The sequence below is a fragment of the Primulina tabacum genome, chromosome 8 (assembly GCF_025594145.1).
Source record: "Primulina tabacum isolate GXHZ01 chromosome 8, ASM2559414v2, whole genome shotgun sequence".
In the NCBI taxonomy this organism is placed as follows: Eukaryota; Viridiplantae; Streptophyta; class Magnoliopsida; order Lamiales; family Gesneriaceae; genus Primulina; species Primulina tabacum.
In genome coordinates, this window is record NC_134557.1 from 17,193,548 (window position 1) to 17,265,636 (window position 72,089).

A 72,089-nucleotide genomic window follows, 5' to 3' on the forward strand; every position below is an offset into this window, starting at 1 on the left:
TTTTTTTTGTGATGGTGAAGATGTTTAAATTTCAGAATTTATTTAGTTATGTTGTTTCAAAGTTATTTTGACGTCCGTAATTTTGTTTTCGTTTTGAAATTTTCGTTGTAAAGACGAGTCATTTATGGAATAAATTGATTTTGATTTATATTATACTGCGAGACTTGTTTTTTATGATTATATGATTATTAAATAAAGTAGATGTCAACGCGTTAATTCAAATCTCGAGACATGACAGAAGATGTCCTCACAACTCATGGCTGAAGTAATGGCAGTCAAGAAGGAATTCTATTGGCATCACACTATAAGTTGTCAAATGTCGTTCCGGAAACTAATTCATGTAACGTTGTTAACTTGATATATTATCCATTGAAGCATGCTCCAGACGCCTATATCCAGCAGTTCATCACCCAAGATATCACGCAACAACAGAATGTTGATATCCATTTTTGTGCTACATCAACTAATGAAGCAGCACATGTTCTTGCTTTTTATGGTTTATGGAAAGAGGAGTCTTTTTCTTTTTAATGACTGTTGTCCATTTTTTCTCAACCCTTTTTGTAAAACATCACTTTGTTAGATGATTTTCAAAAACAAAAAAACAGGCATACCTTCCATTATTATAAATATTTTTATTATTATAACTACTTATCATTGCACATGTGAGGTGTGTGCAAAATAATATATTTTTTATTTTTCAAATATTTAATTTAATTATGAATTTTTACATCTAAAATAATATATAAATCCTAATTGTAATAGTAATTTGAGAGAAAATGGAAAAAATTAAAATTACTGATATATACTTTTACATATCTATATGAAATAAGGGCAATTTTGAAAAAAAAAATTATATCCCCTATAAGCTCAAAAATAAAGATAATAACTAGAAATATTAATTAATAATATATAGAGTAATTCAAATTTGGTAATAATATAATTATGCATTTATTATGAGAAATATCCTAACAACTAAAATATTAATACTAATTTTAATAAAAAAATGTCATCAATAATATTAATATAATATAGTTATAACAATAATTAAAATAGGATTCATAATACTTACACTAGTTATAATAAATAGTCATATCCATAAATTATAAAATAATGGCCAAATAATTTTAAAAATTGCCAAGTGTTTTTTTTAAAGAACGGTCTTATTTGCTACGAGCATCGTGGCCTAATGTCATAATCGAACTCGGATCACCTGTAATGATGCAAGCACAACAAATGATGATGTGCTTACATGGTATTTTTTTTATTTTTTTAATTCTTCTTTTTTTTCCACTTTTTACTTCTCTTTTTCTCTTTTGTTTTTCCACAATTTTCCTCCATTATTTTTCCTTCTTTCACAAACATTAGTGGACAATTTGATATGAAATAATATAAACATTTTAATTATTTTATGTTAAATTAATAATTTTTCAATTAAAAATTACTATATTAAATTTTTACATTTGAAAAACCGTATCATTTTTTCCGAATTTGACGAGTATTATTGATTTTCTTTTTCAATGAACAAAATTTTTAACAATATAAACCTATTAACATGTTAATGCTTAAATTAAAATTTAGAACATTTTCATCATACAATATCAAAAACTAAAATTCAACACCATATTTCCATCAAAAATAAATAATTCATACGTTTTGAGACTTCATTTCAACTAACAATGTTAATCGGCTATTCTTTAAATAAAAAACTACTCAAGAGCATTATTGGATATATCTCCATTGAAATCCATGGCTTCAAGAGAATGGTGAAGATGATCAAATTATGCCTACATTAAATAAGAATAAATATTATAAAACCAATTTTACAATATAAGAATTAATTTTTTTTTTTGGTTTAAGATTTTACCCACTAAAAAATTCTAGATATTATTAAAGTTCAAACCAGGGGCGGAGCCAAAGGCTCCTATACCCGGGCTTTAGCCCGGGTTGACCCAATTTTTTTTTTAAAAAAATTATATGTAAATTTTATATAATTTTGGAATAATATAATATTAGCCCGTGTAGATCAATTTAATATATTAAAAAATCATATATTTTAAAATTTTAGCTCGGGCGGAGCCATATTTCTGGCTCCGCCACTGGTTCATATCATCAATAATTCAGTGAAATTGAATTGACTTCCAGTTGTTTGAAGACATGGATGAGGTATCGGAGGTGCTAAACAAGATACATGTAATTCATCATGTGTTCCGATGTCCTACAATGATTGTAAAAATAAGAAATCAAGATAATTTTAATTTCAAAAAATTATTAACAGTAGTTAATTTACCTCGACTCTCAAATTTGTTTTTCTTCATTTTGCTTGAAGTTCTACCCAACTCTACAATCTTCTTGACTTTTTCACACCATTTCTTTTCTTTAATCTTTTTTCTTACGAAGGTCCTATCAATGATGTCCTGACACCACCATTGTTGTCTTGGTTCACTTTAGTCAAACGCATTTCCATGACTTGCTTGGTTAGATCACATACCGAATTATGCACCAAAGAGAAAAATGATGGGTGGACGGAGGCTTCAGTTGCCAGTCTTACGAGCTTCATACAAAATTTTCTATATCGTTCTGTACTTTCTCGTTTAGGATCTTCTTCGACTTCATTTCCCATACAATCGTGTACCACTCCACTCCTAGCTTTTCTCATCCATCTATTCAATATTTAATGCTCTGGCAGTTTTTTTACGTCATCCACATCATATACTTTCACAACATGACAACACAATAATCCAGTCATCTCAAATTTTCGACAACTACATGAAATCATCTTTGTGCTAGGATTTAATCTCACCCTCCATTCTCCTTCTTTATCAATTCGCCCGACAACATATTTAAATAATGGTTGAGTTTCATTTTTATATTTTATGTAAGCAGCTACGAACAAAACAAACTCCACTTGAAATAGTGAAAGATAGTGAGGGTATAAATTTCAGAAAGTTGACGCTACATAGGAGAACTCTCTAGCTTTAATCTCGGTAATTTTTTGTGTGTCTCAAATTCACATCTTAGCTCATTGTACCGCTTTTCCTCCAAGACCCGTTCGAAGTGCTTAAAAATTGCATTATATCTAAGTCGGGTTTCATACAACTCTTGATATAAGAATTGACACTTTCACTGAGTTGTGTGCTCCTCATACCAAGTGTGAAAGCCTTGTTCATGTAACAAACTGCCCATTTGTCCTTTATATTGTAAGTGGATTGCAGCCATGTGTTTTCTTGAATATTATATTGTACTAGTATAACACTCCAATCCTCCTCGAATCGGGTCTCATCATCAATGCCATACATGCATCTTTTAAAATCAGTTAAGAAATGAGAACCATCTTTCATCAAGTTTTCCAAGTGTTTGATGCCATTTTGCATCAAATGCCATGTGCACAATCCATGAAATACCTCAGGCATCACCTCCTGTAAGACCTTTGCCATAGCTTGATCCTGATCAGTGAAGATAGTGAGAGGCTTTTTTTGCTTGTGTGCCTGTAAAAAAGTTTCGAACAATCATTTAAATGATGAAGCAGTCTCATCATACAAAAGTGTTGCACCAAAAATCACCGCTCTTCTATAATGATTGAAACCTGAGAAGATAGCAAGTAGTCGGTATGCACAGTTCGTACAATACGTGGTATCTAGTGACACAACATCACCAAAATACTCATAGTCGATTAGCATTCTCGCATCGGCCCAAAAAACATTAGTTATTTGTTCTTCCACATCAATCTGATTAACATGGTAAAATGATGGATTTTTAGATAATTGTTGTTGAAAATATCGCATCAAACAACTAACTTCCCCATATACCATACTTCTTTGTCTTTTGGATCGAATATAATTTTAGCATCCAACATTGTATAACCAAGACCATCTATACCCCCCTGCATGCTTACTCATCAACTTAAAATTTGATTTTTGTTTAAGTCCAGCATCCTCTGCCAAATCAATCTCATAGGCTTGAACTTCTGTAATTTTAAGTTGGGAAGATAACATGTGAACTGTTTCTTGAAGATGGAGTGGGTGATTATGCTCTTCGATAAACTCATTAATTTTATATTTACTATCCACAAATGTGATGCCCATTCTTACTTTACAATTTGTTTGAGTCTCAAGTCGAGGATTGAGTGTCGATGTATCTCTTTTGTCTTTTTTATGAACACCCTCCTTGCAACCAACATATTTATACGAAGTTATAAATCCGATGTTCTTGTTCTTGTTAAAATAATGCTTTATAACTCCAAATCCAGTTTTCCCACCATATTCAACCCAAAACTTCCAAGATTCGTCTAGACTATCAAATTACATACCAATCTTAGGCTTGAATTCGATATTTGAACTATAATCCATCAATAATCTGAAAGTATATCACTACAAGAAAAATGACATACGACAACGGTTTTTAAACCGTTGCATTTAAAAAAACCGTCGCAAATAAAAAACTGTTGTCGTAGCTACAATTTGCGACTGTTTGACAACTGTTGCAAAAGATATTTGCGACGGACATTATACCGTCGCTAAATTTAGCGACGGTATTCATGTGCAAATCGTCTCTACTTAGCGACGGTGTTTACATTCCGTCGCTAATATTTTTGGTAAAATAAAAAAAAAATTAAGAATTTAATAAATCTGTGTTTTGAATTGGTACAATCGTGTAAGAGATAAAAAAATTTAAGTGTCGTGAAGTGATAAAATCGTGTAAGAGATAAAAATTTTAATTGTTTTGAAGTGGTAAAAAAATCGTGTAAGAGATAAAAATTTTAAGTGTTGTGAAGTGGTAAAATCGTGTAAGAGATAAAAATTTTAAGTGTTGTGAAATTGTAAAATCGTGTAAGTGAGAAAAATTTTAATTGTTGAGAAGTGAAGTGGAAGAAATTGAAGCAAATTTGCATGTATTTATAGAGAGTGGTGAAAGAAAATGAAGGGAAGTTTAGGAGGGAACGAATTTTTTTGAAAATGGCGACAGTTTTACTTAAACCGTCGCGAAATTATAAATCGGCGACGGTCTAATCTCAACTGTCGCTAGTTATAGCAACGGTTTATTTTCAACTGTCGCCAAATTTAGCGACGGTTTTGGTAAAATTGTCGCTATTTTTTAACATGCGCTCCATGTACAATCTCGTTTTACCTTTTCCCTTTCTTTTTGCTGCCTTCTGACCCATTGGACGATTTTCTTCTTCAATTAGGTCTACATGTAGACTCGCATCTTGGTTGGATGAGGTGTTGCTTGCTCCCGACTCCGAGGTCCTTGCCTTCTTCGTGCTAACATGGTAATCAACGGACTGTGGAGTAAACATTGGACGGTCTTTTACGATCCTCCACACATGCTCAAGATTAAATGCGATGCCGTTATTTTCCGCACGATATTTTTCATACGCAAGTCGTAGTATATCCTCATCACTGTGGCCGCTACGATATGCACTATAAATACTATGGTAATTTTCATTGAAGCGATATACTTTTTTTTGGATGGTATTGTGCCAGTGCGATCGTATGACACTTGCACTTCTATTGGGTGTACCTGCGGGACGATTATCATTGTAGTAGCTTGCAACACGTCCCCAGAAAGCTTCCGCCTTTTGATCATTGCCGATGATTAGGTCATCGCTGATAGTGACAAACGATCTCGCTAAGACCTCGTCTTCAACCTTTCTCCAGGTTGACCGTTTTTTTCTACCCTCTGCGCTTGAATCCACATTCTCCAAATTTACGACTTCAATTGGGGATTCACGGTCGGACAATTGATTTTCTGGGACGAAAGTCGGAGTGACCGGGTCATTTTCCGTCGGAGAAATAAATGGCATACTGGTTGCATGTGAATTAGATGGATAGTTTGGTAGATATGGATTATATGGATAGTTTGGTGGATATGGATTGTAAGGATAATTAGGTGGATATGGATTATGTGGATAATTTGGTGGGTATGGAAAATATGGATATTTTGGTGGAATTTCCGAATTTGAGAAGAAGTATTTTCTTTCGGATTTTTTGGATAACTCACGAAATTTCTAAAAAATCCTCGATAATTTTCATCCATTTCGGAACAAAGTAGAATTTAAGAAATTTTTGAAAAAAAAGATTTTGAGATGATGAAAATAGAAGAGAGAAGATTTTTGGAGCTAAGAATAATATGTTTTGATGTTTGAAATAATTTGTGTAGTGTGTGAATATTTATAGATGAATATATTATTTTTTTAATAAACTAGCCGTTAATTAGCCGTTAAAACAATTTTTTAATTTTAAAAACAAAAACAACCGTTAGTTTTTTATTTAAGATTATTTTTTAATTTATTTTAATTTCTATTTTTTTTTAAACATACAAATTTGAAATTTAAACTAATACATTCATGTGCGTGGGGCCCGCGTTTAGCGACGGATTTTGAAAAGCCGTCGCAAATAGCGACGGTGTTTACCAACCGTCGCTAAGTTTCGAATTTTTTTTTAAAAAAACCGCCACAGGGGCGTTCATATGTATGAACGCCCCACACTCTCTCTCATGTGAGTGGGCGTTATAACGCCCACACCCAGCTATAGTTAATAATAATAATAATACTTATTGATGATGCAAATCTATTTACACATTACTGAGTAGTGTTTCAAAGTAGTTTGTATAACGGGAAATTGGCATTCAGTCTCCAGTCGTCGATTTTTTTTGTGTTCAGTCCCTAGATACTTTTTTAGTACCACATTTCCACATGAAGTGTACCATATTTTCACATGAAGTGTACCATATTTTTTATGACATAGTATCACAATTTTGTGAGTAGGGAGTGAACCCAAAGAAATGTTTTGATTGAGGATTTTTCATCAACTTCCTAATTGTATAACAAATGCAACTGAAACTCAAATTAATTAAATAAAAAAATCAATTAAATTAAAAAAGCAGAATAAATGACATTGTCGAGATGAATTTTTTATACGATTTAATTTATGAAAAAATATCATTTTATTATTTTACAAACCGACTCATATCACGTATATAAGTTCGGGGATAATTCGATTGTGCATCAACAGGACTGCCTGAATCCACTCAAATTGTGCCACGTGGAATTTTTCGTCCTTTTTATTTTTAAACAAAAAATAACCAAAAAAGATAAATAAATTACAAAAGTCATAACTATGGTTAGGTTTTGGCCCAATAATTCAAAATTTCACTTCCCACGTACATCTTTGATTTTGGAATTGTAGACTACCCTGTTTCTCCTGTGTTCTTCTTCCGACGTTCACCTCCTTAATACCCAAAATGTACACCTCCATGACACTTCTTCCTCAACGGAAGTCTCCTGGCAAAGATTAGTTGACACCTCCAACGTTGCTCAATTGATTAAAAATTGGGACATCAGCTTCCTTTAAAGGTGGGTTCTTTTACAAGGAGTGTGCGAGAATTCCTACAAGGAGTGTGCGACAATTTTTACGGACACTTCTTCCTCGTTCCCAGACATTTCTCCCTCAACGTTTGTCTCCTCTGAAAGCATCCATCGTTCGCCGCCATTTCCCTCCCACAGGTTACGACGTCAGCTTCTTTTAAAGGTGAGTTTTTTTACAGATTAATGTTCATGGCATTCCGATTCGCCATCAGAGTGTTTTTTTTTTTTGTTTACGCTTCTTTGTGACTGTATATTGTTTACGCTTCTTTGTGCATAGAAAAAAGGAAGTCGAATGTGAATATTTTTTTAAATACTCAAACTTCAAAATTTGACTATATATTTTGTATAAAAGTAAACTAAAAAGTGTCTCTGACTGGAATCAGTGAATAAATTATTTTTATTTTGGGACTACATATTTAAGGTATTGAGAAGATGTAGTAGATGATTTTATACAAGTGGTTGCAATGTGTTGTTTTATTGAAATCGTTCGTTGTATAAATAACTGGTATTATTTATTATTTTTTATTTTCTTTTGTTTATTCAGATTGCATAGTTGGAATATGGAAGATAACGAGCCAATTTCACTTGAGGAGTTGGACGGAAACTACGATCAAGAAGATGACGAGCAAACTGAGAAACATCTCATTAGTACATTGAGAAACAACTAAGAAACAACGTAATAAAAATCTCATTAGTACATTAATAAACTAAGCCAACATATCAAAAGCAATAAACACGAGACATCATCACTAATTTTCATAGATTCAAGTATTGCTTTGAGCTCTTCAAAAATCTCAATCATTTTAAAGGCATTTTTCTGATGCTCACGGGCTAGGTCTGCCTGAGCATCTATCAATTTAGCAATTCTTTCGTTATGTTTGGCTTTTCTATTAGAATTTTAGGTGGACGTTGAACTTTCAGTGGACGTCGAACTTGAAGCGGCATAATGTTTTTCCATATATTCATCAAATGCTCTCAATGCCTCTGCTTTACTGTGATATCCCTTGTAGGAAGCCCCACGAAATCCATTTACTTGCACTTGTGCCTCTTCCCAACGATCATAAACACCAGGTTTTTTCCAGCAAAAACAACATACGGTTTTACCTAAATTTTAATAACATTTTCAGATAAAGTCAATACTAAGCATGAATAAATTTAAAGTTTTGCAGTAGAGTAATGTAAAACACGAACAGAAAAAATTTACCATCTTAGCAAATTAGCTTTGCTGTAAACAAATCCTTTCGACTCAATCCTGAAAGCTGCATGTGCGATATGGTAAATATGAGTATTTCCTAAAAGGATTAAACTGTCCCTTTCTTTATTTTCCATACTCTACAAGGATTAAATCAGATTGAATCCCAGTAATTTGAGGCAAATTATCGGTTTGAAGAAAGGTTCTGCACATAGGGCTTCCAAACCACAAAGACATGAAAACAATTTAAATCATAGCTCCCTATGCACTTCTTAAACAATCTTATGATCATATCAACAAGTACCAGTTCACTCCTTATATTTTAGCAAACCAAGAAATCTGGAAAAACTCTGAGAATTCACACATTGATCTTTATCTTCATCAATAAACATTCCAAAGTGGGTGCAAATATGGTGATCATTGTACAAATCTAAAGGTCCACCTGCACCAGCAATAATCGAAGATATTAAAACATCAATGACATAGAATCGAACAATATTATGTAATGAAAATTTTTAACAAGCACATATTCAATGTTTGAGAGCATGGGGCATGTACCAAGTCATGAATATATTCTTGGTCATCTTTATGAAGCCAAAATGTGTAATCATCATTTAAGTCAAGGTTTTTCAGATAGATAAAAGGATCCAAAGTTGTGTTTTCCTTGTATCTGCAGCAAGGTGGAAGCGTTGCGAGGAAGAAGCGTTGCCAACGGCGGAGCACGGTGGAAGCGTTGCTAACGGCGGAGCACGGTGGAAGCCATGGAAAACAACTAGCGGTGCAGGCGAGGAAGAGGCGACACACGGTGGAAGCATTGCTGGCGGCGCATGGTGGAAGAGGCGGCGTCCGATGGTAGAAGCGAAGAAGAACAAAAGTAGATAAGCTTCAGATCTACGAAGGAACGTCGATTGTGTGGTGTTGAGGGAACAAAATTAGATCTGATTTTTATTTCCCACCATTGGGTAGATTTCAATTAACCATGGTATGGTTTGGGTTTAAGAGTTATTTGTATCGATTTTCCGAAAATTACAAAGTATTGACATGATGAAGCTTCCAGATTGATAAGGTTTAAAAAGATTTTTTATAATAAATTTAGGTGCCACGTGTCGCAATATGAATGGATTCAGGCAGTGCCTGTTGAGGTATAATCTGATTGAAAAAAAAAATTAAAAAAACCTTCAAAATTCCTACGATGCCAAACAGTTATCCCAGAATAATCGACCCCTTTCCTGCTCACTCATCGTCCAATCCTCACGGTCGTTCGATTTCTCGATCCTCTCCTTCGCCGCCGCCTCCGGCGAGCCTTCACGTTGCGCCGCTGCCATAGATCTGCCGCAGTATTGATCAACTACGTCGTCCTCTTCATCTCTAATATCTGCTTGACTAACTTCCTCGTCCACCCGATATTCATCCTCTCCAAAGCGAATAAAATCCGCTGCGCAAAATCGATAATCTCCATCAACCTCATGCTCTCTGGAGTTGACAGATAACGATTCGTAGCTGCACGACTGCGCATCATCCTCCGCCGCGCCGGCATCAGATTCGACCTCAAATGATCCGGCAATTGTGCGGTCAAAACACTCGATCTCGGAGTCTCCGCACCCCTCGAATAAAATGTAAGCCGATGCATCGATTAAAACTCTCCCCCCATCCATCATTGTTATAATTTTCGTATATTTTTTCTCTTCTGGTTTGAATTTAGGTATGATTGAAAAAGGAACAAATTACACGGAAATATATATATATATATATATGCTGGGAAGAATGGTAAATAGGTGAAGAAAATGACAGGAAAAGGCGTGAGGTGGCGGCTTGTTTGAACTTCCTGACGTCTGAGGTATTTGGAGGTCGACCTTTTAAATTTGAGTAGGCGTATTTTAAGACGAACCTGTGTAGATATTTAATTAAAATTGAAAAGGAAAAATTTGTGTGGGACGGTCTCACGAATCGTATTTTGTGAGACGATTGTTTTATCAACTCTATCGATATTTATAATAAAAAGTAATACTATTAGCATAAAAAATAATATTTTTTAATGAATAATCCAAATAAAAGTTATGTCTCACAAAATACGACTCGTGAAACCGTCTTACACAAGTTTTTTTCTTTAAATTTTAATTAAAAAATATGATTAATACCAATAGTTATTTATTGAAGCGCATGTTCCACGCGTGGTCAGGCCCAGCCCATCTTCTTCTAGAAGGGTGGCTCAAATAATGAGTTCAAAGTTTGAATCACAGTGCGGCGCATACTAAACAATTTGAAGAGCATTAAATAATAGTGTCTGCATTTGGACCAATTAAAATTGATTTACGACGTGTCAAGTATTAAAAACTAATGAATGCAGTTAATTACATCGAAACTTGACTTTTAAAAAGTTTCAAACGCTTGGAATAATTAAAATCATTATTTTCTAAAATAAATAGTAACTAAAATGAATTTGGATATTTACGAAGGAAAATAAAGTTTTGAATTTCTAAAGGCAGCTGGAAATTAAAGACTATTTGAAGTAGAAATATAAAAATTGTTCGCACCGCGCCGGCTCGACTCGTCTCGTCTCCATTTAAGGGGCGGAAAAGCCGACTCACCAATTTGGTTGGTTGGAAAAACCTTTACCAGGTTGTCCAAATCTATGAGCCATGAGCCATTGTCGAGGAAGGACATTGTTATTTGTAATTTCAAAGAAGGAATACTATTAACTTATTTAGATAAATTCTTATTCTATAATCTTGTAGAATATCCTAACAAATCTAACACTTTTAAAATTAAAAAAAAAAATGTATCGTGAAAGCAACAAAATATTGATGACACAATACGTAAAACCAACAAAATAAAGAAAAATGAGTGGGCAAACAAAACAACACAAAGATAAGATGGAGAACAAGCAAGATAACTCACGGGGCCTGGGATTTAGACTTGAAACGATCCCGCAAACGAGGCAGCCGCAGCACGGCTTCCTGTGTCTCAATCTGGTCAGATCTCAAAATATACCGGTCACACAATGTAAGGCCCTGTAATTAATTATCCGATAATTTGGCATAATTAGAATAATTATTGAGTTATAAATTAAAATAATTATTTATGCCAAATAATTATAGAAAGTGTGTTAAAAATATGTATTTTAGAATATCGAAGAATTTAACGATATAAAATACATATAGAGTTTAAATAACACACGAGTTTTTAAAATACGTAAAATTCGGATATAATGGACTCAATTTATTAAATGTTGTGGTCAATTATTAAACATATACACAACTATATTAAATTAAAGAAAAAGGGAAAGAAGCAAACCCAATTCCCGTAGCCTTGCTTTCCTTTTTCTTTACAAATCCCGTCACCCTCATCACCTTCAAATTGGAGAGGCCATAACTTTACCGTCCGGCTTTGAAATCTCAAACGGTTTGAGGGGTTTTCTTCCTAACATCAGTAGCTTCGTTTTGAACCATGAATCCCCACTTTTGATGCTCGTTTCAGCCCAAATCGAGGCCTGTTCGTAGCTGCTGCTATTGGCTCGGTTTAGGTGAGATTCAAGTTTAGTTCCTTGGAGTTTTGTTGTGTGTTGGAGTGGGTTTTAAGCCTTGTGATTTCCCTGTAACTCTAGATCGTTTTCTGAATTTTTTTAACTCGTGAACAGTAACTCCGGCGAGTTTCCGGTGGGTTACCGCCTCGAAACCGCTAGCGACTAGAGTAAACTTCGACCTTGTGAGTTCCAAGTCCGAAATTTCAGCATCTAAGCGTGATAGTAGGCTGTCGAAATTTGGATTTTTACCCATTTCATTTTAAATTGTTTTTGTCGTTCGAATAGCTTTATATTGATATATTTATGGGATAATTGTTGTAGGTTCAGTCATTGGAAATCTTCGAGGTATATTCGGCGAGCCTATTAATTATGTCTAATCGTTTTGTGTTATATTGAAAGATATTATAGTATGGTTGTTATCGTTAGAATAAATCTAAGGATTGTCGAGTTGATAATGATTGGAATGTAAATGATGATGAGTTGTGGAATTATTCGGCTTATTTTATTATTTTAGGTTGAGAGAGTTCAGTTGATCGTTCTTGAAGATCATTTTCGTGGAATAGGTATGTTACAGCTCGGTAACACACGACGGTAAAACATAAATTATGTTTAATTGTCATTCTGTGCTGCATTGATCGTGCTTATGATTTGTTGACTGCTGTAATTTGTTAAATGTCTTTGTTGTGATATATGTTATTATTGTGACATATTATTGGCATTTAGCATATGGCATACTGTTGTGACATTTATGTTGAGCCATATCGTTCTTGTTAGCCCATTGTTGACATCCGTTGTTATCTGACACTGTTGTTTATCTCGGGATCATAGTGTGGCTGATATGCCTATACACATGAGATCGTAGATGTGATTGAACAATCCATGGTTAGTGCAGCCTTTTGAGGTGAGCGCTGGGGTTGTGTCATCTAGTTCGTTCTGTTATGCCATTCTGTTATATCGTATCAGCTGTATGGAGGCCGAGTCAGGGGTGTTATTCAGCACAGCTTGGCATACCTCGCATACTTGGCAGGGCGGTTTAGCTGCATGACGATGTAGCTCCCTTGTGTTGTTGCTCGAGCATTATTCCAGTTGTTATCGTACCGTTTGTTGGCTTCTGTTATCCAGATTATTCGTTGAGCCTTTCATGCATTGCATATTACATTTTATTATATGATTATTGTTGTTATTGTTGAACTGTTTCATACCAGAATCCTAACCTCAGTTGTTTTCTGGGTGATACTGTGGTTGCTATTGGGCACCATGGTAGATCTCCCGAATCTTTTTGCAGCATCAGGCCGAGGTTCCATCAGTGGAGCTCGGGATCGAGGTTGGATTACTTGGTCCTGTTCAGTGTAGTCTCCCAGTTAGTTTATATGTATGTCTTGAGTTTGTTTTAGTCTCGTATTGTAGTTTATTTGCCAGGGAGATGCCCCATGTATCTGTAGTGGTATTTGGTTGTTTTTGTGATGTTTTGAGTCGATTCTGTGATATTTATGATCTGGTGAGTATTTGGTAAGTTTTACTTTATGTTTAGTCCTGGACAGTGCGACTATAGGTTGTTTAACTTCGGTTTTTTTTTTAATGGCTCTAGTTGGAGTATATTTTGATATAAACTGCTGCTTGAGTTTTTCGAGACGTCCTACTTACGGGGAGGTCATGCCTAAATTTTTCTAGGCCCTGAGGTCCATTTCAAAGTATTTTAAACACTTTTTCCGCTGCAGATTTAAATCAAATAATTATTGTTTGATAATAATTGTCATCAGAGTAAATGGGCCTCACATGTTGGTATCAGAGCGTAAACTAGGATACACTCGAACTAGAGTCTAGGACACTTGAGTCTTGGCACTAGAATGGTTGTTGCGCCTGTGTATGCTGCTTGACAACATACTTATGTGATTATATGTTTTGTTTACTTCCATTCTAATTGTTTTAGTGTTTTATCGTATAGAATGGAGGGAGGTGGAGAAATTCCTGTTGATGAGATTCTTTTAGCTCGAGGTCGTGGACGTGGTAGATCTCGTGTCCATGTTGTTGATGACACTTTTGTTGAGCAAGCTGCTGATCAGCTGCTCAATTAGTTGCCCGTTTCCACTCTATGCATCTGTTAGAGTATGTGCCCGTCGAGCCAAGTGTTGGACGAGTGTTCACAATGAAACTCTATGTATAAACAATCTTTATTTTAATAATATTTGAAATTATTGTTTTGGAACATCTTTATTTGTATATCCATGCTAGTTGCATAGATAAAGTCCTTGAATATACAAATAGTAGAAAGAATATGAGATTCTCATATGATGAGAATCTTGAAACTCATATTTGCAATACCATATATTCTAAATAGTTCCTAGTCGATTCAGCCGCCGCTAAAAGGATATAGGTCGCTCGAGTTTGAGACTAGTTGTAACGCCCCGAAAATTTGAAAGTCCACGCGAACCATATGCAATTGAGTTATTAAATTCCTTTGTATTTTTAAATAAATGTTTTAATTGCATGAATTAAGTATGTTGTGCATATTTGCATGTTTAAAATATATTTTTCTACATGGTTGCAATAAAATGTATTTTTAAAGGTTATTCGAGTTGCGATTGAGGAACGGAGACCGATGACAGAAAAACATAAAATGTTTTTATTAAACATTTGTTTTTAATTATTTAAAATATGAGTGATGCTTTTTATTGTTTTTGAAAATAAGGGCTTTTGAGGTGATTTTATACGTCGGGACGTAATTTTTATCGGTGTTGGATTTTCAACAAAAATACGAACGTTTTGGCAACCCGACTAATAAATTCACAAACTTATTCAAGCAAAATTATTTAAAATATTTTAGTTAACACTAGTGGGCCAAGTGGGCTTAATTAAGTTGATTAATGGGCATAAGCCTTGTTTAGTATTAATTAAAATATATAATGTACAAAACCCCACCCCAATGCCATATATCCCACACCCATCATAATTAAGAGGAAATTCGAAGGTTTGCAAGGATCTTCAAGGGAAAATCAAGCCATTGTCTTCGTGTTGTCGTTCTTCGATTCGTCAACGTAAAATCGTACGTTTAAAACGCAAAGGCACGCCATATTCTTTCTTTACTCATCATCACACCATATTATATATTTATGTTTGAAATTGCATGAAAAACAAGAACACCTTAACATATTTTCGTACATGCATCTAGGGTGATTTTTAAAGCATGGGTTTTAATCCAAAAATCATGAAAAACATGTATCTAAGGGGCTGCCATGATTAGGGCATGAATTAAGGGTTGTATTATACAATTTTAAGGGCCTAGAAACATGCATAATAAGCTGCACAAAAAAAAAAAAAAAAAACAGAAGCTGGAAATCCATTCACGTATATGTGTGTCTTGAGGGCTCGGTTGATGGGTTCTTGTGGCTAGGCTTGGGCTCGGCTGGGGCCAGGGCTAGCAAGGGTCATGTGTGAGTTAGGGGAAGAGTCCTAACCATGCTAGGACTCGAAAACCAGGGGCTGGGAGGAGTCCTTGCCAACAATGACTCCACCCGAGAGAAATTCAAAGGGGCTATGCAGATTTCAGAAATTTGTGCAGGGAGGAGGGGCTCGGCCAGGGGGCTTGGGCTGGGCTAGGTTAGGTCCTTAAGGTCCTAGAAGGATGCTAGAGGGGTTGGTTCAGGGTCTGGTATGGTTTGGTTCAGCTAGGGCCGAGCAAGAACATGAAACCGTGAGGAGAAGCCTTGTGCGCAGGTTTGTTGTGCAGAAGTTCAGGGGTTTCGCTGCTCGGGTTTCGGGGCTTGTGCTGGTCTGGGCTTGGTCTGGGCGTGGCCCAGGGATGGTCAGGGTTAGGTGGGTTCGATGGTTAAGGGTTGGGAGGAGTCCTAGACTAGTTAGGAGTCCTTTTGTTCAAGGACACTACACACGCACACATGCATGTAATTGGGTTGAGGGGCAGAAGTGTTTTGATCGGGCCAGGGCTTGTTTTATGGGCTGGGCTTAGTCAGGAGGGTTCCTAGATAGGTTGGCTCGGGTTTGGCTTAAGGTGGCTCGGGTAAATTTGGAGATGGCTCGGTGTGTTCGTTAAGGTGTCAATTTCGAGATTTTAAGAACTAAAATTGAATCCATGGGTCCACGAGAGTGGATCATAACTTGAAAGGGTAGAATAAATAATAAAAATACTATGTTTAAAATTTGGGATCAAAACAACGAGTTTTGGATTTATCCGGGATTTAATCGCCGTACGAAACACTAATTAACGAATTAATTGAAACGCATGGTTTTAAGCTTTATAAAATTATGGAAACTTATATTTAAGCTTAAATAATTATTAAGAGTCTAAATTTTTAATTTGGGAATTTTATATTAAGTTTTGGTTTAATTCGAGATTAAAACGCAGTAATACGTCTTATTTAAAGATTAATTTAAAGGTCCTCGTTTTAAGCTAAATAAAAATATGAGAAAATTCATGTAAGCTTAAATAATTATTTGGAACATATTAGAGTCAATGAAATTAAGAAAAAGTAAAAAACGTGAAATTTTATGTCTAGGGATAAAATAGTCATTTTATACCTAGAAATTAGTAAAACGTCATGGCAGTGTCCTGAATGCTGCTTTACGTGCTAATATGATTATTTTAAATGTATATGAATTTTAATGATGTTAAAGTGTTTATTTTAAATGTTTATGATTTAAATGCATATTTTAAATGTTTATGATGCTGAAATGTTTATTTAAAAGATTTATGGATTTTTATATGTTGAAAATGTTTCTTTTAAAATATTTATGGATTTTTAATATGCTAAAATGTTATTTTAAACGATTATAGATTTTTATGAGGAAACAATAACGTTAAAAGATATGTTGCATGCTTGTTTTTAAAAGGAAAAGAAAATTAAATGCATGATTTTTATGAAGTGAGGAAAATGTAAAACGTTGAAGGAAGTGAAGTAATTGTGACTATTGAGGATATGAGGATTTGAGGTAAGAATGAGAATATCGTGAGGGAAAAAGGTACCAGAGGGAGCCCATTTTCCGGAGAAGGCCCCAGAGGGAACCCATGCGTGGGAAAAAGGCCCTAGAGGGAGCCCGTTTATGGGAGAAGGCCCCCAGGGAGCCCCAACGATCGTATTTCCATTCCATGAGGATAGGCCAAGGCCCAGTTGACCGGTGAGAGTGTTGCTGGTGTCCCTCGCCGCCCAGTACTTGCGATTTCATGTAGATGGATCCATCGACTTTTTGAAGTTTGAGGAAAGTCACAATTAACGATCTGAATTCAACAAAAAGAAAATATGCATATGCTCATGATGAAAGGATTTATGTTATGAAATGAGGAAAAAAAAAATGTTGAGGTTTATGTTATGCATGTTCATATGAATATGTTGAGGAAAATATGAAAATGTTTACGAAAATGTTTATGAAAAGTTTATGAAAATGTGTATGTTTAAAGTTGATGCATCATTATGAAAATGTGTTTGTTTAAAGTTCATGCATCATGAAAATGTTTACGAAAATATTATTTTATAAAGTTTATGCATCTTCATGAAAATGATATTTTAAGTACGGGTATTTTTCACTGTTGTAAGTGATCTGTATATGTATTACTTGTTATAAATATTATGGTGTGTTGAGTCTTTAGACTCACTAGGTGTGATTGATGCATGTGATTATGACAATAATGTTTAATGGGAGGTCTTGATGGTTGATCTGACTGGACTGAAGGTGCACATAACCCGAGGACCGACGCTAGTTTTTCGGCATTAGTTATGATTTACGATTTTAAGTTATGTTAAAGATATTTTTACGAATTTTTATTTATGATATGAGAGATTTTTGAGAGGTTATAGTATGGGCTATACTTTTGAAATAAGGTTTTTAGGGTTGATAAAATGATTAACGATTTTATGATTCAAACTATTTTCCTTTGGATTTTTAAGTGTTAGTTGGTTGTTTTTATTTTAAAAATGGTGTCAATGTATTTTAAAGTACATATATATATATATGTATATTTTGAATTTTGGGGATTAAGGAGAAAAAAAAATTCTAGCACGTTTTAAGAAAACGAGTAGCAGACGTTTCAGTTGGTATCAGAGCAATGGTTCTGTAAAGGGTTGTGCCACTATCAGTGCCGGGAAGATCAGTCGTCAAGCCTCAAATTGTAAGTTTACATGCTTTATATGATTTATATGTTGTTACCTGCATGACTACATGAATTATATGTTTACGTCACATGTTTAATAGCTTAATGATAACATATGATTTAAATGTTTTAGAATTTTTATACGTGATACGATATGAAATAAAAAATTATTTATTTCAACGCATGTTGGCCTTGTGGTGGAATTGGACTATGTTGATTTTTGGGTTTTAGTATTGGCGTTCTACTGTTTGGGTCATAAGTTAATCATGAATGTTATGAATGTTTTGGGACACATAGATTTTCTAAGAAAATATTTATGATTCGTGGTTACTAATTGAATTAATTTTTGGTAATTACTCATAAGGAGTAATGATTCGAGGATTTCCAACAACTTTGGGAGTAAGAAAATGTATAAATTGAGATTTTAAGTTTGATGAAAGGTAAGATTGGCTATGAGAATTGATTTTGGGTAAATAAGTTTAAATTTATCGAAATTATGTTATGGGAAACATGTATAAGGAAATTAAGAATGCCAAAAACTTATGAGTTAATCGTAGGATTTTCGAAATATGAGAACCAATTGGACAATTTTTGAGGAAATTAAGAATTAATTTTGCAATTTTTAAGGAATTTGGGGACTAGTTTAACAATAAGCGCGAATTGAATGGGTTAAATGATAATAATTTTTGATGATTTAGACTTTTAAGAATATTTGGAACCTTGGGATATCTTGGTTATAATGTTATAAGGAACATTAATCAAGGGGTTTTAAGGATGAATCGATATTAGGCTTGAAAATCTAAGCTTTAGTAGATGCGTTTGGGATTTTAAGATTGAAATTTGATAAGTTGATGAAAATTTTGGGTATAAAATAAGGAAAATAATACACGATAAGTATGATTATCCATCTTTTAATATTGAGAATTGTAAGAAAAATTGAAATTCGAGGTTATAATAGTAATAGCACTAAGTCATTATGGGTCTTTTTAAGTTGCGATTTGAAAATAAGGATTATGAAAGAAAAATTAATTGAGATCAAGGAGATGTAAGGACATTCTAGAGCTTAAGTTTTATCAGAGTAGCGCAGCGAAAGCGTGAATTTTTGGGATACTAGAACTAAGTCGAACACTTAAGTTATCAAGGATAAGCGAATTTCGTCCTCGAAATTCGCTTTAAGGGGGGAAGATTGTAACGCCCCGAAAATTTGAAAGTCAACGCGAACCATATGCAATTGAGTTATTAAATTCCTTTGTATTTTTAATTAAATGTTTTAATTGCATGAATTAAGTATGTTGTGCATAGTTGCATGTTTAAAATATATTTTTCTACATGGTTGCATTAAAATGTATTTTTAAAGGTTATTCGAGTTGCGATCGAGGAACGGAGACTGAGAGCTGAAAAACATAAAATGTTTTTATTAAACAATTGTTTTTAATTATTTAAAATTTGGGTGATGCTTTTTATTATTTTTGAAAATAAGGGATTTTGAGGTGATTTTATACGTCGGGACGTAATTTTTATCGGTGTTGGATTTTCAACAAAAATACGAACGTTTTGGCAACCCAGCTAATAAATTCACAAACTTATTCAAGCAAAATTATTTAAAATATTTTAGTTAAACACTAGTGGGCCAAGTGGGCTTAATTAAGTTTATTAATGGGCCTAAGCCTTGTTTAGTATTAATTAAAATATATAATGTACAAAACCCCACCCCAATGCCATATATCCCACGCCCCTCACCCCAATATTTTAAAAGGAATCATTTTCTCTCCAAAAACTCACGACACACACATCATAATTAAGAGGAAATTCGAAGGTTTGCAAGGATCTTCAAGGGAAAATCAAGCCATCGTCTTCGTGCCGTCGTTCTTCGATTCGTCAACGTAAAATCGTACGTTTAAAATGCAAAGGCATGCCATATTCTTCCTTTGCTCATCATCATACCATAATATATATTTATGTTTGAAATTGCATGAAAAACAAGAACACCTTGACATATTTTCGTACATGCATATAGGGCGATTTTTAAAGCATGGGTTTTGATCCAAAAATCATGAAAAACATGTATCTAAGGGGCTACCATGATTAGGGTATGGATAAGGGTTGTTTTATACAATTTTAAGGGCCTAGAAACATGCATAATAAGCTGCACAAAAAAAAAAAAAAATAACAGAAGCTGGAAATCCATTCACGTATATGTGTGTCTTGAGGGATCGGTTGATGGGTGCTTGTGACTAGGCTTGTGCTCGGCTAGGGCCAGGGCTAGCAAGGGTCATGTGTGAGACAGGGGAAGAGTCCTAGCCATGCTAGGACTCGAAAACCAGGGGCTGGGAGGAGTCCTTGCCAACGATGACTCCACCCGAGAGAAATTCCAAGGGGCTATGCAGATTTCAGAAATTTGTGCAGGGAGGAGGGGCTCGGCCAGGGGGCTTGGGCTGGGCTAGGTTAGGTCCTTAAGGTCCTAGAAGGATGCTAGAGGGGTTGGTTCAGGGTCTGGTATGGTTTGGTTCAGCTAGGGCCGAGCAAGAACATGAAACCGTGAGGAGAAGCCTTGTGCGCAGGTTTGTTGTGCAGAAGTTCGGGGGTTTCGCTGCTCGGGTTTAGGGGCTTGGGCTGGTCTAGTCTTGGTCTGGGCGTGGTCCAAGGATGGTTAGGGTTAGGTGGGTTCGATGATTAAGGGTTGGGAGGAGTCCTAGACTAGTTAGGAGTCTTTTTGTTCAAGGACACTACACACGCACACATGCATGTAATTGGGTTGAGGGGCAGAAGTGTTTTGATCGGGCCAGGGTTGGTTTTATGGGCTGGACGTGGTCAGGAGGGTTCCTAGATAGGTTGGCTCGGGTTTGGCTCGAGGTGGCTCTGGCGTGGCTCGGGAAGATGGCTCGGTGTGTTCGTTAAGGTGTCAATTTCGAGATTTTAAGAACTAAAATTGAATCCATGGGTCCACGGGGGTGGCTCATGAGTTGGAACGGTAGAATAAATAATAAAAATACTATGTTTAAAATTTGGGATCAAAACAACGAGTTTTGGATTTATCCGGGATTTAATCGCTGTACGAAACGCTAATTAACGAATTAATTGAAACACATAGTTTTAAGCTTTATAAAATTATGGAAAATTATATTTAAGCTTAAATAATTATTAAAAGTCTAATTTTTTAATTTGGAAATTTTATATTAAGTTTTGGTTTAATTCGAGATTAAAACGCAGTAATACGTCTTATTTAAAGATTAATTTAAAGATCCTCGTTTTAAGCTAAATAAAAATATGAGAAAATTCTTGTAAGCTTAAATAATTATTTGGGACATATTAGAGTCAATGAAATTAAGAAAAATTCAAAAACATGAAATTTTACGTCCAGGGGTAAAATTCTCATTTTATACCTAGAAATTAGTAAAACGTCATGGCAGTGTCCTGAATGTTGTTTTACTTGCTAATATGATTATTTTAAATGTTTATGAATTTTAATGATGTTAAAGTGTTTATTTTAAATGTTTATGATTTAAATGCATATTTTAAATGTTTATGATGCTGAAATGTTTATTTAAAAGATTTATGGATTTTTATATGTTTAAAGGTTTTTTTAAAATGTTTATGGATTTTTAATGTGCTAAAATGATATTTTAAACGATTATAGATTTTTATGAGGAAAAGATAACGTTAAAAGATATGTTGCATGCTTGTTTTTAAAAGGAAAAGAATATTAAATGCATGATTTTTATGAAATAATGAAAATGTAAAACGTTGAAGGAAGTGAAGTAATTATGACTATTGAGGATATGAGGATTTGAGGTAAGAATGGGAATATCGTGAGGAGAAAGGTACCAAAGGGAGCCTATTTTCGGGAGAAGGCCCCAGAGGGAACCCATGCGTGGGAAAAGGCCCTAGAGGTGCCCGTCTATGGGAGAAGGCCCCCGAGGGAGCCCCGACGATCTTATTTCCATTCCATGAGGATAGGCCAAGGCCTAGTTGACCGGTGAGAGTGTTGCTGGTGTCCCCCGCCGCCCAGTACTGCGATTTCATGTAGATGGATCCATCGACTTTTTGAGGTTTGAGGAAAGTCACAATTAATGATTCGAATTCAATAAAAAGGAAATATGCATATGCTCATGTGAAAGGATTTATGTTATGAAATGAGGAAAAGAAAAATGTTGAGGTTTATGTTATGCATGTTCATATGAATATGTTGAGGATAATATGAAAATGTTTACGAAAATGTTTATGAAAAGTTTATGAAAATGTCTATGTTTAAAGTTGATGCATCATTATGAAAATGTTTTTGTTTAAAGTTCATGCATCATGAAAATGTTTACGAAAATGTTTTTGTTTAAAGTTTATGCATCTTAATGAAAACGATATTTTAAGTACGAGTATTTTCACTGTTGTAAGTGATCTGTATATATATTACTTGTTATAAAGATTATGGTGTGTTGAGTCTTTAGACTCACTAGGTGTGATTGATGCAGGTGATTATGATAATAATGTTTAATGGAGGTCTTGATGGTTGATATGACTGGACTGAAGGTGCACATAACCCGAGGACCGACGCTAGTTTTCCACACTAGTTATGATTTACGATTTTAAGTTATGTTAAAGATATTTTTACGACTTTTTATTTGTGATATGAGAGGTTTTTGAGAGGCTATAGTATGGGCTATACTTTTCAAATAAGGTTTTTAGGGTTGGTAAAATGATTAACGATTTTATGATTCAAACTATTTTTCTTTGGATTTTTAAGTGTTAGTTGGTTGTTTTTATTTTAAAAATGGTGTCAAGATATTTTAAAGTATATGTATATATGTATATTTTGAATTATGGAGATTAAGGAGAAAAAAAAAATTCTAGCACGTTTTAAGAAAACGAGTAGCAGACGTTTCACTAGTATCTGCGATGTGAGTACCATGTTTCATTGGTAGGGGACATTGTGATGTACGAACATGCAGATAGGTGCTCCTTGTATAGTGCACTGAACAACCCTCCATAAAAGACTTTCTAAGTGGTTCTCAATTATCGAGTGGAAACGTTCTAGTTTAAGGTTGTACACCATTAGTTCTTATGACCCGGGACAACATTGAGACTCTATATGCTAGCATTGCACTTTGACTTGTTTACCGACTCATATGGGGTCATCAGGTGGCAAGGTTGGGTGTTTTTTTGAAACATATAGGAGTCGATGCATTGTAGTCGGGGATTCACCGCTTACCTTCGGGTATGGATATCCTATGTGTATGTAGTTTGAAATCTCTGATCAGACTATGGTGGTAATTAAGAAAGGGGTTTCTTAGATTACACCATTGATGAAACTATGACATGACACATAGAATCGATTCTTTGACAGCTCTCGATATACCAATAGTTGTCGAATCGGTCGGGATATATGAGATGAAGGGACCGTACTGTACGCTAACCATAATTGAATGGTTCTTGCATGCACTATCATTTGATACCTAGGGAATCATGTAAGCGATGCTGCTAACATGATTGGTTGGGTACTATCAGACTTGAGTTCTGACGTTCTTATTATCAAGGAGTTGATAAGTAAGAATTGAGCAATTGGGGTATGCTCATATAAAGACATGTTTAGTCCCGAATAACATGGAGATGTGAACCCACGGCAAGTTGTATCAATGAACCATTGAGGGCCACACAAGTGCTAATTTTCTAGATCCCGTTGAGAAGTTAAAATAGTTCAATGTGTTGAATTTATTAAACTAGTGAGCTTGAGTAAAATCAAGTAAAGTTTAAATGGTCTTAAATGTGTTTGAGACAATTAAATAAAAAGTCCATGGGCCTTGTAATTGTTACAAGCCCAAGTAGAAAGCATGTAAGGGAGGTGAAGGGTTGGAGGCTACTTTTTCAATATCCAAGGCAAGACATGCACATGCTCTCTTTTACTTTTGCATACACCAAGAAAATTTGTCTTTTACTTCACTCTACATGATTTGGACGAAATTTGAGAGCATATTCTCTCAAATTTTTCTTCTTTCTTTTGTTGTGAAAAACTTACACTTCTAAAAAGAAATGCCTTACATTTTCTAGTGCAAGTGTAAGGTGGATCTTCCTTGTTGGTGGTGGGCTTAATTTTTGAGCAAGGTGTGGTCTTGGAAGCTTGAAGATTAGTCTTGCCATTGAAGAGCTTATTTGTTTGACAGCTAAGTTGAAGCCATCATAAATCCTTTAAGATTGATAGGTAAAATTCTAAAACATCTTATGTATGACATTTTGTGTTTTATTGTATTTGCTACACACTATAGTGTTTAGGGTGCTCGGTTCTTGTATGAAAATATTTTTGAAACTTTCGTTGCGCAAGCAAGCACCTTAAACGATCCCCTTTCATCATCCACCTCGATTCAGTGGTTCTGAGGGAGCTGAGAAAGCAGAATTATGGATTTCTGAGATTGAGGAATTGTTTGATTTGATTGAGTATCCTTCTGAGCGTCGATTGAAATTAGCTGTGCATCAGTTGAAAGATCGTGCCAAAATGTGGTGGTCTACTACATCGATGACCTTAGATGCTCAGAGAATTGTTCTATCGTGGGATATATTCAAGCTGAAGTTTAAGGAAATTTATTGTCCTCCATCATTTTACAGTTCTAAGGCTTCAGAGTTTCATAACTTGAAGCAGGGCGATATGTCAGTTGCGGAGTATGCGCATACTTTTTATGCTATGCTGAGATATGCTCCTCATGTTGCTGCAAGTCAGGTTGCGGTTGTTGAAAGTTTCATTGAAGGATTGAACGATCATCTGCACCCTTTTGTTTCTACCGGTAAGAGACTAAATTATCTTGAAGAAGTTGAAATAGCAAAAAGGACTGAAGCTAGTCTTAAGAGGAGTGGCAATCGAGTGCCTACCCAACATCATCATTCGGGAAGGCAACAGTTCAATCAATCTGGTTCTGCATCTCTTCGTCCACGTGGGAAGCAATTTAAGAAGCCTGATTCTAGTTCTTCGAGTTCAGGGAGTTCAGGGAACCGTGGTGGATATCATTATAGTGGACCTTACTGTGATCACTATGGAGGCAAGCATTTCAGTAATCAGTGTGTTGGAGTTCAAGGGGTTTGTAATAATTGTGGTCGGTCGGGTCATTTTGCTAGAGCCTGTCCTAGTAAGACGGGGAAATCAGCCCAGGCAGGTAGTGGAGTTCAAAATAATAGATTCCCAGCATCATCTCAGTCTTCCCACCAGTCTAGTCTCCCTTCACATCAGACCAGAGGGCAAGGTGGTCAACAGAATCAGTCACCTGTTCGTGTATTTGCCTTGACTGAGGATGAGGCTCAGGCAGCTCCAGGTACTGTCATTACTGGTAACTGTACTTTATGTGGTTTTATAGCACAAGTGTTATTTGATACCAGAGCATCTCATTCCTTTGTTTCTCATGCATTCGTTGTTTCGCATGCACAACTAGTATGAATTCCAATCTATCTGTTGCTACTCCGATGGGCAAAATGATTATCACTGATAATGTGCTGTTCAATGCGGTTTTGTTTCACGATGAAAATGTTCTATATCTGAATATCATAGTCTTACCTATGCATGACTTTTATTGTATCGTTGGTATGGATGTTTTGACTGCAAATCGTGCCACTGTTGACTGTTATCGAGGAATAGTTTGTTTCAGGCCTAGCTTTGCTCCTAAATGGAATTTCTATGGTCGTGTTTCTCAAGCCAAGATTCCTCTAGTTTCTGCCATTGAGATGAATCGATTGTTAGATTCTGGTCATGAAGGTTTTCTGATTTATGCTGTTGATCTATCGTAAGATGAGCGACGGATTTCTGAAATTCCCGTAGTCTGTGAGTTTCCTGATGTATTTCCAGAAGTGATTCCTAGTTTTCCACCAGAACGAGAAGTTGAGTTCAGTATCGAATTAATGCCAGGAACTGAACCCATATCTTGAGCACCATATCATTTAGCTCCTGTTGAGCTAAAAGAACTGAAAGAACAATTACATGATTTGTTGAGTAAAGGTTATATTCATCCAAGTTCTTCACTGGGGTGCACCGATTCTATTTGTTAAGAAGAAAGATGGTACGATGTGGATGTGTATTGATTATCGGCAACTGAATAAGTCTACTATCAAGAATAAATATCCACTCCCTAGGATCGATGACTTATTTGATCAGTTTCAATGTACTTTGGTGTATTCTAAGATTGGTCTCCGTTCTGGGTACCATCAAGTTCGAGTTAGACAAGAAGATGTCCCGAAAACAGCTTTTCGCACGAGATATGGACACTTTGAATTTTTGGTTATGCCTTTTGGTTTGACCAATGCTCCTGCAGTGTTTATGGACTTGATGTGTAATGCCCGATTACTCGTACAAATGATAATAATGCGTTTATGTCGTTTATTATGTAGTTATTTAGCTCATTAGATTTCATGTGATGATTGAGTTATCAATATTGAGATTGAACATGATTTTTATATTGTTCATGGTGTATTGAGAATGAATATATGTCTAAATAGTGATAGTAAGATGTGTAGGTAGAAATAGTGTAATGAAGTTGGTAGGAAATGAGATGAAAATGTGGCAGTTTTTACGGGTTTCAGCATAATGATTTGAATATTGATCCAAATTGTGTGAGGCCACCACCATTAGAAAGCTAAGATATAATGATACAACTTTCATGTATTGGGTTTTGTCCAAATCATTGTGGATGACAAACCAAAAGCGCCCTGAAGTGTGTCGTGTGTATCGTCATTCCTTCACTGACACATGTTGGGAGAATGAGCATAAATTTTTACTCAGACCTCCAAATGACATGAAACTAATTGGAGAATTAAGCCAAGATATAGGGCTACAACTTTCATGTTTACCACTTTTTCAAATTATGAGGGGAAGAGACGTTTCTGGAGCAATCTTTGAGAAGTCTGCGCGCAGGGAGCAGAAGCGCCCGCGCTGGGGCGGCCAAGTTTGACCGCCCTTGCGCCCCTGTACCAATTTTTAGGCGTTTTTACAGTAGGGCTCGTGCTGGGGCGGCCAAACTTCACCGCCCTAGCGCCCCTGGACAAAAGTTTGAGTTAGAAGCTTCATTTTTGACTTACATAGATAAGGGTCGAGGGTTTTCACCATTTTCACCATTTCACCATCAAATCTCAAGGAGAAACCAAGAGAGAAAACAAGGGTTTGCCAAGTTCTTCCCTCAAGTGATCCTCCATCTTTTCTTCTTCCTCAAATTGAAGATATAATTGAACTCTTCACCACAAAAGCATCATAGGGTTGTAAGTATTCACCTTTTTATATGGTTGTTATATATGTAGAAGACCATATAGACATAGTGATTGGATTTTGATATATTTGACAGTATAGGAGCGAGAAGCATCATCTCAAACCAGTGTTCTTACGCTTGGACTGTAAGTTGGCATGTTCTTGAAGTAATACATGAGTAATATTATGATTTCAAATGCTTCCCATTGATTATTACTATATGTACATTCTTAGTATGTTTATTGATGAAACATTGCACCATATTCCATTGTTATGTATTAAATATGAAAGAAACTCATGAATATTGAAGATGGGTGCTATGTCATGAACAAAAACATGAACATGAAAGGAAAAGGACTGATTTTACATGATATAGAGATTGTTGACATCATGGGTGGTTTTAAGTCCACCAAACCTATTGGCCAATATATGTTCGTGGGGCTTGGGGTTGCCAAAGGTTGATCCCTGACGTCTAACACCGTAGTAGCTATATAAAAAGCAAGCATGGTAGTATAGGTCAACTAATGAGGCTCAAGTACAAAAATGAACATGAATATATGCTATGATATGAAATGGTTTAAAGATTCATTGTTGTCACGACTTGATATGTATGTTCCTTCGACGCATATTGGTACGTACAAGTGTCAACTTATTGAGTTTTATAAACTCACGTAGCTCATGTATTAAAGGATCGGTAGTGAAGAGACGTAGGATGCCGGTTCGCCAATGGATGCTTGCGACGTGCCTCACCTCGACAAGAACCGGGACTTATTATTGTATAGCTTCCGTATATGTATTATAATGAATTTGATGTCAGGGTTTGAAACAGGTTTTATGATGTTTATGTCTATGTATATAATGATACATAATATGTTTTGTATGTCAAAATACGATTATATGTACGTGTTATTGTTGTTGCTTGAGTTGTTGGTGCATACAAAATATAGAGACATCATGCCAAAATTTTTATAAACCCTCAAATTGATGCCCCTCATTCGAAATTGCTTCATAATATAGGTATATTATTCAAATCCTATTTTGATTACAAGTATAAGTATCATTAATCATGTCAAGTATAGAGTAAGGGTGTGATATTTTAGATTGGTATCAGAGCCCACGGTTCTTCGACAGGGAAGACACTGCACTTCATCCATACATGGGGAACTCGGCAAGTAAGTATCTTTGTATCCCATAGTTTATGCTAAGTTATGTGTTTCTACGTGACCTATATGTAGGTTAAGATAAAATACGATGTCACCTAAGCGTAAGGTACAGGAAGGAGAGTCATCTAAGGGCAAGGCCCCAGCAGTCGAAGGTGAGGGCAGTGCGCCACGACCTGTAGATGATTTTGCTCAGCTTCTCCAACAACAAGCGAAAGTCCATGGGGAGCAGATACAGCAATTACTTGAGATGCAACAGACTACTCATGAGCAGGCACATGCGCAAGCCATGCTACCCAGACAAAGACCTATTCAAACAGATGTGTATGATCGTTTTCGACGTCTAAATCCTCCGGAATTCATAGGAAGCACCGATCCAGCAGTAGGAGAAGAATGGATTAAGTCGTTGGAGTCCATCTTCTCCTACCTTCATATGAAAGATGCTGACAAAGTAACTTGTGCCATCTTTCTATTAACAAAACATGCAAGTATATGCTGGGAGAGTGCAAGGGTGGCATTACCTGCGATACAATTGACATGGGATACATTTAAATCCACGTTTTACAACAAATATTTCAGTAAAGATGTACGAGCCAAGAAAGCCAGTGATTTCCTTAATCTGAAGCAAGGAACCATGTCAATGGCAGAATACATACAACAATTCGAGGCTGGAGTCCAATATATACCATATATTGAACATGATGACACAAGTAAGGGCGAACAGTTCATGCGGGGACTTCGCTGTGAAATTAAAAGAGATGTACGGATTTCGAAGGTTGTTACATATGGAGAGATAGTAGAAAGAGCACTTATGGCAGAACAGGATGAGCAAGACATTGACAGAGATAGACAACAACGAAGGCAACAGTACTTTCAAAGGAGCCAAGGAACAGGACAAGGTAAAAAGACTGATAGTAAGGGTACTCGACCAGAGGAACCTCATGGCAAGGGTCCCCCTCCACGTAAACAACAAGACAGACCACCTTGTCCTAAATGTGGAAAAATTCATGGCGGGGAATGTATGCAAGGTTCCAATGTTTGTTATCGTTGCAAAAAGCCAGGGCATCTCGCCAGGAATTGTCCAGGGAGTTCTGAGAAAGTACAGGGACGCCTTTTCTCCATGACCAAAGAGGAAGTGGATGCGGATACATCGATGATCACGGGTATGTTCTTGATTTCTGGTATTACTGCTATTGTTTTACTAGACTCAGGAGCCACACATTCCTTTACTTCGGAATCATTTGTAAGGAGACTGGACATTACAGCAAGTACAATAGAGACACAACTCGCCATAGCCTTACCTTCTGGGCAAGAATTACAGAGAGATCAGGTTGTGCGAGGGTGTCCAATATATGTCCAAGGCCATCAGATGTATGCTGACTTGATAGTTATGAGGATGATTGATTTTAATGTGATATTGGGAATGGATTGGCTCTCGAAGTACAGAGTTACTATTGACTGTGGCATGAAGCTGATCAAGTTTGCACCAGTAGGAATTGAACCATTCACAGTAGCAAGTGCATGTATATCCTTACCTCTTCGGACAATCTCTTGTATGAAGGCTTGTAAATTACTACAAAAGGGGTGTCAAGGATATTTAGCATCTCTCTTAACTATTGACCCACCTGTTCGTGAATTAAGAGATACAGATGTTGTTTGTGAATTCCCAGAAGTATTTCCTGATGATGTAACAGGCTTACCCCAAGATAGGGAGATCGAATTTGTGATAGATATTGTGGCAGGAACTCATCTGATCTCAAAAGATCCTTTTCGATTAGCTCCTACAGAAATGAAAGAATTGAAAGAACAGTTATATGAGTTACTTGATAAAGGGTTTATTAGACCGAGTTTTTCACCGTGGGGTGCACTTGTTTTATTTGAGAAAAAGAAAGATGGTACCCTTCGTCTATGTATTGATTATAGGGAGTTGAACAAAGTGACAATCAAAAACAGATATCCACTCCCCAGAATTGATGATTTGTTTGATCAATTACAAGGAACCGCTATCTTTTCGAAGATTGATTTACGATCAGGCTATCATCAATTAAAAGTAAAATCAGATGATATATCAAAGAATGCATTCCGAACCAGGTATGGACATTATGAATTTCTTGTAATGCCATTTGGACTAACGAATGCACCAGCTGCTTTCATGGATTTAATGAATAGAATTTTCAAGCCATTTCTAGACAAGTTCATGATTGTGTTTATAGATGATATTCTCATCTACTCACGAACTGTAGAGGAGCATCGAGAACATTTGCAATTAGTTTTGCAGACTTTGAAAGATAAACATTTATATGCCAAATGGAAGAAATGTGAATTTTGGCTTGAACAAGTAGCATTCTTAGGCCATATTATCTCAAAAGAAGGCATATCAGTTGATCAAAGCAAGATTGAAGCTGTTAATAACTGGCTACGACCTACCACTTTTACCAAGGTACGTAGTTTTCTTGGGTTTGCTGGTTATTACCGTTGGTTCAGAGCGGGATTTTCTAAGATAGCATTGCCTTTGACTGCGTTAACACGAAAGAATGTGAAATTTATATGGAATGAAGCATGTGATACCAGTTTACAAGAGTTAAAGGCAAAATTGACATCAGCACCAGTCCTTGCTATACCAGAAGGACCAGGAGATTTTGTGGTATAAAGTGATGCTTCGAAACAAGGTTTAGGAGCAGTTTTAATGCAACACGGGAAGGTGATCGCTTATGCCTCAAGACAATTGAAGGAATATGAAAAGAATTATCCCACACATGATTTAGAACTGGCAGCAGTGGTATTTGCATTGAAAATATGGCGCCATTATCTGTATGGCGAATGGTGTGAAATATATACGGACCACAAGAGTTTGAAATATTTATTCACGCAAAAAGAACTGAATATGCGACAACGACGTTGGTTGGAATTAGTGAAAGATTATGATTGTGTTATTAATTATCATCCAGGTAAAGCCAATGTTGTTGCAGATGCGTTAAGTCGAAAATCCAGTTCTATTGCTGCAATGGAAGTACAAGAACAATTTTATGGGATTTACATAATTTGAAGATTGATGTTATGCCAAAGGGCACTGCAATCCAATTATCATCTCTCATGGTTTGACCAACACTTGCAGACAAAATTAAGGCCGAAGAAAGTACAGATAATGAATTACAACAACTGAGGCAGCGAGATGAAGAAAAAGGAAATTTGAACTTTGAGTCGAATGGGGAAGGAATATGGACATATCGAGGGAGATTGTGTGTGCCAAAGCAAGGAACGATCAGAACTGACATTCTTATTGATGCTTATGCTACTCCCTATTCGATCCATCCAGGAGGCACAAAAATGTACAAGGATTTGATACCATTATTTTGGTGGCCAGGTATGAAAAAGGATATTGCTCAATTTGTTGCACAATGTCTAACTTGTCAACATGTCAAGACAGAACATCAAAGACCAGCAGGAATTCTGAAAACCACTACCCATGCCTGAGTGGAAATGAGAACATATCACAATGGATTTCATCCTTGGTTTGCCAAGAACACAAAGAGGATTCAATGCTATATGGGTTATTGTGGATCGACTTACGAAATTAACTCACTTTCTTCCGGTGAAGACCACATACACGATGAATCAATATGTTGAAGAATACATCAAAGAGATAGTGAGACTTCATGGCATCCCAGTGTCCATTGTATCTGATAGAGATCCCAAATTTACGTCTGCATTTTGGAAGAGTTTACATCATACTATGGGAACTCGATTGTCATTTAGTACGGTGTTCCATCCTCAAACTGATGGACAATCAGAACGAGTGAATCAGATCTTAGAAGATATGTTGATGGCCTGTACTATTGACTTTCCAGGTAGTTGGGACAGTAAACTACCGTTGGCTAAGTTTACATATAACAATAGCTATCAGTCAAGTATTGGAATGACACCATATACTGCATTATATGGTAGAAAATGTTGATCTCCAGTACATTGGGATGAAGTAGGAGAAAGAAAATTATTAGGTCCTAAATTGGTGCAACAGACAGCAGAAGTGGTAACCAAGATCAGAGAAAGAATGCACACCGCATAGAGTCGACAGAAAAGTCAATTGGAATTTCAGGTTGGGGACCATGTATTTGTAAAGATATCACCATTGAAGGGCATTTCACGTTTTGGTAAGAAAGGAAAATTGAGTCCAAGATATATCGGTCCATTTGAAATCTTGGAAAGAATAGGAGACAGGGCCTACCGAGTTGCATTACCACCGAATTTTTCAAATGTTCATAACGTTTTTCATGTTTCCTTGCTACGAAAGTATTTGGCCAATCCTTCTCATGTTCTTCATTACGAACTGTTGGAGCTTGCATCGAATCTCTCGTATGAAGAATGGCCGGTCCAAATCCTCGACAGGAAATCAAAAGTATTACGAGGCAAGGAAATACCCTTGGTAAAATTGTTATGGCGCAATCATGCAATTGAAGAAGCAACTTGGGAGCGAGAAGACGAGATTCAACAAAGATGTCCTGAAGTATATGGTATGTCAAATTTCGAGGACGAAATTCTTTGAAGGAGGGGAGAATTGTAATGCCCGGTTACTCGTACAAATGATAATAATGCGTTTATGTCGTTTATTACGTAGTTATTTAGCTCATTAGATTTCATGTGATGATTGACTTAGCAATATTGAGATTGAACATGATTTTTATATTGTTCATGGTGTATTGAGAATGAATATATGTCTAAATAGTGATAGTAAGATGTGTAGATAGAAATAGTGTAATGAAGTTGGTAGGAAATGAGATGAAAATGTGGCAGTTTTTACGGGTTTTAGCATAATGATTTGAATATTGATCCAAATTGTGTGAGGCCACCACCATTAGAAAGCCAAGATATAATGCTACAACTTTCATGTTTTGGGTTTTGTCCAAATCATTGTGGATGACAAGCCAAAAGCGCCCCGAAGTGTGTCGTGTGTATCGTCATTCCTTCACTGACACATGTTCAGAGAATTGGAATAACCGTTTACTCAGACCTCTAAATGACATGAAACCAATTGGAGAATTAAGCCAAGACATAGGGCTATAACTTTCATGCTTACCATTTTTTCAAATTATGAAGGGAAGAGACAATTCTGGAGCAATCTTTGAGAAGTCTGCGCGCAGGGAGCAGAAACGCCCGCGCTGGGGCGGCCAAGTTTGACCGCCCTTGCGCCCCTATACCAATTTTTAGGCGTTTTTACAGTAGGGCTCGCGCTGGGGCGGACAAACTTCACCGCCCTAGCTCCCCTGGACAAAAGTTTGAGTTAGAAGCTTCATTTTTGTGACTTACATAGATAAGGGTCGAGGGTTTTAACCATTTTCACCATTTCACCATCAAATCTCAAGGAGAAATCAAGAGAGAAAACAAGGGTTTGCCACGTTCTTCCCTCAAGTGATCCTCCATCTTTTCTTCTTCCTCAAATTGAAGATATAATTGAACTCTTCACCACAAAAGCATCATAGGGTTGTAAGTATTCACCTTTTTATATGGTTGTTATATATGTAGAAGACCATATAGACATAGTGACTGGATTTTGATATATTTGACAGTATAGGAGCGAGAAACATCATCTCAAACCAGTGTTCTTACGCTTGGACTGTAAGTTGGCATGTTCTTGAAGTAATACATGAGTAATATTATGATTTCAAATGCTTCCCATTGATTATTACTATATGTACATTCTTAGTATGTTTATTGATGAAACATAGCACCATATTCCATTGTTAAGTATTAAATATGAAAGGAACTCATGAATATTGAAGATTGGTGCTATGTCATGAACAAAAACATGAACATGAAAGGAAAAAGACTGATTTTACATGATATAGAGCTTGTTGACATCATGGGTGGTTTTAAGTCCACAAAACCTATTGGCCAATATATGTTCATGGGGCGTGGGGTTGCCAAAGGTTGCTCCCTGACGTCCAACATAGTAGTAGCTATATAATAAAGCAAGCACGGTAGTACATGTCAACTAATGAGGCTCAAGTACAAAAATGAACATGAATATATGCTATGATATGACATGGTTTAAAGATTCATTGTTGTCACGACTTGATATGTATGTTTTTTCGACGCATATTGATATGTACAAGTGCCAACTTAATGAGTTATATAAACTCACGTAGCTCATGTATTACAGGATCAGGTAGTGAAGAGACGTAGGATGCCGGTTCGCCAATGGATGCTTGTGACGTGCCTCACCTCACAAGAACCGGGACTTGTTATTGTATAGCTTCCGCATATGTATTATAATGAATTTGATGTCAGGGTTTGAAACAGGTTTTATGATGTTTATGTCTATGTATATAATGATACATAATATGTTTTGTATGTCAAAATACGATTATATGTACGTGTTGTTGTTGTTGCTTGAGTTGTTGGTGCATACAAAATACAGGGACATCATGCCAAAATTTTTATAAACCCTCAAATTGATGCCCCTCATTCGAAATTGCTTCATAATATAGGTATATCATTCAAACGCTATTTTGACTACAAGTATAAGTATCATTAATCATGTCATGTATAGAGTAAGGGTGTGACATGATGAATCGAGTATTTCGTAAATATCTCTATTGTTTTGTGATTGTATTCATCGATGATATTCTTGTCTATTCCAAGTCTGAAGAAGAGCATGTTAAACATTTGAGACTAGTTCTTCGAATTCTTCAAAAGAAGCAATTGTACGCCAAGCTATCCAAGTGTGAGTTTTGGTTAGATAAAGTGGTGTTTCTGGGCCATGTCATATCTCAACATGGTATTTATGTCGATCCAAGTAAAGTGGAAGCAGTTTTGAACTAGGCACGACCGACCAATGTGCCAGAGATTCGTAGTTTCACGGGTTTAGCTGGTTATTCCGGAGATTTATCGAAAATTTCTCAAAAATTGCTAGACCTATCACTCAACTGACTCATAAAAATCAGAGATTCATTTGGTCTGATGAATGTGAGTCAAGTTTGTTGAGTTGAGTAGAGATTGACTTCTGCACCTGTTCTTACCATCCCAAGTGGTTCTGGAGGATTCGTTGTTTGTACCGATGCATCAAATCAAGGATTAGGTTGTGTACTGATTCAGCATGACAGAGTTGTGGCATATGGTTCTTGTTAGTTGAAACCGCATGAGTCTAAGTATCCTGTTCATGACTTGGAATTTGCTGCTATCGTTTTTGCTCTCAAAATTTGGAGACATTATTTGTTTGGGGAGCAATTTGTAATTTATTCTCATCACAAAATCTTGAAGTATCTGTTCTCTCAGTCAGATCTGAATATGAGATAGAGACGTTGGATGGATCTTTTGAAAGATTATGATTATGAGATCCAGTATCATCCGAGAAAAGTGAATGTCATTGTCGATGCTTTGAGTCATAAGGTTGTTGATGTTAATTTATCCTCGATTCGTGTTTCTAAGTTACGAGAGGATATTTGCATTGCTGGGTTGGATTTTCAAATCCAAGGTAATGCTGTTTGTGTATCTCAGATTTCTGTTGAGCCAGAGTTGATTCAGATTGTAAAGTCAGCTCAGAAAACTGATGATCGAGTTCTGAAATCTTATGAGTTAGTATCTCAAGGAGACCAATCTGGTTTCTCAATTCACTCTGATGATTCTCTTCGGTTGAATGGTAGGTTGGTTGTCCCAGATATTCCTGAATTGCGTGCACCCATCCTTAAATAAGCTCGTTGTACTCGATATAATATCCACCCAGGAGGCAGGAAAATGTATCATATTCTACGGCCTCAGTTTTGGTGGAAGAATATGCAAAATGATGTGGCTGAGTTTGTATCTCGTTTTATGATATGTCAGCAAGTCAAAGCAGAACGAATGAAACCTGGAGGATTATTGCGTAGTCTTGAGGTTCCTCAGTGGAACTGGGAGCAGGTGGCTATGGATTTTGTCATGCATTTGCCACGTACTTCTCGTCATTTCGATGCCATTTGGGTGATTGTCGAAAGATTATCTAAGTCGGCACACTTTATTCCTTATGAGAGGACGTATTCGTACAAGAAGATGGCTCGTCTGTATATTGAAAGTATTGTGAGACTTCATGGAGTTCCAGTTGAAATAGTCTCAGATCGTGACCCTAGATTCACATCAAAGTTTTGGACTAGTTTTCAAAAAGAAATGGGTACACGACTTGCGATGAGTACTGCGTACCATCCTCAAATAGATGGTCAGACAGAGCGTACAATCCAGATACTCGAGGATCTGCTTCGAGCTGTAGTCATGGATTTTAAAGACAGTTGGCAGGAAGCTTTACCTCTAGTAGAATTTTCATATAACAACAGTTTCCAGGTGACTATTGGTATGGCTTCTTTTGAATCTCTGTACGGCAGACGATGTCGATCACCTCTTTGTTGGGATGAATTTGGTGAGAAGCAGTTGACTGGACCTGAGATTGTTCAGAAAATGCATGATAAAGTCCAGTTGATTCGTCAGAGAATGAAAGCTGCCCAAGATCGGCAAGCTAGTTATGCTAACAAACGTCGTCGACCTCTAGAATTTCAAGTTGGATATTTTGTGTTTCTAAGAATCTCTCCGTTTAGAGGTGTTGTTCGTTTTTGTATGAGAGGTAAGTTGTCACCTCGTTTCGTTGGTCCCTACGAGATTGTTGAGCGTATTGGGACTTGCGCTTATCGTTTGGATTTGCCTCAGTCTTTATCTGGCAGTCCACGATGTTTTCCATGTTTCTATGTTGCGTAAGTATGAGCCCGATCCATCTCATGTGATTCAACCTGATGAGGTTTAACTTGATCCGTCTCTATCGTATACTGAGTATCCTGTTTGTATATTGGATCGTAAAGATAAAATTTTACGCAATAAAGCTATACCACTTCTACGTGTTTAGTGGTCGAGCCATGGTGTAGAAGAATCAACGTGGGAAACAGAAGAGAAGATGAGAACATCTTATCCATATCTGTTTGATTCTTAGTAATGTATTCTTGGTTTCGTATCATGTGTAAGATGTATGTGTATAAACAGAAATTTCGAGGACAAAATTTGTTTTAAGGGGTGGAGAAGTGTAAGGCCCTATAATTAATTATCCGGTAATTTGATATAATTAGAATAATTATTGAGTTGTAAATTAAAATAATTATTTATGCCAAATAATTATAGAAATTGTGTTAAAAATATGTATTTTAGAATATCGGAGAATTTAACGATATAAAATACATACAGAGTTTAAATAACACACGAGTTCTTAAAATAATGGACTCAATTTATTAAATGTTGTGGTCAATTATTACACATATACACAACTATATTAAATTAAAGAAAAGGGGAAAGAAGCAAACCCAATTCCCGTAGCCTTGTTTTCCTTTTTCTTCACAAATCCCTGTCTCACTCATCACCTTCAAATTGGAGAGGCCATAACTTTACCGTCCGGCGTCGAAGTCTCGAATGGTTTGAGGGGTTTTCTTCCTAACATCAGTAGCTTCGTTTTGAACCATGAATCGCCACATTTGATGCTCGTTTAAGCCCAAATCGAGGCCTGTTCGCAGCTGCTGCTGTTGGCTCGGTTTAGGTGAGATTTAAGTTTAGTTCCTTGGAGTTTTGTTGTGTGTTGGAGTGGGTTTTAAGCCTTGTGATTTCCCTGTAACTCCAGCTCGTTTTTTGAATTTTTTTAGCTCGTGAACAGTAACTCCGACGAGTTTTCGGTGGGTTACCGCCTCGAGACCGCTAGCGACTAGAGTAAACTTCGACCTTGTGAGTTACTAGTCCGAAATATCAGCATCTAGGCTGCCGAAATTTGGATTTTTACCCGTTTCATTTTAAATTGTTTTTGTCATTCGAATAGCGTTATATTGATGTATTTATGGGATAATTGTTGTAGGTTCAGTCATTGGAATTCTTCGAGGTATATTCGGCGAGCCTATTAATTATGTCTAATCGTTTTGTGTTATATTGAAAGATATTATAGTATGGTTGTTATCGTTAGAATCAATATAAGGATTATCGTGTTGATAATGGTTGGAATGTAAATAATGATGAGTTGTGGAATTATTCGGCTTATTTTATTATTTTAGATTGAGAGAGTTCAGTTGATCGTTCTTGAAGATCATTTTCGTGGTATATGTATGTTACAGTTCGGTAACATACGACTGTAAAACATAAATTATGTTTAATTGTCATTCTGTGTTGCATTGATCGTGTTTATGATTTGTTGACTGTTGTCATTTGTTAAATGCCTTTGTTGTGATATATGTTATTATTGTGACATATTATTGGCATTTAGCATATGACATACTGTTGTGATGTTCATGTTGAGCCATATCGTTCTTGTTAGCCCATTGACATCCGTTGTTATCTGACACTGTTGTTTATCTCGGGATCATAGTGTGGCTGATATGCCTATACACATGAGATCGTAGATGTGATTGAACAATCCATGGTTAGTGCAGCCTTTTGAGGTGAGCACTGGGGTTGTGTCATCTAGTTCGTTCTGTTGTGCCATCCTGTTATATCGTATCAGCTGTATGGAGGCCGAGTCAGGGGTGTTATTCAGCACAGCTTGGCATACCTCGCATACTTGGCTGGGCGGTTTAGCTGCATGACGATGTAGCTCCCTTGTGTTGTTGCTCGAGCATTATTCCAGTTGTTATCGTACCGTTTGTTGGCTTCTGTTATCCAGATTATTCGTTGAGCCTTTCATGCATTGCATATTACATTTTATTATATGATTATGCATGATTTATGATTATTGTTGTTATTGTTGAACTGCTTCATACCAGAATCCTAACCTCAGTTGTTTTCTGGGGGGCAAGTGTGGTTGCTATTGGGCACCATGGTAGATCTCCCGAATCGTTTTGCAGCATTAGGCCGAGGTTCCGTCAGTGGAGCTCGGGATCGAGGTTGGATTACTTGGTCCTGTTCAGTGGAGTCTCTCAGTTAGTTTATATGTGTGTCTTGAGTTTGTTTTAGTCTCGTATTGTAGTTTATTTGCCATGGAGATGCCCCGTGTATCTGTAGTGGTATTTGGTTGTTTTTGTGATGTTCTCACTCGACTCTGTGATATTTATGATCTGGTGAGTATTTGGTAAGTTTTAATTTATGTTTAGTCCTGGCCAGTGCGGCTATAGGTTGTTTAACTTTGGTTTTGTTTTAATGGCTCTAGTTGGAGTATATTTTAATAAAAACTGCTGCTTGAGTTTTTCGGGACGTCCTACTTACGGGGAGGTCATGCCTAAATTTTTCTAGGCCCTGAGGTCCGTTTTAAAGTATTTTAAACACTTTTTTCGCTGCAGATTTAAATCAAATAATTAATGTTTGATAATAATTGTCATCAGAGTAAATGAGCCTCACACACAACAAAACCTAAATCGAAGCATAAATAATTCCAAACCAAAATCACGAAACCATATGGACAAATGTGTGTGTTGGTGGGTGTTGTACTAACAGGATCCTGAAGCAGAGGTTTGGAGTCGTCTTTGGCGGGTCTGAAGAAGGGTTTCTTTGTTCTTTCGTTCTTCACAATTGTTGCGACATTTTTTCTTGTAACCAAATTGTAGCGGAAGTTTAAAAATTTTGTTTCGACATTCGAAATAGTCATTGGACGTCGTATGTTTATTAAACCATTCATATGGTGTTTAATATATTTTAGTTGCGTGTATATAATGCTGGCTCCAAACTATTTAAGATTTTAAGCGGAGATAGTCCTTGTAAATATCTACTAACGGATCTTCCTCCGGTTGATCATCAAGTCCGGTCCACTATCGGAGACTATGTTCCTTGCTTGGATTGCCTAGAAAATAAAACGATTGTGTGTTGAGACTATGAGGTCCGAATTTTCAAAATCCGAAGTCTGTGTAGCGGCGGGGGCGCTGTAGAAGACATGGCCGAAAAATTTTCCTCCAAGGAAACAAGGGGCCGAAATTTTCACTGCAATATTTAGGTGATGGCCGAGAGGTTATGTGGAGGGGAGGGAGTATTTCGTGTGCAAAAATTCTTTTCTGTATTATGTCTCCTTATGATATATTTATAGAGCGCGATTCTTGATCTCATTAAATGAGTGTTTAATTATTTTAATGCATTAAATGCATGATTTTAACATGAATATGTATTTTTAATTCTTGATTAATTAAGATTGCATGATATAGGGCTTTTAACAGTATTTCAAGCTCGAACGAAGAATAGAGGCCGGAGACAGTTAAAGAAATTTTTTTATTAATTAATTATTTAATATATGATGTAAATATGTGTGATTTCAAAAATGGACTTTTTAAGGTATTTTTACTCATCTAGTCATATTTTCAACTGGTATGCAATTTTTAGCAAAACGAATGACTTTTTGGGAGTTTGGACAATATTTTAAAAAACGTACCTAAAAAAAATATTTTACGAGGGGGTTATTGGGATTAATGGGTATATTTTAATATATTTTGTGCATAAACTCCTACGCATCTTTATTAATTTTAATTAATGGGCCTAATATACACTATTATTTTATCAAACCCTACCTTCCCAAAACCTTAATCTGCGTCACACTCTCACACGGCCGCCCTTCTCTACTCCAACGGCAGACTTTCGAAAATATCAGCTGCCTCCCTACTCGACTTTTGTAAGAAATTTTCAAAGGAACTCTTCCCCGTCCCTCCAATACCCGTTCTATGCGATTGGTGTCAAGGTTTTCGAGCGTAAATACGCAAAGACACGTCCTATACCTCCTTTTCCTCATCAACCACATCATGATATGTGTTTTGAATGGTTTTTGCATGATATTTACATAGATCTATCGTTTTGCATTGAGTTACACGATTTTACACGAAAATATGCATATTCATTAACATGATTCTCGCGTTTTCTTTGCTGGTGTGTAAGGGTCTGCTAGATCTCGACTGCTAGGGGCCGTGTCATGTCAAGATCGAGTGTGGCTATGTGTGTAGGTTGTTTTGGACTGCTTCATGTAGAGGCCGATCGGTTTCCCTAGTTCTTGGTGTTGTATTGGCCGATCGGGTTAGTTAAAGGGGGCACTGCTGCGTAGGGGTTGAACCAGGTCATGATGCAAACCTTGGTGGGTAAAAGTCATGGTCTAGGGAGGCTCGAGCATGGTTGGTCGTGACCCGAGTGCAGATCGGGAGGGCATGTTCGAAGGGGGCTCACGTAGGGCTTGTTCGGAAGGAACCATACACGTCCGCGTGCATGAGGCTGTGGACCATGGTTAGGTTGTTCCAGAATAGTCCAATCATGTCCTAGGGTGGTCTGGTTTGGAGCTGGTCCTGTCTAGTTTGGGCTAGGTTCGAAAATGTGAGGGTTAAGTGCACTAGGGTTTGAAGGTTACAACGTGGAGAAAATTGCAGCAGTTGGTCGAGGGTTTTCGACGGCCTTAGGTGGTCTGAAATGGTGAATTAAGGTCTAGTCATGTGTGGTTAGGTCATGGTTTAAGTTTGGAAAGATTTGGTTGAGTTTCAGGTTAAAATCGAGACCCCGGTCTAAGTTTTAAAATGAATTATAGAAATTAATGCATGGGCTCAAGGTTATGTCTAGGAAACAGTTATAAATATGTTTTGGGGGTGTTTTAATAAGTTTGGTTGGCTTCAGGTCGAAATTTTGAGGTCCGGGGGTAAAATGGTCAATTAGGGTTTCCATGGGCAAAATGATCATTTTGCACCCGGGTCGAGTTAGTAGTCCTGGTAGCGCCCTGATAACTGAAAATTCATGTTTAAAATGTATATGTTATTTATGAACATGAATTTTATGATTATGCTGGAAAAAACGTTGCAAGCTTTGTTTTAAGAAATTGTATATATATATATATATGAATTTTACAAGTGATGAATACGATGACATGTGTTGAAGGAGGTGAATTGGTTGTGACTAATTCGAATACGAACACGAATATGTAAATCCAAGGCTCAGTGGATGGGTAAAAATACTTTTGCATCATTTAAAAATCCCAAAAGTACGCAAATGCAAAACGTAAAATCGTAAACGTCAACCAACCCTAAGCTAACATTATTTCCAAAATAAACTTAACTTTATCATCCTCTCAAAACCTCTCAAAAGCATATAAGACATAAAATCTTTAACGTAATCATAAACATAATGCGGAAAACTAGCAAAGGTCCTCGAGTTATGTGCACCATCAATCCAGCTAGTTCAACCATCAAGTCCTCCATTAACATCATGATCACCTGCATCAATCACACCCAGTGAGTCTATTGACTCAACAAACCTTAACCACGATGATAAGATCGGTTCTAGGCACATGTGAGAGTGCTTCAAACACAATATTCTCAATGAGCTGCAATAGTTCGTGTTCTAAGAATGTAAGCACCGATGAATTAAATCGAGTTTGGTGTTTAAACCAAGCAAAAAAATACTCAAACTAATCATTCGTTAAGAAAGCTGATTAGTTTAAAGATTTTAGCTTGTGTAAACTGATTAACTGAAATAAAGATGATCAGTTCTTGCTTGTATCAGTTCTGTAACGCCCCGAAAATTTAAAGGTCCACGCGAACCACATGCATGCAATTATTAAATTCTCTTGTATTTTAATTAATTGTTTTAATTGCATTAATTAATTATGTTGTGCATATTGGCAAGTTTAAATATACTTTTATACATGGTTGCATTAAAATGTATTTTTAAAAAAGGTTATTCGAGTTGCGATCGAGGAACGGAGACCGATGGCTGAAAATGGAAAATGTTTTTATTAAATCATTGTTTTTAATTATTCAAAAATAAGGGTGATGCTTTTTATTATTTTTGAAAAAGGGGTTTTTAGGTGATTTTATACGCCGGAACGTAATTTTTATCGGTGTTGGATTTTCAACAAAAATACGAACTTTTTGGCAATCCGGCTATTTAATTCACAAACTTATTTCTACCAAAATTATTTTAATATTTTAATTAAATCCTAATTAAGACTAATGAGCCTAATTGTTTGCTTATTAGGCCTAAAGCCTTGTTAGGACTTAATTAACTATATAATTTATGTTTAAATCTCCTAAAACCCTACAACTCCTACACAAACACACGGCCACAATTCTAAAAAATCTCCACCTAAACTACACGGCACACACATGCATAAAGATTGAGGCAACTTTCGAAAATTGCCAAGGAAGCTTCAAGCCAAAGGTCTTGCCCGTTCTTCAACGTCGTCAACGTAAAATCGTGCGTTAAAATATGCAAAGGCACGCCTACTCTTCCTTCAAACCATCATCACATCATATTATTTGTTTTATGCATGAAAAGTTTGAGAAAAACGAATGACACTTGAATTATTTTCGTTCCTATGTAATCTATGAAATTTCAAGCATGTTTTTTATTCTAACTTGTGTTGTTTACATACATCTAAGGGGCTGACATGATTAGGAAATGACTAGACATTGTTTTACATGAATATGAAGGCTTCGAAACACACAAAAACGTGAGGAAACAGGAAAATACGAAAGCTGGAACCACCCTTGGCCTGTGGTGTCTACTGGCTCACGGGTTGGGGAGTGCAAGGCTTGGGCTGGGCTCGGTTGGTTCCAGAGGTTGGCCAAGGTCAAAAGAGAGTCTAGGGAAGAGTCGTAGCCATGCGAGGACTCGAGCTAAAGGGCTGGGAGGAGTCCTTGACAGCAAGGACTCCTACCTGAGAGAAGCCGAGGGGGGACAGCGCTAGTTCTGTTCTTCGTGCAGGCTTGGGGGCTCAGTCCAGGGGGCCGTGGCTGGGTCAGGGCGAGTCCTTAGGGTCCTTAGTGGGTACACAAAACGTTGTTTCAGTGGTTGGGTTCGTTGGTAGGCGCCTTGAAGCTAGAACTAGAGTCCTTGTCCAAGAAGGACTTCTCGGCCAGCTTATGTTAGAGATTGGTGGGTTTGTTTTCCATGCTTGGGGTATTTTCCTTCGGATATTTGGGTCCAGTAGGGTACTTTAGGACGTTTGTCAAGTCTTGGATCAACATGGTTCGGGGGTAACTCGTGAAAATCAAGAGATGGCTCGGGGTCGAATATTTTGAGTCATTAGGGTCTTAGAAGTTAAGAAAATTGAAACACGGCTCACGGGGGTCGAGTCGTGCTTCATGGGGACTAAAATAATATAAAAAGACTAAATTTAGAATTTAGGAATTTTATATTGAAGTTCGGGATTTTTCGGAAGTAAAACGCCTTCAAAACGTCTAATTACGAATTAATTCAAAAGCCTAGTTCTTAAGCTAAATAAAATTGTGGGAATTTTAATTTAGGCTTAAACAATTATTTGGGACATGTTAGAGTCAAGAAAACGTCAAAAAATGTAAAACGTCACGTCCAGGGGTAAAACAGTCTTTTTACACGGGAAATTATTAAACGTCATGGCAGTGCCCTATTTGCTGTTTTATATGCTAATATGATTATTTCACATGTTTATGAATTTTTATATGTTGAAATCATGATTTTCAAATGTTCATAAATTACTAAGTTTAAATTGGACATTTGAAAGATATGTTGCATGCTTGGTTCCAAAATAAAATGATATTATATGCATGTTTTTATTAAGTGATGGAAATACGAAATGTTGAAGGACGTGAAGGGATTGTGACTACTACATGTTGGAAATATCGTGAGGGTTATGGTCCCAGTGGGAGCCCGACGATCGTGTTTCCTTGGATACGGATACGAATACGAATACGTGATACGAATACGAATATGTTAGTACGTTGGCCAAGGACCCAGTTGACGGGTGAGAGTGTCGCTGGTGTCCCCGCCGCCCAGTACTGTGGTTTTCTTTAGATGGATCCATCGCCCAATATGATCAAGAATACGAGTCACAATCACGATCTGAATTCAATAAACACGAACATGAATATGAATATGAATATGAATATGAATATGAACACGAATATGGATATGCATATGAATACGAATACGAATATGAATATGAGTATGTTTATGTTTTTATGAAAATGTTTTTGTGCATCATGAAAATGTTTACGAAAATGTTTAAGTTTATGTATATGCATCTTCATGAAAATGATATTTTAAGTACAAGTATTTTTCAGCGTTATATGTTAACTGTATTACGTATTACTTGTTATCAAAGATAGGACGTGTTGAGTGTTTAGACTCACTAGGTGTGTTGATGCAGGTGAAATAAATAACTATGATATTGGAGGTCTTGACGAGTGACTTGCTGGACTGTCGGTGCACATAACCTGAGGACCAGCGCTTCTATTTCCACATTTAAGTTTATGATTTTAAGTTAAAGAAATTTACGACATTTTATTTATAATTTTTGAGAGATTTTGAGTGGTTTGGTATGGGCTACACTTTTCAACATTTGTTGCTTTTAGGTTGGTAAAACGTCTTACGATTTCTTGTTTGGACTTTTCCCTTTGAATTTTCAATTATTAGTGGATGATTTATTTTAAAATGGTGCAAAAGTATTTTATGTATATGTGTATGTTTAGGCCGAAAGTTGGGAGGTTTAAAAAAAAAAAATTTGGTTAATTGATAAGAGTTTTTTGATGAATTAGACTTTTAAGAATATTTGGAACCTTGAGATATCTTGGTTATAGTGTTATAAGGAATATTGATCATGGGTTTTTAAGGATGAATCATTACTAAGCTTGAAAAATCTAAGCATTGACGGATGCGTTTGGGATTTTAAGGTTGAAATATGATAAGTTGATGAATATCTTGGGTATAAAATAAGGAAAAGTGATATACGATAAGCATGGTCATCCATATTTTTATTGGGAATTTTAAGAAAAGTTGAAATTCGAGTTTATAATAGTAGTAATAGCACTAAGTCATTATGGGTCTTTTTAAGTTGCAATTCGAAAATAAGGATTTAGAAGGTAAAAACAATTGGGATCAAGGAGAAGCAAGGACCTTCTAGAATTCAAGTTTGATCAGAGTAGCGCCGCGGAAGCGTGAATTTTTGGGATATTAGAACTGAATCTAAACTTTGGATTAATAAGGATAAGCGAATTTCGAGGACGAAATTCGATTTAAGGGGGGAAGATTGTAACGCCCCGAAAATATAAAGGTCCACGCAAACCACATGCATTCAATTATTAAATTCTCTTGTATTTTAATTAATTGTTTTAATTTCATTAATTAATTATATTGTGCATATTGACATGTTTAAATATACTTTTATACATGGTTGCATTAAAATGTATTTTTAAAAAAAGGTTATTCGAGTTGCGATCGAGGAACGGAGACCGATGACTGAAAATGGAAAATGTTTTTATTAAATCATTGTTTTTAATTATTTAAAAATAAGGGTGAGGCTTTTTATTATTTTTGAAAAAAGGGTTTTTAGGTGATTTTATACGCCGGGACGTAATTTTTATCGGTGTTGGATTTTCAACAAAAATACGAACTTTTTGGCAACCCGGCTATTTATTTCACAAACTTATTTCTACAAAAATTATTTTAATATTTTAATTAAATCCTAATTAAGACTAATGGGCCTAATTGTTTGCTTATTAGGCCTAAAGCCTTGTTAGTACTTAATTAACTATATAATATATGTTTAAATCTCCTAAAACCCTACAACTCCTACACAAACACACGACCACAATTCTGAAAAATCTCCACCTAAACTACACGGCACACACATGCATAAAGATTGAGGCAACTTTCGAAATTTGCCAAGGAAGCTTCAAGCCAAAGGTCTTGCCCGTTCTTCAACGTCGCCAACGTAAAACCGTGCGTTAAAAAACGCAAAGGCACACCTACTCTTCCTTCAAACCATCATCACATCATATTATTTGTTTTATGCAGGAAAAGTTTGAAGAAAACGAATGACACTTGAATTATTTTCGTTCCTATGTAATCTATGAAATTTCAAGCATGTTTTTTATTCTAACTTGTGTTGTTTACATACATCTAAGGGGCTGACATGATTAGGACATGACTAGACATTGTTTTACATGAATATGAAGGCTTTGAAACACACAAAAACGTGAGGAAACAGGAAAAAACGAAAGCTGGAACCACCCTTGGCCTGTGGTGTCTTGTGGCTCACGGGTTGGGGAGTGCAAGGCTTGGGCTGGGCTCGGTTTATTCCAGGGGTTGGCCAAGGTCTAAAGAGAGTCTAGGGAAGAGTCATAGCCATGCTAGGACTCGAGCTAAGGGGCTGGGAGGAGTCCTTGACAGCAAGGACTCCTACCCGAGAGAAGCCGAGGGGGGACGCGCTAGTTCTGTTCTTCGCGCAGGCTTGGGGGCTCGGTCCAGGGGGCCTAGTCTGGGTCAAGGCGAGTCCTTAGGGTCCTTAGTGGGTGCAAAAAACATTGTTTCATTGGTTGGGTTCTTTGGTAGGGGCCTTGAAGCTAGAACTAGAGTCCTTGCCCAAGAAGGACTTCTCGGCCAGCTTAGGTTAGAGATTGGTGGGTTCGTTTTCCATGCTTGGGGTATTTTCCTTGGGATATTTGGGTCCAGTAGGGTTCTTTAGGACGTTTTTCAAGTCTTGGATCAACATGGTTCGGGGGTAACTCGTGAAAATCAAGAGATGGCTCGGGGTCGAATATTTTGGGTCATTAGGGTCTTTAGAAGTTAAGAAAATTGAAACACGGCTCACGGGGGTCGATTAGTGCTTCATGGGGACTAAAATAATATAAAAAGACTAAATTTAGAATTTAGGAATTTTATATTGAAGTTCGGGATTTTTTAGAAATAAAACGCCTTCAAAACGTCTAATTACGAATTAATTCAAAAGCCTAGTTCTTAAGCTAAATAAATTGTGGGAATTTTAATTTAGGCTTAAACAATTATTTGGGACATGTTAGAGTCAAGAAAACGTCAAAAAACGTAAAATGTCACGTCCAGGGGTAAAACAGTCTTTTTACACCGGGAAATTAGTAAACGTCATGGCAGTGCCCTATTTGCTATTTTATATGCTAATATGATTATTTCACATGTTTATGAATTTTTATATGTTGAAATCATGATTTTCAAATGTTCATAAATTACTATGTTTAGATTGGACATTTAAAAGATATGTTGCATGCTTGGTTCCAAAATAAAATGATATTATATGCATGTTTTTATTAAGTGATGGAAATACGAAATGTTGAAGACGTGAAGGGATTGTGACTACTACATGTTGGAAATATCGTGAGGGTTATGGTCCCAGTGGGAGCCCGACGATCGTGTTTCCTTGGATACGGATACAGATACGAATACGAATACGTTAGTACGTTGGCCAAGGCCCAGTTGACGGGTGAGAGTGTCGCTGGTGTCCCCGCCGCCCAGTACTGTGGTTTTCTTTAGATGGATCCATCGCCCAATATGATCTAGAAAACGAGTCACTATCACGATCTGAATTCAACAAACACGAACATGAATATGAATCTGAATATGAATATGGACACGAATATGGGTATGCATATGAATATGAATACGAATATGAATATGAGTATGTTTATGTTTTTATGAAAATGTTTTTGTGCATCATGAAAATGTTTACGAAAATGTTTAAGTTTATGTTTATGCATCTTCATGAAAATGATATTTTAAGTACAAGTATTTTTCACCTTTATATGTTAACTGTATTACGTATTACTTGTTATCAAAGATAGGACGTGTTGAGTGTTTAGACTCACTAGGTGTGTTGATGCAGGTGAAATAAATAACTATGATATTGGAGGTCTTGACGAGTGACTTGCTGGACTGTCGGTGCACATAATCCGATGACCACGCTTCTATTTCCGCATTTAAGTTTATGATTTTAAGTTAAAGATATTTACGACATTTTATTTATACTTTTTGAGAGATTTTGAGTGGTTTTGTATGTGCTACACTTTTCAACATTTGTTGCTTTTAGGTTGGTAAAACGTCTTATGATTTCTTGTTTGGACTTTTCCCTTTGGATTTTCAATTATTAGTGGATGGTTTATTTTAAAATGGTGCAAAAGTATTTTATGTATAAGTGTATGTTTAGGCTGAAAATTGCGCGGTTAAAAAAAAAAAATTTTATAGTACTTTTTAAGAAAACGAATAAGCAGACGTTTCAAGTTCAGTTATGGTGAGAACTGAACTGATATTAGCTCGAACTGATCAAGTCAATTTAAAAACAAACATTAAACAGTTAGGATTACGCTATAGCAAACTGAACTCGCAAAAACTACATACATAAGTTTATTGTCTTTGTGGAAGACTCACCCAGCTTTTCAATACGCTCTATTCTCTGTGTATAAGTGAGTGATTGTGTGTGCATGTGTGAGAACTTATCTATGAATATAACACTAAAGTGTTATCACACACTGAGAGAATTGTGCTTCTAAACTAAGCTGATGACATGGCCTATTTTTATCTTCTTTTCTAATCTTCACACCAATTTTGTTGATGGTCTTAATCTTGTATTTATAGAGGCTACGTGATCGTTCATCAAGACTCATCAAATATGTCCGTTGCAGTTTGAATCTGTTCCTCGATATTTGTGTCTAGTCCTTTCCAACAGCCATTCTAGAACGTCTCGACTTTAAGCCCTACTACAACGTTCATTATTGTCCCTTGATCGGACATTTGCGTTTATACCCTTGTGTACAGCTGGATTCCACTTAGATAAACTTGTCGTGTTCTGCAAGCTGATTGGGTCCTAACTGATGTTTTGAACTGGTTAGTTGAGCTGGTCTTGAGCTGGTCTGGTGAAATCAGTTGGCTCGTCAGTTGAACTGATTGTTGAGCTGGTCAACTGGGCTCTTCAGTTGAAACTTTCAGTTTGTGTCTCGATAGGTTCAGTTTTGGCCCAGTAACTGATGAGTTCGAAGCCTGATCACTTTCAAATTTCTATGCACTTAGGTAAATTCAATAGAAACAAAATAAAAAGTATTGTTGACATCAAAATCAAGATTACGAACATGAAATGTTCAACAATTTCCCTCTTTTTTATGATAAAAAAACTTGTTAAAATAAAGCGATTTTTTTTAAAAAACTTTTAAACAGAAAAAATTTTAAAAAGCAAATAAAAAGAAATTTTCAGTTCGAGGGATAAATGGTTAAAAACAATTAAAACTCCCCCTCAATAACTGAATTAAAAACTCCTCCTTAAAAATATAATAATTTACACATTTAACGAAATTTTAGCATATTTTAACATTCAAGTAATTTAGGAAACAAATTATAAGATAGCAATTCAGTTACATAGAAACTAACTGGATAAACATTATATTTATTTAATCAAATATGCGTTCATTGTATCATACATTTAAGCACAACAACATGTGTAAGGGAAATTGCAACTACAATAGCAAATTTTTAAACAACATCAAATATCAGTTAGTTTATACATAATGGAACTGAATATACCAATAACTTGTTGCCTTGAACGCTTGAAATTCTGCATCGATCTTGAGTTCCTTTGCCGGAAGAACAACTAATTGCCTTGGACTTGATCTCTGTACTGGCTAAATGATCTTTTTGATTCAAACTGGACTCAACTGATGCTGAACCACGTTGATCATCTACTTTGATCTGATATGGAAATGAAGCGACGGTACACTGCTGATGATTAAGCTCCTAATCATCCAACATTTCAGTTGGTGGTTGGGTTTCGTCTGTTAATCAGCTAAACTGGTAGGCTGGCAACTTAAATATTATCCCTTGATCAGTTTAGCTACAATGTTAGTTGCAGATCCAAAGATCTTTTCTCTTCCCACGGTGAACACATATAAAATTTTTAGGAGGATTTTGAAAGCCATTTTAAATATCATTTTTAAACATATTTTAAAATATCAGTTTTCAAATGTTCTTCTTAGAACAGGTATCTCGGATACCAATTGATAGGATCGGTTCTAGGTACCTGTAAGAGTGATTCAAACACAATATTCTTAATGAGCTGAATAGCTCGTATTCTAAGAATGTAAGCATCGATGAATTAAATCGAATTTGGTATTCAAACCAAGCGGAAAATACTCGAAGTAATCCTTCGTTAAGAAAGCTGATTAGTTTAAAGTTTTTAGATTGTGTAAACTGATTAACTAAAATAAAGAGGATCGGTTCTTGCTTGTACCAGTTCAATTATGGTGAGAAATGAAATTATATTAGCTTGAACGGATCAAGTTATTTTAAAAACAAACGTTAAACAATTATATAACGCCCCAGATTCGACGACTGTCCTCACTGTACCACAAGTCTTTCCAACGTCCTTATGTCATCACTCACACGCACCCTAGGTAACTTCTCAGGGGGTCATCCATCCCAAAATTACCCCAATTCAAGCACACTTAACATTAGAGTTCTTATGTGATGAGCTATCGAAAAGAAGGTGCACTTTTTTCGGCAGCTAATCACATAAGAACTCAAAAGTTAAGCGCGCTTGACTTGGGGCAATTTTGGGATGGGTGACCCGTGGGAAGTCTCATAGGGTGCGTGTGAGTGAGGACATAAGCACGTTGGAAAGACTCGTCTTGGTACACTGAGGATAGTCATCGAATTTGGGGAGTTACAGTTGGTATCAGAGCCGACATCTCCTAGTACGGTGTGGTTCAGGGACGAACCAAGCTGAAAGTTGGGCATGTGAGGTCCGGGTCTGAAGAGGGGGGGGGGGGGGGGGGGGGGGGGGTTGATCGTCGGTGCCACGAGGATGCACAGACAATGAGCGGCTCCTGGCAGGCTTCTAGGCGGTATGAGACTGTGCAATTGAGGAGGGCTTAAAAGATTTGATATGTACTACTTGAAACGACCTCGATTTTTTTTAAAAATCATAAATCATAAATTTTAAAATACTAATTTAAAATACTTAAAATTTTCATAACCATAATAAATTAATATTTAAAATCTCAAGTGCATAAAATAAATCCTAAATAATCAACTTACCAAAACTCCTATATCGACCTTTAAAAAGATCAACTAACAAAATAATAAAACATAAAAATATCTCAAATAAAATCATTAACATAAATCTTTAAGTCATTTATCTAACAAGCTATTGCGGAAACATAAAGGCCCTCGAGTGTGTACTGCTGCACTCGATCCACTCAATCGTCACCGCCTCCCAAAAATCAACAAATCCTGCATCATACAAATCTAGTGAGTCTAAAGACTCATCACGTTCTAAACACGGATAAAAAATAATACATATACAATCACATGCATTAAAAATCATACTTTTATTTAAAATAATCTTTTGAACATAAATAAACAATTTAAAATCTTTTAAACGTAATTAAATCATAAATCGTCAAATCATTTAAAAATAAATTTTGAGCATAAATAAATCATTTAATAATATATTTAATCATCAACAGAAATCATATATCATAAAATCATTTTAATCATAAAGCTTTGAATCATATATCATTTTGGGTGAAGTTTGATCCTTGAAAGTGACTAACTTTTATTCTCCGGTCGACTGATCAATCTTCAGCTCTACATGGCCCATGGAAATACGATCGTCGAAGCTCTCTTGGGGGTCTTCTACCATAGGCGGGCTCCCTCTGGGTTATTTTCCCAAAAATGGGCTCTCTCTGGATTTTTTCCCGTAAATGGGCTCTCTCTGGGGCCTTTTCCCCTCATGAAATCCCTACAAAATCCTAAGTTTATCGTCCTCACATAAACGGATCCCCCACAAATCATATATCATATTTCAAAGTCAATTCACGTACCTCAAAATATTTTCATTTATTTTAAAATCATAAAATAGCATAACTTTCCAAAAATAACATTTTAAACAGTATAATTTGCACAGCTTTACCATAAATAATAAAATAACATATTATCATCAAAATTATCATTTTAAATCATAGAATATTATTCAACATGCATTATGATCCTTCAGGACGCTGCCAAGCTTTTACGTATTTTTCTTAGTGTAAAATTACCGTTTTGCTCCTAGATGTAAAAATTCTCGATTTTATCTTTTTCTCACTTTTAATGACATGGGAATATTTCCAATAATTATTTAAGCTTAAATATAATTTTTCATAATTTTATTCCGCATAAAACTAGGCGTTTCAATTAATTCTTTAATTACCGTTTCGTGAGGACGATTAAATCCCGGATAAATCCTAAACTCATTATTTTGATAACAAATTTTAAACATAGCATTTTTATTATTTATTCTACCCTTGTGAGCCATGAACCATGCCCGTAGACCCATGGTTCCAATTTTAGTCATTTAATTTTCAAATTTGACACATAATCGAACCATCCGAGTCAACTCCTTATTTGTTCGAGCCATGGTCGAGCCACATCGAGCCAAACTCGAGCCAACCCACCTAGGCACCCTACTTACCAAGCCCAGACCATAGAACCTTGCCCTAAGTCCCTCACAAGCCCTGCAACCGAGCCACAAGAAATCTACGCGTGAACCCTTTTCGCCCAAGAGTCCTAGTGAACTAGGACACTTCCAGCCAAGCCACCTCCAAGCTTACCTGACCCTAACCATCCTTGGACCATGCCCAGACCCTACCCAGACCAGCCCAGACCCTGGAACCCACGCGCGAGCCACCTGGATCAGAAGACAGCATTCGTGCGTTAGCTTCCCTCACGGTTTCCACTTTTGGCTAGATCCACAGCGCACCCAGCCATTCCAGCCCCTGGCCCGACCCCTGCCCATCACCATAGGACCCTGATGTCCCACATAGCCCAGCCCCAAACCGAGCCGCCGCCCCCTACACAGCAGCTGCTCGCGGAAGAGCTTGGACAGAGTCCTAGCTTTCGTGGACTCTTCCCCAGCCTGGTACACGAGTCCTAGCCATGATAGGACTCTTCCTAGGACCTAACCACAACCCTTAGGACCCAACCCCTAGACCTTGTCGAGCCACCTGCCCCCATGCATAAGAACCGAGTTCCTTGAATTGTACAATCCAACCAAACCAACGGTTCCTGTCTTTGCTTCTTGTCCCACGGTTTCAGCCAGTTTTCTATTAAATTTTATCATGTTTTAACCAATGATCATTCATATAAAATCCTACTTTGGCAGCGTACTCGCTGGATTGATAACGTTTTTCATAAAATCTCAAAAATGTCGTATAAATGTTCTACTGTAAAAATTATCGAATACCTATTTTATTCATGCATAAACAATTAAAACACACATATTATGATTTGTATGATATTTAAAAGGCTTTAGGAAACGTACCTTTGCGTTTATAACGCTCGAATAGACGATCGTTGGCGAGGGTGCGACGACAGACGACCAAACGACGAAGAACACAAGATTTTTCTTCCTCCCAATATTTTGAAATTATTGGTGTGTGCTTGGTGTGATTTGCGGCTGATGGAAGCTGAATTGTGGTGGTTTAAAAGACCTAAATCACTTATTTATACATTAATCAACAAGCTAATGGGCTTTGGTTTTGAGCTTGCAAGCTTAAGGGTAATTGGGCCTACTTAAATAATTAAATTGGGCCTAATAGTACTTATATAATTAAAACATAAAATTTTATAAAATAAGTTTCCATAAAATAATATTTTTGTTCTTTTAAAACTCCTTGTTTGCCCAAAACCGTTTTCCCGGGAAAAATCGAGCTCGACTCATAAAATAATTTGAACTTCAACATTTTTAGAAAAATTAAATCTTTTAAATCATATTAGGAAGCTTTGCCATTATTTAATGAAAAATAAATATTATTGTCTTGGTCGTCCCCGGTCTCCTTTCCCCTGCCTATTATCGAATATTAGGGTAAAATCCTTAATTTCATGAAATCATGTCATATTATCATTTAATCATGCAACCATACCTTTAATCATATAATAAATATCATGCAAGCATTTAAAATCAATTAAATAAAACAGTTAAGCAATTAAAATAATTTGCATGTATGTTGTTTACGTAGGTTGGTTTTTCGGACGTTATAATTTTCCCCTCCTTAAGTAGAATTTTATCCCCGAAATTTTCCTTGACATGATGATTGCAAAGCTTATATTCCTCATCCACCTCAACTAATCATCTAACTTAAATCTTACCCTTCAATTCGGTCCTCAAAATCTCGAAAATTGCCATTCTAACCCAAAAATTTCCCAAAGTCTACTCCTAAATCCAGCTCAAGTAGTACATGCACCCTATTCTTCTCTAAGTTCTTCGATATCTAAATCAATTCCCATAACCCAATTTAACATTTCATGCAATTAAGGCACCAAAAAAATGTTAAACAGCTAGGTTACCTCGAAATCAGTGTAGTGCCGGCTCTGTCTCATCCTCCTCAGCTTGCATCAGATAGACTCTTCCAGTCGTGGGTTTCCTAGGCTTTGTACAATCCACAACCTTGTGTCCCAACTCCCCGCAATTGAAACACTTGTAGGTGCCCCCACATGCACTTTCCAGAATGTGGACGATTGCACTCCTTGCACAATGGTTTGTCATCAGCCTTCGGAACGTTTCCTCTAGATGGTTACCCTTGTGGTTTTGGTGGTTCTGGTTGCTTAGGTGGTCTCACATAAGGCTTTTTATTACTCTGACTGGCTTGCTGAACGCGGTTCCTCTTTCTTTGTTGCTCCCAATATATATCTTGGAGTGACTGCTCAGCCGTAAAAGCTTTGGCAACGACAGTAGTATAATCAGTAGGATCGCTGAGCATCACATCACGTCGGATAGTCGAACTCAAACCATCTAGAAAATTTCGTAATTTTTCAGCAGCATCATTGGCAATCAAGGGCACAAAGTGACAGCCCCTATCAAACTTCTGCACAAAGTCGGCAACAGACCAATCCCCCTGACAGAGACTTTAACGTACCGTACTTTTAAACTACTTGAAAATTGCGGAAAAATAAAATTTTCTTAAATACCAAATGAACTTTCAATTTTTCCGTTATAATTCAATAGTTCAACCAAACATATTTGCGTTAAAAGAGATCAGCCCATAAATTTGCTAAAGAAATAAATACTTGTTTAAACTTTGTAAACAAAACGCGAAATCAGAGTATTTTGAACATTTCATAAGAACTTAAAATATGGCGGTCTTCGGGTTTAGCCTCTTGCTCAGTCCAATCCAGCTCACTGGTCCCCACCTCTCGTCTCTTCAAACTCATCCTCACCTGCATCGATCAAGTCTAGTGAGTCTAAAGACTCAACATGCATAAACTGGAAGTAACGAGTACTATGTAATTAGATCACATGCAGCTTTAAAATAGAACGTACATACTGGAACTTGAACTTGCATAAATAAGCTTGAGCATACGTACATACATACATAGACGTGCCATCAACATAAAATTTTTCTTAAACATGCTTACATCGTACATACTTGAACATACAGAAACTTCATCATTTTGTATAGAGGCATGTTTCAAAGCAAGTGACCCATACATAAATACGCCTGATTAGACTAAACCACAGTACTGGGCTGACAGGAAGATCCACTGCCACATACATGGGATCCCCGTTCATAATTTAACGGGTGGATTGGTCCCTGGTCATACTTTACTGCTTTCCAATCATGATCTAAACCCGTTCATAATTTAACGGGGTGGATTGGTCCTTGGTCATACTTTACCGCTTTCCAATCCAATACATAATTTGGTGACAAGACATTTAGCATACCTCAAAAACTTGTATTATTTTCTTTGCACGTCGAACATACTTACGTAGCGTTGAGGGATTCGTTGGATCTCGCTTGGGCCAATGCTGCACATACTATCATGAGTTCCAACACTTATTTTGCATAACTTAGACGTAGGTAGCTCGCTCTCACACCAAATTAAATAAATAGCTTATGACATTCTAAATCACTCGGAACTTGACCTCGTTTAATCATCATATTAAACCATAGCATATAACCTCAAAAAAAATCTCAAAGAGAAGCCTAAACTATTCCCAAACAGGTGGTACACAGACCCCGTGCCCAGGTCCGGCTCTGGGTCCATGTAGACTTTGGAAATACTCAGCGAAAAGAAGGAAGGACACGGACCCCGTGCTAGGGTCCGTCTAGTGGTCCGTGTAGGCACTGGGAAATGGCACTTCGGAAGAAACAAGGGCACGGACCCCGTGCCAGGGTCCGTGTACAGGTCCGGCTAGCCCCGGATAAAATCAAACTTGCGGAAATTATTACATTGTACTTATTTCTCTCAACTCAATTGAATGGACTAAGAATCGATACCTAGAGACCCATCCTAGGATGCTACGGTATTGACTCCTACCCGTACCAACAACCCAACCGACCCCAATATCGAATGAAACAACAAAACGACACAAAATCCGAGATTCGACACCATTACTCTTCCTAAGGTTTCTATTACTTCCCAAGACATCCCCGACTCGAAACGAAACCTTGAATAGTACCTAAACTCATCCCACATCATGTCTAAATGCAGTAGTGATGGCCTAGCAATGTCCAACGAAGCCTGCAACTCAAACACTTCAAGAACACATCAATAACATATTTTTCAGAAAAACGCAGTTTGAGCAATCTCATAAAAACAATCATAACTCACTCAATTTTTATCCAAATATTTTGAATTTACTGTCAAATCGAAGGTATCAAAAAGTTATACATTTCATATATTAAAATGTTTTCCAGAAAATGCGACCAAAAAATCGCAGTATTTAAAAGAACAGTAAATTTTGAGTTTTAGATCTAAAAACGTTTCAAAAATCGATCCAACACTTTTCTGCTCAAACTTTGCACATCACACATGGATTTTTACGCATAATAAACAACAAAACGAATAATATGATGAGATCAATGCAGGAAAAAAAGAATATACGTGCCTTTAAATCTTTAACGTTACTGAACGGTGACACTGAAGCGGGAAGGGTGCGAGAGATGATCCGGGACGAACGTGGCACGATTTTCTTACAAAGAAAGTGACGAAAACTTGCTGGAAATTCAGAGGAAGGGGGCGGCATGCTCTCTAGACCAAGAACCCTAGGTTTTCTCTTCTCAAAAATAATAAAATTCTCAAAATTGTGATTTGAAACTTGTGTGTGTGTTTTGTCGTGTAAGTGTGCAGTGTAGGAGTGTGTGCGTGCGTGAGTTAGGTGACTAAGTAGGGGAGTAAATTACTTAAATACACAATTAACATTCTAATTAAAAATGCTAATTAAAATTTAACCACACTAACCTTAACATACCCCTTAATTAAAATAAAATGAACACTTGCTAGACTTTAAAAGTTTTAAAATTCTAAAATCACTTAAATAAATACTTTAGGTGTTAAAATGCTAAAACTTAGTAAATTATTTAAAATGCCCCAACCTTAACTTAAAATAAAATACCACGTTTTAAAAATGCCAAACTCGTCGCCGGTCTCTTTCCTTGATCCCGCATCGAATGATCGCCTGAAACATGAAACTCAAGAAAAAATTTAACGTGCATTACATAGACATAAATAAGCAAAATAATGCGATTTAAATAGATCATGCATCGCTATAAATCATTTTAAACTTAAATAAATAATTTAACAATTTAACAAATGCATGGGTTTTACGTGTACTGATTTTGGGCTCTACAGTTCCTCCCCCACTTATATAAATTTCGTACTCGAAATTAAATCTTACCAAACAACTCCGGGTAGCGATTTCTCATATCTGCTTGTGTCTTCCAAGTGGCCTCCTCCAATGCTTGATTCAGCCACCGGACTTTGACCAACTTGGTTACTTTGTTCCGAAGTCTCGGCTCCTATATGTCTAGGATTTGGATAGGTCTTTCCTCATATGACAGATCTGGAGCCAACTGCAACGGCTAAAAACTCAAAACATGCGAAGGATTCGCTAAGTACTTCCTTAGCATCGAGACGTGGAACACATTGTGTACCATGGCCAGATTCGACGGAAGGGCAACACGATAAGCTAGTGTCCCAACTCTGTCAAGAATTTCAAATGGTCCAATAAACCTTGGACTAAGCTTGCCTCTCTTCCCAAATCTCATAACACCCTTCATGGGTGCTATCTTCACGAAAACGTGATCACCTACGGCAAACACTAGATCACTTCTCCTCTTGTCAGCATAACTCTTTTGAAGACTCTGTGCGGTCTTCATCCTGTCTCGGATCTTGACCACCACATCTGCAGTCTGCTGAACTATTTCTGGACCAAGTTTTGCTCTCTCACCGACTTCATCCCAATGGATAGGCGATCCGCACTTTCTCCCATACAATGCCTCGTAGGGAGCCATACCAATAGATGATTGGAAACTGTTGTTGTAGGTAAACTCCATTAGAGGTAGCTTAGATTCCCAAGTCCCATGGAAATCGATCAGACTGGCCATCTGTCTGCGGGTGAAAAATTGTACTGAATAGCAACTTCGTCCCCATGGTTGCATGCAAAATCTTCCAAAAGGACGATGTAAACCTCGGGTCCCTGTCGGACACAAAAGAAACTGGGATTCCGTGCAATCGGACTATCTCCCTGATATAAAGCTCCGCATACTGCGTCATGGATAAATTCGTCTTTACTGGCAAGAAATGTGCCGACTTAGTAAGTCGATCCACTATAACCCAAATGACATTGGATCCCCTGACTGACCTCGGCCAACCCAACAACAAAGTCCATGGTGATATTCTCCCATTTCCACTCGGGAATAGGGAGTGGCTTGAGCATTCCTGCTGGCCTCTGATTCTCTGACTTCACCTGCTGACAAGTGAGACATTCAGACACAAATCGACGGATGTCTCGCTTCATACCTGGCCACCAATACAAAATCTGTAAATCCTTGTACATATTGGTACCTCCTGGATGAATGGAATACGGAGATGCATGTGCCTCTGTCAGAATATCCTCTCTGATCGAATCAACATTAGGCACCCACATTATTTCTCTGTATCTCACAATACCATCGGAAACTGTGTAGAGTACACTGCCCTTGGCCTCATCCTTCAGTCTCCATTTCTGTAACTGCTCAACTGAAGGCTGACCTGCACGGATTCAATCTAGCAAGGAAGAATGGACTGTTAGATTAGACAGTTTAGGAGCCCTGCTCTTATGATAAACCTCTAACTCGAATCTCTGAATCTCTGACTTAAGAGATCTCTGCACTGACAACTATGCTACGACTGCAACCTTTCGGCTCAAGGAATCTGCCATAACATTAGCTTTCCCTTGATGGTAGCTAATTTCACAATCGAAGTCTTTTACTAACTCTAACCACCATCTCTGTCTCTTATTCAACTCTTTCTGCGTGAAGAAATACTTGAGACTCTTGTGATCAACGAATACCTAGCATTTCTCGCCGTACAAGTAATGTCTCGATATCTTCAACGCAAAGACCACTGCAGCTAATTCAAGATCATGAGTTGGCTAGTTCTTCTCATGCATCTTCAACTGCCTGGAGGCATAAGCTATGACCCGACCATGCTGCATCAACACTGCGCCTAACCCGAGCTTGGATGCATCGGTGTATAACACAAAATCTCCTTGCCCCGATGGAATGGCTAACATGGCGCTGAAATAAGAGATTGCTTCAAAGTATCGAAGCTCCTCTGACATTCATCACTCCACCCGAATTTAGCATTCTTCTTTGTCAGTGAAGTGAGTGTCACTGCTATCGAAGAAAAACCTTGAATAAATTTCCTGTAGTAGCCTGCTAGGCCTAGGAAACTGCGACTCTCTGATGCATTCTTCGGCTCAACCCATTCCTTGACTGCTGCTACTTTAGCTGGATCCACCTAAATACCACTGCTAGATATTATATGACCCAAAAACGCTACCTTCTCCAACCAAAATTCACACTTACTGAATTTCGCAAACAACTTGCGACTCTGCAAAACCTGTAAAACTGTACTCAGGAGTTGACTGTGCTCTCGATGGCTCTTAGAGTAGATAAGAATGTCGTCAATGAATATTATGACGAACTGATCTAGGTAGGGCTGAAATACTCGATTCGTCAAGTCCATAAATATCGCTGGAGCATTCGTCAGTCCGAATGGCATCACTAAGAACTCGTAATGCCCATATCTGGTTCTGAAGGCTGTCTTATGAACATCTGCATCTTTCACATTCAGCTGGTGATACCACGATCGAAGGTCTATCTTAGAGAACACTGTGGCTCCCTGCAACTGATCAAACAATTCCTCAATCCTTGAAAGTGGGTATTTGTTCTTGATCGTTACCTTGTTCAGTTTTCGGTAATCGATGCATAGCCTCATGCTCCCGTCTTTCTTCTTCACAAAGAGCACTTGCGCGCCCCATGGTGAGAAACTAGGGCGGATGAATTCTTTGTCTAGAAGCTCCTGAATCTGCTGCTTGAGCTCTAACATCTCAGCTGGAGCTAACCGGTACGGTGCCTTAGAGATTGGCACGGTGCCTGGCAAAAGATCAATTGAAAACTCCACATCTCTCTCTGGTGGAAGGCCTATGACGTCAGCTGAAAAGACGTCAACAAAATCTCTGACTGCTGGCACATCAGTTACTGAAGGAGTGGGTACATCATGTGCAGAAACAACACTGGCCAAGAAAGCCTGACACCCTTTGTGAATGAGTCTCCACGCCTGTATGCAAGAGGTCATGCGAGGAAAACTCCTCCATCTAGCTGGCTCAAAGAGGAACTGCTCCATACCCAAAGGTCTTACTAACACTGACCTTTTCTGGAAATCAATAAGAACTCTGTTCTTTGTCAGCCAGTCCATTCCCAAAATGATATCAAACTCTGACATTGGCAACACGATCAGATCGGCGTACACTAGGTGGCCCTGTAGCTCGAGATCGATGTCTCTGACCACATTAGTAGCTGATAATTCTTCCCCTGATGGGATGTCACTGAGTAGCTCACGTTGAGTCCAATAGACTTCACGTCCAGGTGACTAGCGTATGTCTCCGAAATAAAAGAGTGAGTGGCCCCTGAATCTATCAAGGCCTTCGTGGCTACTCTCTTTATGAAAATATTCCCTGAGAGACTGGTACAACCCAAAAACTTATATCCCAAAGTTCTAATCTTAACCTCAAGCATAGCAGAAAATTTCTATCCCAAGTTACAAAAATATTAACTAGCTCACTAATAATCACAAATAAACTCTAAAACATGCATAACAAGAATAGTGCGGTGCTTAAATAAATATGTTTACTGGTCAATAGTGTCGTGTTTGAGTTCGCCTCCTGAGCATGCATGACGAACACTCTTCCCTGGGTTGGCTGCCTCCACTGTGGACAGTCCTTTAACATGTGATCACTAGCTCCACATTTGAAGCATTTGCCCGACCCATGTAAACACTGTCCCGGGTGCTGGCGGTTGCACTTCAGGCACACTGGGAACTCCGACCTCTGAGGAGCCTTCTGCTGTGGAACAGGACCCTTGCCTTTCGGCGGTCCTTGAAATGGATTTTTCCCTGACTGTCCCTGGAATGGCCTCTTGAACTGAGGTCGCTGTTGCTGCTGCGGTGCCTGATAGGGCCTCTTGCCCTGCCTATCACTCTCGATATCCCTTTGTTCCTGCTCTGCCGCCAAGGCTCTAGATACGGCAACGACATAGGTAGTAGGACCAGCAACCCTGACGTCACGGCGCAAGATCGGCCTCAACCCATCCATAAAATGCCTCAGCTTCCCTTGGGCATCATTAACTATCAAGGGGCACAATGTGACACCCCCTTTCGAACTTCCTGACAAAGTCTGCCACACTGCTGTCTCCCTGTCGCAGCGTCATGAACTCTCTTGTCAATCTGGATCGTACTTCTTCAGTGAAGTACTTGGAGTGAAAGACCTCCTTGAAACCATTCCACATCAGTGTCTGCAAGTTCACTGACACCGACGCACTATCCTACCAAAGTCCGGCGTCCCCTGTCAGAAGGAACGTGGCACATCTGACCCTATCTGCGTCTTACTGCTCCATAAATGCGAAAATCACCTCGATGGACTTAATCCATCCTTCAGCTATCATCGGGTCAGTAGTCCCCGAGAACTCCTTAGGATTCATCCTCCTAAACCTCTCATACACCGCCTCTGGTCTGGGCCTAGCCCCTGCATCCACTGTCGCCTGGTTCCCCGCAAACTGTGCGAAGAACTGAGTCATTCCTGCAAACATCTGTGCCTGCATATTTGGCGGTGGAGGAGGAGGAGCGTCTCTCCCCTCCTCTCGAGCCTCTCTGTCTTCATCTCTTGCTTCCCGGTTAATCATGTATCTAGAAGGCATACTGTCCCAACAATTTACTCAACACGTAAACCCAATGTGCATGCATGTAATATCAATAGCATAAGATGCACGTAACTTGAACTTAAAACATGGAGATGCTGAAATCATGGCTTAATGCTTACTACATGAAATACTTCGAAACCTTAAAACTTACAACTTGAGGTGTGGCCTCGTGAGCTTCTCGCGACTGGCAGTAGGTGTAACCCTTTACTAGAACACCGCTCTGATACCAACTGTAACGTACCGTACTTTTAAACTACTTGAAAATTGCGGAAAAATAAAAATTTTCTTAAATACAAAATGAACTTTAAATTTTTTCGTTCATAAATCAATAGTTCAACCAAACATATTTGCATTAAAAGAGATCGCCCATAAATTTGCTAAAGAAATAAATACTTGTTTAAACATTGTAAACAAAACGCGAAATCAGAGTATTTTGAACATTTCATAAGAACTTAAAATATGGCGGTTCTCGGGTTTAGCCTCCTGCTCAGTCCAAGCCAGCTCACTGGTCCCCACCTCTCATCTCTTCAAACTCATCCTCACCTGCATCGATCAAGTTTAGTGAGTCTAAAAACTCAACATGTATAAACTGGAAGTAACGAGTACTACGTAATAAGATCACATCCAGCTTTAAAATAGAACGTACATACTGGAACTTGAACTTGCATAAATAAGCTTGAGCATACGTACATACATACATAGACGTGCCATCAACATAAAACTTTTCTTAAATATGCTTACATCGCACATACTTGAACATACATAAACTTCATCATTTTGTGTAGAGGCATATTTCAAAGAAAGTGACCTATACATAAATACTCCTGATCAGACTAAACCACAGTACTGGACTGACAGGGAAGATCTATTGCCACATACATGAGATCCCCGTTCATAATTTAACGGGTGGATTGGTCCCAGATCTTACTTTACCGCTTTTCAATCCTGATCTAAACCCGTTCATAATTTAACGGGGTGGATTCGTCCCTGGTCATACTTTACCGCTTTCCAATCCCATACATAATTTGGTCACAACATATTTAGCATACCTCAAAAACTTGTATTATTTTCTTTGCACGTCGAACATACTTACTTTGCGTTGAGGGATTCGTTGGATTTCGCTTGGACCACTGCTGCACATACTATCATGAGTTCCAACACTTATTTTGAATAACTTAGACGTAGGTAGCTCGCTCTCACCCCAAATTAAATAAATAGCTTATGACATTCTAAATCACTCGGAACTTGACCTCGTTTAATCATCATATTAAACCATAGCATATAACCTCAAAAAAAATCTCAAAGGGAAGCCTAAACTATTCCCAAACAGGAGGTACACAGACCCCGTGCCCAGGTCCGGCTCTGGGTCCGTGTAGACTCTGGAAAGATACACCGAAAAGAAGGAACGACACGGATCCCTGTGCTAGGGTCCGTCTAGGGTCCGTGTAGGCATTGGGAAATGGCACTTCGGAAGAAACAAGGGCACGGACCCCGTGCCAGGGTCCGTGTACGGGTCCGGCTAGCCCCGTATAAAATCAAACTTGCGGAAATTATTACATTGTACTTATTTCTCTCAACTCAATTGAATGTACTAAGAATCGATACCTCGATATCCATCCTAGGATGCTACGGTATTTACTCCCACCTGTACCAACAACCCAACCGACCCTAATATCGAATGCAACAACAAAACGACACAAAATCCGAGATTCGACACCATTACTCTTCCTAAGGTTTCTATTACTTCCCAAGCCATCCCCGACTCAAAACGAAACCTCGAATAGTACCTAAACGCATCCCACATCATGTCTAAACGTAGTAGTGATGGCCTAGCGATGTCCAGCGAAGCCTGCAACTCAAACACTTCAAGAACACATCAATAACATATTTTTCAGAAAAACGCAGTTTGAGCAGTCCCACTAAAACAATCATAACTCACTCAATTTTTATCCCAATATTTTGAATTTACTGTCAAATTGAAGGTATCAAAAAATTCTACGTTTCATATATTGAAAGGTTTTCCAGAAAAATGACCGAAAATCACAGTATTTAAAAGAACAGTAAATTTTGAGTTTTAGATCTAAAAATGTTTCAAAAATCGATCCAACAATTTTCTGCTCAAACTTTGCTCATCACACATGGATTTTTACGCATAATAAACATCAAAATGCATAATATGATGAGATCGACGCAGGAAAAATAGAATATACATGCCTTTAAATCTTTAACGTTACTGAACGACGACACCGAAGCGGGAAGGGTGCGAGAGATGATCCGGAACGAACGTGGCATGATTTTCTTACAACGAAAGTTACGAAAACTTGCTGGAAATTCAGAGGAAGGGGGAGGCTGCTCTCTAGACCAAGAACCCTAGGTTTTCTCTTCTCAAAAATAATAAAATTTTGAAATTGTGATTTGAAACTTGTGTGTGTGTGTTTTGTCGTGTAAGTGTGTGTGTATTTGAGTGTGTGTGCGTGAGTTAGGTGACTAACTAGGGGAGTAATTTACTTAATTACACAATTAACATTCTAATTAAAAATGCTAATTAAAAGTTAACCACACTAACCTTAACAAACCCCTTAATTAAAATAAAATGAACACTTGCTAGACTTTAAAAGTTTTAAAATTCTAAAATCACTTAAATAAATACTTTAGGTTTTAAAATGCTAAAACCTAATAAATTATTTAAAATACCCCAACCTTAACTTAAAATAAAATACCACGTTTTAAAAATGCCAAAATCGTCGCCAGTCTCTTTTCCTCGATCCCGCATCGAATGATCGCCGGAAACATGAAATTCAAGAAAACATTTAACGTGCATTACATACACATAAATAATCAAAATAATGCGATTTAAATAGATCATGCATCGCTATAAATCATTTTAAACATAAATAAATAATTTAACAATTTAATAAATGCATGAGTTTTACGTATACTGGATTTTGGGCTCTACAGAGACTCATGAACTCTTTCTTGAGCCTAGAACGAACATCAGATGTGAAGTACTTGTCATAGAACACCTTCTTGAACTCCCCCCAAGTCAAAATCGCCATATTCACTCCTCGCTCTGCTCCTTCCCAAGTAAGCGTCGTCCTTCAGTAGATAGATAGTAAAACAAACTCGGTCGGCGTCCATCATCTCCATGTAACGGAAGATCATCTCTAAAGATCTAATCCATCCCTCAGCAATGAATGGATCAGTGGTGCCATGAAAATCCTCGGGGTGCATCCTCCTAAATCGCTCATAAGCAGCCTCTGTCTAACCCTTGCTCCATTCCCTACATGTTGCTCTAATAAACGGGCCATACCTGCTAGTACACGGGCACTAGCATCCTGAGCAGGTGGAGGCTGTGGAATCTCCTCCTCCTGTCTAACCTCATCAATCCTACACAAAATTCTTCTAGGAGGCATCTCTCTACGCGTCGTCCAACCACGTAACCAACATGCATTTAAAATTTTTTCATGCAGCATGCAACTAACATTTATATCATGTATCATATAATCATTTAAAAGAATTTTAAGCATATAAATATAAAGTAGTAAAAACTCACATATTTGAGGCGTGACTTCTTTAGCTTCTCGAAGTGACAGTACACAATCCTTTGGGGAAAACCTTGGCCCTGATACCAACTGAAATGACCTCGATTTTTTTTTAAATAATAAATCATAAACTTGAAAATACTAATTTAAAATACTTAACATTTTCATAACCATAATAAATTAACATTTAAAACCTCATGTGCATAAAATAAATCCTAAATCATCAACTAACCAAAACTCCTAAATCGATCTTTAAAAAGATCAACTAACAATAAAATAAAGCATAAAAATATTTCTAATAAAATCATTGACATAAATCTTTAAATCATTTATCTAACAAGCTAGTGCGGAAACATAAAGGCCCTCGGGTGTGTACTGCTGCACTTGATCCACTCAATCGTCACCGCTCCCAAAAATCATCATCCTGCATCATACAAACCTAGTGAGTCTAAAGACTCAGCACTTCTAAATATGGAGCAAATAATACATAAACAATTACATGCATTAAAAAGCATACTTTTATTTAAAATAATCTTTTGAACATAAATAAACAATTTAAAATCATTTAAACATAATTAAAGCATAAATCGTAAAATCATATAAAAATAACTTTTGAGCATAAATAAATCATTTAAAAATAATTTAAAAATAGCTTTTATCATCAACATAAATCATATATCATAAAATCATTTTAATCATAAGGCTTTCAATCATATATCCTTTTGAGTGAAGTTTGATCTTTGAAAGTGACTAGCTTTTATTCCCCGGTCGACTGATCAGTCTTCAGCTCCACATGGCCCATGGAAATACGATCGTCGGGGCTCCCTCGGGGGTATTCTACCATAGACGAGCTCTCTCTGGGGCCTTTTCCCAAAAATTGGCTCCCTCTAGGATTTTTTCCCGTAAATGGGCTCCCTCTGGGCCTTTTCCCCTCACGACATCCCCACAAAATCCTTAGTTCACTGTCCTCACATAAACGGATCTCCCACAAATCATATACCATATGTCATAGTCAATTCACATCCCTCAAAATATTTTCCTTTCTTTTAAAATCATAAAATAACATAACTTTCCAAAAATAGCATTTTAAGCAGTATAATTTGCACAACTTTATTATAAATCATAAAATAACATATTATCATCAAAATCATCATTTTAAATCATAGAATATCATTTAACATGCATTATGATCCTTCGGGACATTGCCAAGCTTTTACGTATTTTTCTTAGTGTAAAATTATCGTTTTGCTCCTAGACGTAAAAATTCTCGATTTTATCTTTTTCTCACTTTTAATGACACGTGCATATTCTCAATAATTATTTAAGCTCATATATAATTTTTCATAATTTTATTTTGCTAAAACAAGGAGTTTCAATTAATTCTTTAATTAATATTTCGTGAGGCGATTAAATCCCGGATAAATCCAAAACTCATTATTTTGATCTCAATTTTAAACATAAAATTTTTATTATTTATTCTACCCTTGTGAGCCATGAACCACACCCGTGGACCCATGGTTCCAAGTTTAATTTTTGAATTTGACACATAACCGAACAACCCAAGCCAACTCCTTATTTGTTCGATCCACGGTCGAGCCACCTAGAGCCAAACCCGAGCAAACCCACCTAGGCACCCTACTGACCAAGCGCAGCCCATAGAACCTAGCCCTAAGTCCCTCACAAGCCCTGCAATCGAGACACAAGAAATCTGTGCGTGAACCCTTTTCGCCCAAGAATCCTAGTGAACTAGGACACTTCCAGGCGAGCCACCACCGAGCCCACCTGACTCTAACCATCCCTGGACCATGCTCAGACCATCCAGACCAGTCTAGACCCTGGAACCCATGCGCAAGCCACCTGGATCAGAAGACAGCAGCCGCAGGTTAGCTTCCCTCAAGGTTTCCACTTTTGGCTCGAGCCACAGCGCACCCAGCCACTCCAGCCCCTGGCCCGACCCCTGCCCATCACCCTAGGACCCTGATGGCCCACATAGCCCAGCCCCAAACTGAGCCGCCCCCCCTGCATAGCAGCTGCTCGTGGAAGAGCTTGGACAGAGTCCTAGCTTTCGTGGACTCTTCCCCAGCCTGGTACACGAGTCCTATCCATGCTAGGAGTCTTCCTAGGACCTAACCAAGACCCTTAGGACCCAACCCCCAGACCTGGTCGAGCCACCTGCCCACATGCATAAGAATCGAGTTCCTTGAATTGTACAATCCAATCAAACCCACAGTTCCTGTCTTTGCTTCTTCTCCCACGGTTCCAGCCTGTTTTCTATTAAATTTTATCATGTTTTAACCAATAGTAATTCATATAAAATCCTAATTTGGCAGCGTACTCTTTGGATTAAAAATGTTTTTCATAAAAGCTCAAAAATGTCGTATAAACGTTCTACCGTAAAAATTATCAAATACCTATTTTATTCATGCATTAACAATCAAAACACACATATTATGATTTGTATGATGTTTAAAATGGTTTATGAAACGTGCCTTTGCGTTTACAACACTCGAATAAATGACCGTTGGCGAGGTTGCGACGACGGACGACCAGACGACAAAGAACACAAGCATTTTCTTCCACCCAATATTTCGAAAATATTGGTGTGTGCTTGGTGTGATTTACGGCTGATGGAGGCTGAATTGTGGTGGTTTAAAAGACCTAAATCGCTTATTTATAAATTAATTAACAAGTTAATGGGTTTTGGTTTTGGGCTTGCAAGCTTAAGGGTAATTAAAACATAAAAATTTATAAAATAATTTTCCACAAAATAATATTTTTGCTCTTTTAAAACTCCTTGTTTGCCCAAAACCGACTTCTCGAAAAAAATCGAGCTCGACTCGTAAAATAATTCGAACTCCAATATTTTTAGAAAAATTAAATAAATGTTTTTAATCATATAAGGAAGCCTTGCCATTATTTAATGAAAAATAAATATTATTGTCTTGGTCGTCCCCGGTCTCCTTTCCTCTGCTTATTATCGAATATTCGGGTAAAATCCTTAATTTCATGAAATCATGTCATATTATCATTTAATCATGCAATCATAATTTTAATCATATAATAAATATCATGCAAGCATTTAAAAGCAATTAAATAAAACAATTAACCAATTAAAATAATTTGAATGCATGTAGGTTTACGAAGGTTGGTTTTTCGAACGTTACACTACTCATTTCAAGAAGGTGCATCTTCTTTATGGCAGCTCATCACATAAGAACTTAAAAGTTAAGCGTGTGCTTGACTTGGGGCAATTTTGGGATGGGTGACCCCCTGGGAAGTTTCATAGGGTGCGTGTGAGTGAGGACATAAGCACATTGGAAAAACTCGTCTTGGTTCAGTGAGGACAGTCGTCGGATCTGGGGCGTTACAAGTTAAACACACAAGATATGTTTATGGATGTTCGGAGACTTCAACTGCTCATACGTCACCCCTTCTACTGACCAAGCCCAGCCCATAGAACCTAGACCTAAGTCCCTCACAAGCCCTGCAATCGAGCCACAAGAAATCTGCGCGTGAATCCTTTTCGCCAAAGAATCCTAGTGAACTAGGACACTTTCAGCCGAGCCACCACCGAGCCCACCAGACTCTAACCATCCATGGACCATGCTCAGACTATACCCAGATCAGTCCAGACCCTGGAACCCATGCTCAAGCCACCTAGATCAGAAGACATCAGCCGCACGTTAGCTTCCCTCAAGGTTTCAACTTTTGGCTCGAGCCACAGCGCACCCAGCCACTCCAGCCTCTGGCCTGACCCTAGGACCCTGATGGCCCACATAGCCCAGCCCCAAACCGAGCCGCAACCCCCTGCACAGCAGCTGCTCGTGGAAGAGCTTGGACAGAGTCCTAGTTTTCGTGGACTCTTCCCCAGCTTGGTACACGAGTCCTAGCCATGCTAGGACTCTTCCTAGGACCTAACCAAGAACCTTAGGACCCAACCCCTAGATCTGGTCGAGCCACCTACCCACATGCATAAGAATCGAGTTCCTTGAATTGTACAATCCAACCAAACCCACAGTTCCTGTCTTTGCTTCTTGTCCCACGGTTCCAGCCTGTTTTCTATTAAATTTTATCATGTTTTAACCAACAATAATTCATATAAAATCCTAATTTGACAGCGTATTCTTTGGATTCAAAACGTTTTTCATGAAATCTCAAAAACGTCGTATAAACGTTCTACTGTAAAAATTATCGAATACCTATTTATTCATACATAAAAAATTAAAACACACATATTATGATTTGTGTGATGTTTAAAAGAGTTTATGAAACGTGCCTTTGCGTTTATAACGCTCGAATAGACGACCGTTGGCGAGGTTGCGACGACGGACGACAAAGAACACAAGCCTTTTCTTCCTCCCAATAATTTGAAATTATTGGTGTGTGCTTGGTGTGATTTACGGCTGATGGAGGCTGAATTATGGTGGTTTAAAAGACCTAAATCACTTATTTATAAATTAATTAATAAGCTAATTGGCTTTGGTTTAGGCTTGCAAGCTTAAGGGTAATTGGGCCTATTTAAATAATTAAATTGGGCCCAATAACACTTAGGTAATTAAAAAATAAAAGTTTATAAAATAAGTTTACATAAAATAATATTTTTGCTCTTTTAAAACTCATTGTTTGCCCAAAACCGGCTTCTCGGAAAATATCGAGCTCGACTCGTAAAATAATTCGAACTCCAACATTTTTAGAAAAATTAAATAAATTTTTTTTAATCATATAAGGAAGCCTTGCCATTATTTAATGAAAAATAAATATTATTGTCTTGGTCGTCCCCGGTCTTCTTTTCCATTCTTATTATCAAATATTCGGGTAAAATCCTTAATTTCATGAAATCATGTCATATTATCATTTAATCATGCAATCATAACTTTAATCATATAATAAATATCATTCAAGCATTTAAAAGCAATTAAATAAAACAATTAAGCAATTAAAATAATTCGCATGCATGTGGTTTACGTAGGCTGGTTTTTCGAACGTTACACTACTCATTTCAAGAAGGTGAATCTTCTTTTTGGCAGCTCATCACATAAGAACTTAAAAGTTAAGCGTGTGCTTGACTTGGGGCAATTT

General features: G+C 37.3%; 1 protein-coding gene and 2 long non-coding RNA genes across 3 annotated transcripts; 1 reads left to right on the forward strand and 2 right to left on the reverse strand.

The window, feature by feature from the left end:
• Positions 1 to 5,041: 5,041 nt before the first annotated feature.
• LOC142554618 (glutathione S-transferase T3-like) lies at positions 5,042 to 5,800 on the reverse strand. Its single transcript, XM_075665280.1, has one exon. The coding sequence runs from the start codon at positions 5,798 to 5,800 to the stop codon at positions 5,042 to 5,044; it is 759 nt and encodes a 252-aa protein (XP_075521395.1).
• A 2,182-nt stretch (positions 5,801 to 7,982) lies between these two features.
• On the reverse strand, positions 7,983 to 9,252 carry LOC142553845 (uncharacterized). Its single transcript, XR_012822016.1, has 3 exons — positions 9,114 to 9,252; positions 8,568 to 8,997; positions 7,983 to 8,467 (listed from the first exon to the last, which is right to left on the reverse strand). It is a non-coding gene; the product is annotated as an uncharacterized LOC142553845 (long non-coding RNA).
• A 783-nt stretch (positions 9,253 to 10,035) lies between these two features.
• On the forward strand, positions 10,036 to 39,341 carry LOC142553846 (uncharacterized). Its single transcript, XR_012822017.1, has 5 exons — positions 10,036 to 10,171; positions 10,258 to 12,078; positions 38,185 to 38,248; positions 38,391 to 38,632; positions 38,959 to 39,341. It is a non-coding gene; the product is annotated as an uncharacterized LOC142553846 (long non-coding RNA).
• Positions 39,342 to 72,089: the final 32,748 nt, after the last annotated feature.

Bases quoted from the DNA above. Each gene is read 5' to 3' on its own strand.
- LOC142554618 (XM_075665280.1), bottom strand. From the start codon at position 5,800: ATGCCATTTATTTCTCCGACGGAAAATGACCCGGTCACTCCGACTTTC.